Genomic DNA, 72,089 nt, shown 5'->3' with positions numbered 1-72,089 from the left:
CAATCAGTGAAGATGGCTACGACGTGCAGTGTAGTCGCGTTTACAAGAAAGCCCGGTCGGGCTTCCTCGAGCCAATGTAAGTAGTGCCATTTTGTCGCCGAAAAAAATTACTGCAGCGTATCGTCCATGAGTATAGTTTGCACGTACGTACAACTACAAAATATGCGACTAAATTAATATTCCACGTCAGGGTGAAGCGCAAGTTGAAAGACCGCTACCTTGGTATAATAAAAATAATAAAAAGGACTGGGTGACAAAGAGGCAAAGAACAAAAGAGAGACAATGAGTCATGTTTCTTGAGACGAGAACAATGGCAAGAATGATCGCGCGGCGGATCTCTGCTCTGGGAATGTGTAATTAATCAAAGGCTCAACACCAAGAATGCCCTTAGTAATAGTGACATGCTTGATCGCCCTGCACCTGCTACAATATTAGCTACGTACCCCCGCCTCCAACTTCCCCCTGACTGCCCACCCTGTACAGTTGTGAACGCGCAGGGCTGTTAAGACAAGCACATATTATCCACGGACAATTACCGTTTATTCCAACTTGTCACGCACCACTAACATTTGTCCTCTTAATGGCAAAGACCACGACAACAATGACTGCACCACGGCGGTAACGACGACCTACAAAAATTGCAAAAAAGAAATCTGGCGCTGCGATTGTTCAGCTGCCTCGTGAAGGATCGGTAGTGTGTATATAGATTTGTGTCATCTTTGCGGCTGTCGCTTCAGACGTCCTTTGGGCATTGTTTGCTAAGCTTTATCTGTGTAAACTTCCAATAAATTGGAATTTTCTAAGCGCAAAGAGATCGGCGCACAGACAAAACCATAGCCAACTGGCGCTCTTATGGAATGCAATATTTCGTTTGCAAAGTCGCAAGCTCCCTTGAAGCCAGAAGGAGAAAGTTTAGGCAAATCCAGGTACAATACACATTGATGCTATGCTGGCTGAACCGCCGCACTTCTAGCTCCCAGAGCCGCCTCTAAGAATTTTTGGAGGAATTTTTATGATGAGCATTTCAAAGGTGCTACGACGGCTCACGAGCCGCCGACCTGGTAGGTTCAAGATATTTTATTTTCTTGCTAAGTCTACAATGAAGCGTGATGAGAATAAGCATTATAAAAATACCTGAAATGGACGCCACAAATTTGGCTCAGGTCCCCCTTAAATCTTGCCACACAAAAAATCGCGCCCATTTCTTGGGGTTAAAGTTTTGTCTAGTTACAATGGATGCGCATTTCCGAGGACTTTTAAAAAGTCGCTGCTTCCCGAAATTCACCCTTAAACATTGTGTTATGGAGAGTTCTTCTCCATCAGATATTAGCCTGAATTTTAGGAATGCCAGTAATTCGATGTCTCAACTGGTGACTCTTGAGAGTGCTTATTCTTAGCCGGCTTTAAACCCAGAGGCAAGGCTTAGGATGCGCAGGGGCAATAAGTACTTTAGCTGCTTCTAGCTGGGATGGCTGGTTCATACTTATTACAGTGTCATGGGACGCGAAAAAAATTGATGACCAGGACGCTTTTCCCTGTCCTAGTTTTACCTCGTCTCGCATCCCATTACACCGTAATAAGTACTCAGCTTCTTTTGAGAGCTCTGTAAGCTTCCCAATCGTCTTAGGGATATGTCGCCATGTCTGCACGAAAAGAGATTGCGCAACAAACGAGCAGAGAATTAGACTCACTGGGCCTAATTGTTACATTAGCGTCGAACACTAAGCTCAAGTGGTGTCTCCATGCGTTTTAGAAGCCGCATTTTTTTTCGGCTGCTAAATTAGGCGCTTAATGTAATCTAAGCCGATTACACGCCGCCCGTTAGTTCTGCATGTGTACTTTTTTTTCTAGGGATGTTGTAGCCTTCCTTTGCAACTCGCTAAGAAGAGTCTAAATCTTTTGCACCAGCAGCACTTACAAAGGCATGATTTTTTATTGTATATTATATACTTTTAAGAGGAAAATCCACTCTACATTTCATTTGCTTTCTTTTTTCTTAGTCTTGCGGAATGCAGCTGCGATCCTTCTTTTTTTATCAGAATTTATTATTATTATTGCAATTTTGTTTGGGATGTTTCCAAGTAAATCGAAGCAAGTTTTAGGAAGACTGGCTGAATCTACGTGGGATGTCAAGACATGTTTGCGTCCATGTTGCTGAAGTCAAAGTACGTTGTCTATCCCATATATTCAATTGGTTAGCCTGGCTGCGGTAAATCAAGACATTCTAAGGATTAATTTGGTTATTCATAAATGAAACTGGTTTCTCCAGAGGAAGCTTTTCAAAGCGGATTTCTTTCAACGCAATTTCGTCCAGAGTGACAAAGAGTGGCTACGATAGCTATAGCGTAATAGCAGATACACAATGAAAACTGCTTCACGCAGCGCATGTCGTAGGTGGCATTGGCGAGTGCAAAGCAGGCAGTATGCTATCCCCTGTGCACACATGTAGCGCTACTATACCAACAAGTAATGAAGCCAGAGAAAACGGAAGGTTAATTAATTGTTATTTAATTTGAATGTATGAATGATAATTTAAATGAAAATACACTTAGAAGAAAATGAATTCGACACGCTTGATTGACACGTACGCATAATAAGGTAAAGTGAAGTGAAAGTGAAAATGAAAGTGGCGTTTCAGTTACCTTATTATTTCTGCATGTCAGTTAAACACTGATTAATTTCACCTATGCCTTCTCTGGCTTCATTGTGTCTTTCTTGCTGTGGTTGTGGTTGATAAAAAAAATTAATCCCCTCAGGTAGGGGTTATCCTTCTCGCCCGCTTAGCGCTGCGGTAGGACACGGCAATTACCTTAGTCCACGGTACCCTCTATCCCTAGGACGAAGGAGGACAGGAAACAAAGAAAAAGAACCCGAGCACGTCCACGGGCTTAAGCCCATGCGGCGGTGAGCAGTGCGTTCACAAGGGTATTTGCGCCTTCTGACATAAGCCACTGACTGGTTCGAGGCGACTTGCGTTTTATTCGAAGATTGGCTATACCTTTGGGCCACAGTAAGAGTAAATAACATATATAACTGGTTGGGACCTCGCATCAGGCAATAACTTCGGTAGTTTTCCTGTAGAAGTGATTTAGCCTAGTCCTGCGTGCTCAAGTCATCAGGGCCGGTCATTGTGGAGGCCAGTTACCTCTCAAAAGTTGTCTCGGACGCGTCTTGTGTCTAAGCAGGTCCATAGCAGATGGCGAACATGTGCGCCTTGCTACAGAGTCATACGGCGCAGCCCGCTGCGCCGCCCCTACTGAAGAACTTTCAACTTAGGCAGCTGGTCGCCAGACGTGAGGGATACTCCACTGCCAATCCTCCTGAAGAAATTTTCCTAGACATTTGTGAGCTTACGAAGCAGTAATCGCGGGCGCGGGAGAATAAGAACACGTTCGTCGTTCCAATAGAAATTTTAATAGGCTAGGAGGAGACAAATGTAGTCGGGTACAGTTAGTGCATGCATGGCGTTTTCTTTTTTTTTTTTTGCCATGACATTAAAAGATAAAAGCTACGTCCTTGAATTCAATGTACATTTTTTTTCTTAATTGAAAAGATTGCCTTGCGGCATAAAACGCCTGAAGCATGTATATTATATGTACTACATGTTTAATTTATTGTGTTCGATGAAATCCAACAGGGATCTGTGGTGCGGACCATAGATCCAGATATTGTAGTCAGGTGGGCGGCTTAGCTGCAGCCCCACCTTTGAAAGCTAATGGCGCCTTCATCAGCGTGGTCCGAGACAACTCCGCAAGAGATGTGGTATATCGGGAGGGCACCAGGGCGAGGAGGCGAAAGGGACAAGTCACGTCAAAGGCTGGCCGACGTAGATGAGTACAGAAAAATAAATGCATATTAAGCTTATGTGTTAGATGCAAAGAGTAATGGAACTTTGCTTTTAGCTGAACTAACAAATAGGCTGGCCATGGCTGCTAGTGTTTTCTGTTTATACAGTTGGCTCTGACTGCTCCTCTTGGCGAAATTGCCCTACAGGCTACGCATTTCAGCGTTCGCCATGGTGCAAAGCAAGGACGTCCACTGTCACATTGTTCGGTGTATCGCACACTGCAGCGACCTCATTTTTCTGCACAAGGGACAGTGACATTAGGAGAGGCTTGCCAGTCGGGCCCTCGCAATATTGCGTCGCCAAGTTGTGTCTACCTGCATGATGAAGTAAGAGGCTCAAATAAAACATAAAAATAATTAACGTCCTTTCTAGCCAAGGTCCTGTGTGTGCCACAAAAGTCAAAGCCGGCTGATTCTTTACCTTTATTCTTTCCTTTTTGTTTTTGCTGCGATAACTGTGATGGGCTCATTCCCCTAGTCGTTTTAATGTGCGCCGATTTCGGACTCAGGAATCTCGAAGTGCTTTGGGGGTTTAGGAAAAATGAGGAAAATAGAAGTGCAGCTTCCCGAGAGAATTCGATCCCCGGCCCTATAGAGCAGCAGTGGCAGCTTTTACCTCTCAGCCACTCCAACAGCGAAACACGAGAGAAAAATACTGCGCATGGAGAGCACGGTCCCGCGGCTAGCGGCTGCGAAGTTGGGTGACGCCACGCTCTGCAGCTTGCGTATGCAAACCGGCACTGAGGTGGAAGAACTTCAATTACAAGTTATCGGTATGATGCAAAGGGCAAGATATAAAAGACTAGGCAGAAAAAAATTATGCTGATAGAACGCAGGCGTTGGAATTCATCTAAACCGAAGCTTCAGTCAAATTCTGTCTATTAAATCCTGTACGAGTAACTGCGATGCATACACGTGTGTTTAATTTCAACCGTTACTGCGTGCAACCGCATGCAATGTTTGTATTTGTCCACTAAAAAATCAGCCGCTTTATTGTCATGCAACTTTTATATTTATCCTCTAAACCATTCACAAGCTATATCCGAATGAAAACACCAAATCAGGAGGTGTGAAGTTGAGAAGTGACCAACCTGAGGATTATGAACGATGAATCATGACCAACATGGTGTGTAAGTCACATTTGCAGTATCTCCATGAAACGGTTGTATATTCTTATGTTTATTTTATTATGAAGTTGTGCCACTCGGCAACCCGAGCGAATTAAAAAAAAAAGCGAGAAGAATGCACAGTGTAAGGCGTCTCCGCATCGATGCCAAGAGGACGAAGGCTTTGTGTCACGCTTGTTGAGGGAAGAATGCTGATGGCATGTGCATGCACTGATGAGTGCGACACATATATTCTTACGTGAAAGGATTTTGTACCTCTTGCACCCGGCATTTGGTGCTCGTACAACCTTCGTCTATATATCCATAAGTATTTCCGCCGAGTTACTGAATGACCCAGAAGAAGAAGTAGACGGCAATAACGGCAGCAGCAGCCGCCGCAACTCCAAGCCTAAAGAAACCCACACCAAGCCAAAGGCCTCGTTTTAATAACCATGTCTCTGCCCTTCACCACCGGGTAACGCAGCCTCCACAATAAACGAAGTTTTCCTCTTCTCGATCGGAGATTGCTTTGAGCGAATCTGCGAGTGCACAGGGTGCCCCAGCTAACGTTAACCAAGCTGTTCAAAGAAAAAGAAAAGTAGATTTAACAACCACGGTGCAAGACACGATTTTATAACCTACGCTGTTCGGTCGTGAGAGGACTGACGACCGTACAACGTAGGTCTCATGATCGTGTTTTGAACCGCGTTTATTAAATTTGTTCTTTTTTTAAACAGCTCGGTTAACGTCAGCTGCGACACATGGTATACGCCAAATACCGCACGAACCTATTCAAGAATTAGTACTCATAAAATTCCTCCTCCTCCACCTCCTCCTCCTCTTCTTCTTCTTCTTCTTCTTCTACTTCAACTTGCTCTTTTTGAGACGAAAAATCTTTTGAGGCAACAATAACAACAACAAAAATCTCCTCAACTCGAATCTTTTTCAACTTCAAGACATCAACCCTCTTCTTCAACCGAAGAGAATAATGCTATTGCATAGCAATGCTTCGATGACAGACAATCTGCAGCTCTGCACCCAGCCCCGATTTAAATAAAGTAATGAAGACAATTGTAGGAAGCGGTAGGCATAATGGAAAAGAGAAGAAAGAAGAAGCCGTGTCTCTCCTTTCCTTTGTCCATCGAGGAGCGCCATCCTCCACAAAAGAAAACGACCTGGAGTTGAAAGTAAAGGAAGTTCGACTTTTCTGAAAGCTGATTGCTCGTGCACTTCCTTCGATGTTTACTCCAACCGATACTTTCCTTTGTCTGTGTCTCTGTCATTTGTTTACTTGATATTTTCTTTCCTATTTCTTTGTTTCCTATCTTCTCCTCTTCTCGTCTTTTGATTCCCTCCTCCCGAAAGAGTAGGCTGGCGTTGTGCCCTTCTCGGCGGCAGTTGTCAGGTTGCTCCCTCCCTGTTTCCCTTCTGTACGTGTATGTTTCCATAACTAATAATAATAATAATAATAATAATAATAATAATAATAATAATGCAGAAAACCGTGCAAGACTTACTCTGCATATTTGCCAGCTATCGCATCACTCCTTCGCACTGTGGATGAAACTGCAACTGTTTTCCTCTTTTATTTTTTGCCTTTAGGCTTACCCACAATTGTTCTGAAGTCTATTCTTTCTTTTAGTGCACGTCCGGTATATGGAATGGGCAGCTGCCATAGCTCATGCTCCCATTATTTCAGGGACATGGACGTGCTATTACGTACGTGTACCATTTTAGAAGGCTCCGTGGGGCAAATCAACCCCTTCAATGTTGCTATAGCCGCCCTTGGGTGATAAAAAGGCCACCGCCTGATGAAAACACCGTCTTGTAGGATATACCAATGTCGTTAGAGTTTTAAACACCGGCATCTGTTCAATGTTTACAAAGGAACCTGACCATGAGCTCTCTGAAATCCCTGTTTTTGGTCTTCAGGCCATCATATGCCGTCGAAATATAACTCCCTGCCATTAACTTCTTGAGCTGGTGCTTACAACACTAATGCAAAAGTACTAAAAAGGACCAACTAGTTATCACGCTTCATTCAGTCCCACTTTGTAGAAAGTAGGCAGACTCATTCCTGTTCCTAAAAATTACCCTGAATACTGAAAATCTACCAGCCGATACTGTTAACTTGCATCCCCTCAAAATATACACATAATTTATTCCCACATTGCAGAATTCTTAACTTCTGCAGATTTTCTTTCACGAGCTTTTATATCCAAAGTACTCTGGAATTCTCTTGCAAACCCCTATCAGCATTTCTTTTCAATAAGTTAGTTCCAATATAGAATACTTACGCTACAGTTTGTCTTGTTTATTACTCGCTCCAAAAAAAAAAATATACAGACCTTGATAATCTTCGACACAAAAGCCTCTCCTTAAAACTTGCTCATCTCAACTCAAACTCTCTTGTCCTGGAATGGCTAAAAACGTTTTGTAACAAGTAGCATACAGTCGGCGGCCCTCTTCACTTCTCAATATAAATCAATAGACTATCTTCGTACACTCGAGCTTTCATCTGCTATTTCACCGTCTAAGGGCATCTGCTAAGCATACCCGACTTCGCTAATGCTTGACTTCAATTTCGCATTCCCAACATGTGCCCTAAAGTGAATAATTACAGAGTAAACTAGTGAATATTTTTATTACGTATCAGTTAATAAGCTGCCGGAAAATGCAGTTTGCCGTGCAAGTAATATCCGCCTCTTCACGTAATATATCATAACAGGCCGAATTGTACTACATGTTCCATACGATTGAAGAAAAGAAAAAAGAAATACGTGTTAGCAAAATATCGCAGTGTTTCTAGATGTGTTCTTTTTCTCTTTCCTTCTTCTTTCCGCTCTGTAACTTGACGCGATAGATACGAAACTTCTCAAAACTTCCCGGTCCTTCCCAAGGTCCCTGTCCTTGGCAATAGTCCCCCTTGAAGCGGCAAACAGTGCTCGAAAGACGAAACAGGCTCCTGAAGCACTCACAAGATCCTGTGCAACAGTTGCCGCCCAAGTCCTGCAGGTGTAGCTGTTGCATGCTATTACTGCTGCGATTTCTCACCCTCTCCTCCAACCCCTCTACCAGTGACCTGAGACCCGCCCTGCAGCACGCAAGGGAAAGCGACGTGGTAAATCCGGCTTTGCGGGACTTTCTGCGGGGTCCACTGATCTCGCTTTGCCAAGGCAGGCATAAATAACCCAAGACCCGAGACGGGCTGGGCTGCCCTCTCGAATCCGGAAATTTTGTCCCCCTAAGGAAGCGCCTCGGATGAGTCGATCAATGTCGAGGCAATCTGGAGTCTCGAGATCAACGTATCATTTATTCAACCTCATAGAGAGCGTGTCGGCTAAGTCATGTAATCGCTGCCATTCGAACAGCTTCTTCGCTGCCTTTTTTTTAAAAGACGTTTTGGCACAACGTTTTCAAATATGCGTAATTTGCCAACGATGTTGAATCCCGTAATATTGGTCAATGTTTAATTTGAGCGTCAGTGAGCGGAGAAGTTGCCTTGTCGGCGCGTTCAATAGGTTCGGTGTTAAAATAGAGAGACGGGAGGATGAAATAGAAACGCTAAGACGGAAAGCGGAGTACTGATAATGAATGTATTTTGTTACTAGTTCTATTCGGATTTCACAGCTTTGTAGCCTCAGTTGCGCATCCTCATTTGTATAGACCTCACAACTCGTATTACCAACACGCTAGGTAATAATTAACATAGCTTAATTATTACTAGTTCTGAGATACGTACGCTGCCTATGCGAGTATACTATGCAAGTATACAATGGGGACAGTGAGATATATTACGAGAAAAATAGTCCGAAGCGACGAAGCTGTGTGCAAAATCACTAAGAACAACGGCTGGCGATGTCGTTAATAATTGGTGCTATTAACAGTTGTAGGGTCTGCACGGTAAAGGGAAAAGACTCACCTTATCTGAACTTGCCACACACATACTGGCATATTTGTGATGTATGTACATGTTACACCATAGCGCCTATAGTGGTGCATTGAAAAGTCTATCAGTGCGGGGCGCTGAACAGCTGGTCACCCGATGACCTTCATTAATTTACCATGTTGCGTGAAAAAAAAAGTTATAAAAAAGAAAAATAAATAAAAGCAAGAATGCGAGGCCTCAGAACGAACCCTCCTCAGTCGCGTGGACTTTGTGCAAAAAGCGGGCACTCCGGCCACTCGTCTTGCTTCAGGCAGAAAAATGAGAGCCAGAAATGTTACGCGAAGCTTTCAACGGAATGCAGTCGACACGACTGAGCGCGTCTGCGTGCACTGAGAGCGTTCAGAGATCGGTATGTTGCACTGTCGGCAGCGGCCATGACTGTCTGAATCTGAGCAATAAATGATGCCGCGGAGTAGAATCCTCTCAGGACAATTATATAGATCGGCAATTTCCCTTTTAACGGCAGTTGATGCACACCACGCGCCAAATATCTCAAGCCATGTCGCATGCGACAAAAAACAGAAAAAAAAAATACGTCATCATCATTACTACCACGTCGGCGATAAGCTTACGTAAAGTTCGAAGAACAGAAGCCGCTGCAATCAGTATAGAATACGCTGCTATCAATTCTGTGAAGGGACGTTTCAGCTAACTGCGCCAGGTGTTTTAAAAGCAACGCTTTCTTTGTCCACTTTTCCGAAATTTGCCGTGGTTGCCTGGGTGATAGATGCCGAGGGCTGTTGTGTGAGTGAATATGTCAGCGGATATATATATATATATATATATATATATATATATATATATATAGTGCGCATCGCCCTTAATTGCGTAGCATTATTGGCTTTATATATCGCGAAATGAAAATTCGAATGTATATAACAAGTGTATAACATGAATGAACAGATGTATAAAAATAAATGTATGCCTAGCTTTCCCGCTACGTGCTGAGGCGCGTTTCGAAGGACCAGAATAAAGTTTTGCCATACCATACCTCTTTGTCGTGTGCTGCACAGCTTCGCTGGTCTTCCACCTTCACAGAGTAGAATGGCTCATGATTTCTTTTTCTTTCTGTCTTACTTCAACCGAAAGTTTGTGGGTAGAGATAGTTATCTGTTTCGTATTAAAGAAAAAAAGTTCTGTTTTCTGGTTTAAACTTGTCTAATATTTTAATATTGGCTTCTGTTTGATATTATAGAAAATGTATGTGCAAGAACAATCTATTTTGAGCTGCAGAATAATAAGTTCTATATTAAGTTTATATGTTTCTATTATTTCACTTTTTTTCCTGTTCCACGGTACCGAAATTTGATGTGTAAACACAATTTTCTATCGTGATGAGTAATGGGCGAACCAGGAATGTCGCCGAAGCCGAAGTTTTGGCGAGGGCATTTCTCTTCGTGAGTGAACTTGCAACCCTGACAAAGAGAACTTCTCTTGTCGAAACGTTGGCTGCAGCCGACATCTCTTGTTTGACCACCGTTTATCCCTTATAGAGAGTCTATTTATCTTTGTCGTACAGTTTGAACATCACAAATAGTGGACGCCGAGCAAAAAGCTCCTTTCTGCAGCTTGGGACACGTCCTGCACGCGTAGGCCACATGTCATCCACACAGATGCCTTGTGCGCACAAAATGGAGAAGAGCAACACCAACGATTGTTTAAGACAACGCTTTAAAATTCACTGAAACCGACCCACTTTCACCTATCAAAAACACAAGCATAGTAAATGCAATATAAAGCAATGATGTAACAGACACTTCTACTGGAACATACTAGTATCAATAGGCCAATAGCAGAAGAATATGCATAAATAAATAAGGAAATTACAATTACAAAATCGATCAGCCAGAGCAGTTCAGAGAAATAATTACTAAAGACTTTCAAACATACAAAGGTGGTTAATCAGCGTGCCCTATGGGGTTTGTTCAATAGAAAATGTTATATGCGTGAAGAACATTAAGCTCCTTAGTTAAACCATATAGTAGAGACTGCTGGCGATATGTAGCGTGACAAAAAGGTTGGCACCATTGGACAGAGAGAGAGAGAGAATGAAAAGGAAAGGCAGGGAGGTTAACCAGATATGAGTCTCCGGTTTGCTACCCTGCACTGGGGATGGGGTATAGGGGTTAGAAAGATGGACAAATTTCGGCTATCACAAGCAGGTAGGGAACAGTTTAGTTTGAACAAGTGCCTGTCATTATTACTTCTAGCCTCTACGCTGCTGTGAAATTCCATCCTGTTTGAATTTTCTATCGTGTGTCACAGAAACATTGCAATGTAAAAAATATCCGGTGAATATACAGTTTGTCTCAAAACGAAAATTAAACCTAGTGATAAAAGTTGAAACTGTTTAACTGTAGCGTTCACGTAGCGAATACGAGTTTCGAACAGTTGAACTGAAAAAAAAGGACTAAGGAAGTCGTGCTCTCGTGTGAGTCTCTGTTTTTTTGGCGTTGCTCAGTATTTTTTATTTTGCACTGTTCGTAAATAGGGTCAGCACTTTCTCTCTTATTGGCTGTAAGAAAGAGTTCCTAATTTAGGGCACTGTAGAAAAAAACGAATTTTTGTTTAATTTTACATGAAAAAGCCTTCTACAGCTAAATATGGCAACAGGAATGCTAAAAGAACTGCTTATGCGCACTAGGTTGAGAAAACAAGCAACAGCAGTTTTCCTCCAGTTGTTATATAGCTTAAAAGTCAATTTCCAAGGTTATCAACAAGCTTCCGCTTGCCATGGTACGCACGTGTAGGTAAAGAAGGAAGAACAGAAAAAAGTACATTCTCTTTCAAAATAAGGTTAGCGAAATAAATAAATACGCACACATATGAGTTGAATAGGCACTGATAGCCAATTTACTGAACTCTCCCGACCGTGTCAACAAAATGTTTTTGAACTAGTGACCGCGTCCATTCATGCACAATTTTGCGACACATAGCAGCATCAAGCTCGGTGCGCAGTGAGAGATATGAAGTGTTCCTGCTTTTGACAGCGTACAATGCATTTGTGGCACGTAAAACAGCCATGTGGAAGGATGGGAATGAAGCGGCTGCTGTGAGTAATAAAGGGACGAACCCACTTTACTGCAGTAATCATATCTGTGTGCTCGAGAGGCGTAGGGAAGTGGAAGTTGGCGGATGCGGTGCAAGAGTGAACAGGGCTAGACAGAAGAACGCACACGTAGGCCCCGTCAACGCGCTAGCCGCATGGCGCCGCAGAACTTTGATTCCGGGAAGCTTCACTTACCGCGAGAATGATATTGGCCTCGAGATCGAACAGAGTCGGCTCCTAGCGGCGAGGTGACGAAGCTCCTAAGTGTGGATGCCGGTGGCCCGTCGCCGCTCCAGCCGCAGTGTGCAGCGATCGTAGTTCGCGAAATCACAATGGATGTTGACGAGGACGGTTTGTTTGATGGTTAGTAACCTCTCAACCTGTTATTCTTTCATTTTTGTAACGGAAATTCGTAAAGTAGGTCGCTGTACGTTTTTAGCGTACTGATGCAAAAAGCATTTGCTTAACGCGACCACACCATGTGCGCTCGTCTCCTTTCAACATGTTGTGAGGTTAACATGCGTTATTTTTCCGTTTTACAGCACCCTTGCCTCTAAGCACAATTCTCAACCATGTTGGGGACGGTGTCAGGTTTCTCGTCGAAGGCGACCAAGTCATTGCGGTGGGCCACATCATTGACTGTAGTGCCGTCGCTTCCACCTGCTGCTCTGGCGGTCCTCTGTGCACGTTATGGCATTCGTGCTGCAGTCGTCCGCGCTTACTAAAGATACACACCGAGTCGACCTGAATTCGACCGACGAAACAAAAATAGCAGAATTGAACTGCACATGCCCTGCAGGGTAACGTGTTGCTTCAAGTTGTCCGGATACGCGGCGCGTATCGCGATTTGTTTACATTACATCATACTAAGCTGACTCGCGGATTTGCGATGTGTTTACGTTATGCGATAAATTTAGAGAACTTATGTTGCTTTATCAATTTTTCTTTTTAGCCAGACCTACGAAATCGCGAGTTAGTTTCAGAGTGTTACTACCACTGTAAAATGCTTTCGAGTCGCTTTATAACCAGTTGCAACCGTTACACGAAGCTCAAATAAAGCATGCAACGTATAATTTATATTGTATCATAATCATTAGATCCCTTTATTTACTTTCGCATGCAGGCACTTGAATTTGCAGTGGTGCTTGAATGCAGTGCATCGGGCTTCCATTTTTTCCGCCCCCCTATAAAAGAGAGAAAAAAAATATATCAATATGAGCAGTAGCAATAACTTCGCTCGCGCATGTTCGTTCATCGCTTAATGGGCCATCCGCTGTTGGCTCGCGAAACGACACTGTTTAATCTGTACGAGATCATGCGTACACACTTTCCGTGTTTCGGTGCTCGTATTTACACTTCGGAACACTGATGCTATGTTCACACTACGGTCGTAACGCGCGTAACAGCTCTTTTGGCGTATCGAACGTAACGGCTGTAAAAAACGTTACGGCAGTTAAGCCGGCACCTTTGTTCACATTTACTGCTGCTTAAATTACGGCTTTTACAACAGGCCAATCAAATTTGGAGCTGCAGAATCGACGTCACCAGCGGTCCAATATGGCTCCTGCCAACATGCGAGCGCTGGCCGAGATCGAAGAAATTCACGCTCAAAACAAACTTATAGTCATGTATTCAATCGCCCAAAGACGACGAAGGCGACGCAGAAGGGTTTGGATGCGGCAAGTATTTCTCGACAGGGCCGTGGACGGCGATTTTCACAACCTTTTCGCCAAGCTCCGAGTTGGTGACGCTGCGATGTTTCATAACATCATGCGCATGTCGCCCCAGCTGCTCCGCTTCCTTGAAAACCTAATGAGACCACTCATCGAATTTCGGAGCACGCATCTGCGGCCATCGATTTCCTCGGCGGATAAACCAGATGAACTGAAAACAGTCTCGCAAGGCGCACTGCAAAAATTTTCACGAACACAGCCAATCGTGCGCACGGAATGGCGGAATGGCACTTCCCGCGCCCGGAGCTGTCTGCAGACGGGAGGACGGAAGTGTCGTCACCGGTTGTTGAAAGCCGAAAGCTTATCGGTCATTGGCTGTGTCGCAACGGTCGTAACATAACAGTCGTAAATGTTGCCGACCCTTTAACACTCTCACCCACGATTTTTGCGAGAATTGCGCACGTTGGTACCTTTACGTTCGCAGTCTGAACTAGACGCATACGCTTGTTGCGCTTCCGCTTACGTATGTTACGAAAAATCGGCGCCTTACGAACGTAGTCTGAACATAGCATGAGAACAGTTCCCGTGGCTGAGGAAAGACAACGGAAAACGTGACAACTAGTCACGCTCGGTGACGGTCGTTTAAACGGACTCGCAGCTGAGCGCGAACCTTGCATTCACTGCGCAGGCGTCGCATGAAGGATATAAAATAAATTGCATGCGTGGAGACATGGTTAATTTACTTGCGGAAGTATATGAAAGCACAGGCAACTAACTACTGGCATCCCAGGCCACGCCGACACGAACTTTCGCGGACTGCAACGATCTTCACACGCACAGCAACTACACAGCAACTACGCATGCAGCAAACATTAATGACCAGATTGCCGATTAGGATTCGCAAACGTGATATAAGATTTGACTACTCACCATCCTTTTTCGTCAGCGAACGCTTGAACGCACCATCGTCGAATTGCTTACTGCACACCATCGCATACTTGGAAGGCGCCTTGCCGTTCCGAAGCCTGACGAGCCATTCTCGGCGACGTGCCGCGTCAACGGGATAGCAGTGAAAGCTTATCCCTGGCTCTGTGCAATATGTGCTGCATTGCGGAACCGAACAAAATCTCACCATGGTAAATGAAGTGTTTTCTGCGGGCACGGAGCACAGAATCGCGAAATGAAAACAGTAGCTCCCTACACTTCCACACAGCGCACGGGCGACGCATCCACACTAAGGGCACATTCACACCGGCGACTTGAGGAGGTCGCGCGACCAAGTTGGTCGCTTTGCGACCAGTCGCAAATGGTCGCAAACGGTCACCTTTCTCGAAAAGCGACCATTTTGGGCGAGTCGCTCTCTGCGCGATTTTTCAGTCGCGCGACCGTGGTCGCAAAACTGATAAACCAATCAGCGGCGCACCGGAAGTGATCTTTCGTGTGTCTACATCCGGCCTCCTCCGGCGTCGCATTCAAATTCCGCGTAGATTCCAAGAGTTCTCGCTGAGAACGATAATCTCCGGGATTGCGACTTGCGGGTCGCGCTCAGCCGGGCTTGCCGGTGTGAACATCAGTCGCCGTCGGTCGCTTTTTGATTGCGAGTCGCAAATGGTCGCGCGACCTCCTCAAGTCGCCGGTGTGAATGTGCCCTAACGGGGCGACGGTGCTGCCACCTATAGGTCGATCTCACGGCCAATACCTCAGGCGGCAGTCGGTGTATTTAAACGCGTAACGACGTTCTCCTCTGTGGGCCTTTTCGTCGGCGCGCTGTGGCTCGTCATATCTGCCGCTGTGTGCGGCAGCCCGAAACTTGTTCAATAAAGTAAAATCATTCCTATAAAGCCACGAGCAGCATACGTCTCCGTTCTCGTAAACTCCAGATGGGCTAGCCATAGGTCTTGATGTACGTAAAGTGTGCTGCCGGTCATCGCCTGTCTATTCTTGCTGTGCAGTGAGAATACACAGATTATTTTCATAAAAGCCGGCAAATGTAGCGGGGAACCGGCCTCGCAGTCCAATTGGCAGAGTTCATTATGAGCTCCTCTCAGAGCTACTGAGCACAATAGTCGAATGAAATGACTTAGGCAACGGTACCGCGATGTATCCCTTGGTCGGACCACTATATACGGCGCCCGCACTTCCGCTCAGCCCGGCGTGGTAGCGCCGTTGCACGCCGAAGGCAAGAAATGTCAACAAGAGAGGAGAATCTGCCGCGACAATATGGCGGAGTAACGACAACTTGCGGCGCCACTGAGCTTCAAAAAGAGTGAGTCAGGCCCTCTCCTTAGTTTTTCCTTCCTCCATGGTTGACTCGAAGGACAGCCATCTTGAATATGGCGCGGGGCATCAAAGCAGCACCCCGCCATATTCAGCAGCACAGTCATGTATGTTGTATGCAAAAAAAGTCGTGTGAAAGGAAAAAAACACTGTAAACTATTATTTTAGAGTTTTTTATGCATTTACAATAATTTCGAAGGGTTGTATTTTAGTTTTATAAGTTAGAGATAAAAAAGAATAGAAACTTACAGTTTTTTTTTTCTTTTCACAGATTTCTGTCATAGAGCATTTACAGAAAATTTTCTTTAAATTTACAGCTATTTCTTATAGCGTAGGTGATACACGTAAGTGCCGACGTGAGCTCCGACGTCCACACTGTTCTCGTCATGCCGTCGTTATTTCGTCGCCTTTATGCCATTGTGTTCATTCTTTTGTTTGTATGTGGCCGTCATCCTTCCATTGTGTTCACTCTGTCGTCGTCATTGCACTGTCATATCGCCCTCATTACGCCGCCGTCGCAGAGTCATCTTCGTCATAGCGCCATCGTCATTTCGCCGTCATCCTGTTATTGCCTTCACATCATGCCGTCATGGTCGTTCCATCACAGTCATCCTGTCGCAAGGAGTTCAGTATCGTCATTCCATTGTCGACATACCTTCCTCATATAGTGCCATCGTCATTATTCCATCGTCACCATTGCGTCGTCGCTTCAGCTTCGTCATTCCATTGTTGTCATGAGGTTGTCGCCATAATGTCGTCGCCACACCATAGTCGTCATTCCGGCGCCGTTATACTGTTGTCTTCGTGCCGTCCTTGTCATACAATCGTCATCACAGCATCGTCACCGCGTGTTCGTCATGGCATCGTCATGCTGTCGTAGTGGTCCAAGTGTCATCACGCCAATATCGTTATTCTATCATCGTCATTGCATCATCGTCGTGTAGTCGTCGTCATACAGTGAGTGTGATGCCGTCGTGGTCGTTCCGTCGTCGTCATTCCTTCGCTAACGTTCTTCGATCATATACTCTATATTTGCAAATGTCCGATAAACAGGAACATAATTATTCGCAAACACCAGTGAAAGCTTCGCTTAAACTCATTTCCACAACGCGCGGGATTCGCATATTTCTTTAAATTTTTTTTCACAGAATTTATTGCATTGAACAAAATGACACTTAGAACGAAGCGAGAGTGGTAGAAGCACCAGTGACTTATGAAACGCCCCTTCTGATTCACGTCAATGGTGATGAAACGATCTTAAACCAGCGAAGAGGTAACGAAAGCAAGCGTAAGAAACTGTGCCGTTGCTAGGGAAGGGTGAGTGCAGTGAAGCGTAGGCCTGAGATTCCCTACCTCCAGCATATCCTGATAGTATACCAGGCTTGCGATTTCATTGCTAGCCCCGAGCATTTCGATGTAGATGGAATCATCACTACATCATCACTTGTGCCCATGACATGGCAGCTGCACGCGGTATATCATGTATGGCTGCTGAAAGTGGCCCCAATTTCCAAGATTTTTTTCCCGCTCAGTTATGGTATCTGTGGATCGATCATCTTTAGCAACGCCATGCGACTGCGCCTCCCCCCCCCCCGCCCCCGTTTCTGCGAAATTTTGCCAAACCAAGGTATGGTCGCCTACGAGCTTTTCCTGCCCAAGTGGGCTGCACGGCAGCGGCGAATATAAATACGTTCTAGGCCCACATGCGGATGATTGCAGTGGCTTCAGGTGCTGCTCTTATTACCTCTCCGACTGTGACAGCGGATTGCCGGCAAAGCTGAAGATTAATCCTAAATATAGCACAGAGAACTGAAAGCGACATTAAGCATTTCGCATGCTTTGCATTTCATTAGCAAAGGCGAACACTTTGATTCCATAGCATCAGGGACGCATTAGGCGCCTTAATGGACTTCGAACGAATTACGCATGTTTCTGCAAACTTCCGCTTGTTCATGTCAAGTCAAGCTTATCCGAACGTTGTTTCATGCCCCTGCAGCAGTCACACGCACCTCGGTTAATCTTATTTTGCAATCAGCAACTAACACAACCTGCCGAGAAGTGGATAGAGTGCACCGCATACGCATTCATTCAGCCCACACACCAGCTTGGCTGCACAAGAAACGCAACATCAGCGGAAATCGTGGATCTCGCAACCAGTCCGTGGTAAATCTCCTATACTTGCCAGTGGCCGTCACAGACTTTTCTAGGTAAGTTTGTACTGTTTCGCTTTGTTTCTGAGAATCATCTGCAAAAATAATTTTACTAATAAGAGTACCTGATTACTTGAAAGCTTTCCCAATTTCAAGACATTCTTAAAAGCAAATGTCACGAACAGCACTTACGATAAACTTCTGCAGACCATGGCAGTGTTAACCTCAATAGCCATTTTTCTATTTACGACTCGGTTCATTTTCATCTCATTACAAGTTGTGTGATAAATAACCTCACGTTAAAATTTCGCCGCAATGCATCACTCGTTTGTATGGGGTTCACGTCCACCTCGACCTTATGTAGTCGGAATGCGCAAGGCACATTGATGCTCTTATGCGTTATATGTAGCCCGAAACGCCAGTGACATTCGCATTGCCTGAACATCGAACACGCAGAGCTCAAGACAGCGATTAAGACGGCCTCACAGCTCTCGGAACCATCACATACGAACACTTTCATGCGCTTCCAAGCCACACGGAAGATCCAGTGCACTTACTGAAAAGTTTCTTCTTCAATTGCTTAAATTCGATGTTATGCAAAGAGAAACATGCCACTGTACATTTCTATTTCATTTCCAACTAGCGTAATGGCCTACCCGTGCCGGGGCTGCGCGTGAGGCAACCCGCTACGTCTATTTGGCGAGTCACCAACGCCCAATCTGTAGAAAGAGGCGTGTAAGATATGACCACACGCTGCACCTGAGCTACTGTAATGCGATATTATTATCATGATTATCAGGGTGTACTGCCTCCAGGATCGTCTTGCCGTGACAGACCGCAATAAAACCCTTGGAAGGATGCATATCGTACCCTAGTCTCATGATGGCCCCCCACGTCTCCCCCCCCCCCCCGAAGTAACCACTTTTGATTAGACAGCATCCTTCCTCGGACCGATAATGATTACATCGCCTCCAGTTTACTCTTTGAAAAACAATTTAGAAACACTTTAGGAAACATTTAATGTGCAAGAGTGCGTCCGCTTCTCCGTGTCCTTGTGAAATCTTTTGCAGCCTTGTTGTGGTGCCTACACCAAAACTCTTTTATGATGCCTGCGTACAAAAGAGGGCGAAAAGAGGGCAAAAGAGAGCGCCATGTAGCGGCAGAACCTCGAAGCCTGCACGTGGCCTCCGATGGGTGCGAACGCTGGGAAACGCGCCATGCAGCAGCCGCGCCCCTCTATCAGGCTTCTTTCTGAATACGTTGCGCCCTCTGGTGGAGCCGCAAAGGAGTCCGCGCGCGTCCTCAGAGACGCGACGCGAGCGAACGCAAAGAATTGTTCCCTCGCTTGCCGTACACTTTGTGGCACATACTCACCAGCTAATTTGGCGAGAGGTTCACTGAAGAGCGGAACATACCCAGCGCGTACATGGCGCCACTCGCTCAATTGTTGGCGTGAAAGATGTTCATTGATAAGCAGCACATACCCAATTAAATTGTGGCGCAGCTTTCTATAGCGTCGGTCTGCTGCCTTGAGGAACCCTTGTGACGTGTGCACGATTCCGCTCAGCACGGGATCATTTCTAAAGGTTTTCTAATGGTACGTTTGGCTGGTCGAAATGCAGCCGAGCTCCTTTCCCACGCTTCCCCCTGCACACCCTAGGCGATCTAGCGGCACCATCGTAAGGTCGACGCTCGCCACTGGTTAGATTCTGGCGGGCATCAGAGAAACTTTAAGGAACTTTTGATGCGTGCCCATTCTTAGGGTACTTCGCGCCGTTTCCGGGGGTTATCTATGCTTGTATTCATGTTGCTATTTATGTATCTATCTATGTTTGTAGGTGGTGGTGATAAACTGTATTGAAAGGGTGAAGGGTAAAGAGGGACGTGGCTGAGCGTTAGGGCTCAAGTAAGGCCCTGGGCCTGCTTGGCCTTTTCCGCCCAGTCCACCAGTTCCAATTGTCGGTCGACGTCCCCGGAACTGAGCCAGGCTGTCCAGGCAGTCTCGCTGCTGACGGGGGGATGAGAGAACGGGAGCGAGGTGCATTCCCACATTATGTGTGTGAGTGTTCCTGTTTCTGAACAGAGCCTACATTTGTCGCTTGCCATTTGTCTGCCTGCTTGGATGAATGGGTAGTGCGTGGTCGAATTGGCAGCGCATTGGGCTGCTGGGTTGAGGGAACAGGGTTCCAAACCAACAATCGTACTAACTTGGGTGACTGAGTATGTGGCAATGTGCGCATACGTACCATTCTTCAAAGAGCCTCTCTGACGCCGACTTGGAGCAGTGTGTATGTGCCACTCGGTCTGTGCTGGTCTTCACTGAAATTATTTGGTACCAACTTCGGTCACGTGCCAGTAGGCATGTGCCGTTCTTCCATGAACGTCTTTGACGCCAGCTTGGGTAACTAGGTATGTGCCACTGGGAGTGTGCCGATCTCCAGCGACAAAAAAAAAATCCTTTAAATGTTGAACGGAAGGGATCCCACTTCCCAGGTGCTCCTCGATGACAGAAACTCGACTGTTTAGCATGCTGGGTCACAAATGCATTGGGCATGCGTCACTTTTCAATGAACGACTTTCGCGCGTACGCTTTAGCGAGCTTCGTTATGAATGCACTGGGTATGTGTCGCTCTTCAATGAACCTCTCGCCCAGTTGGACTACTGAGTATGTGCCTCTAAGTGTGCGGGAATCGAGGGAAGGATACTCGGCGTTCGCAGCGCTACTACTACGTAGCACCGCGTGTCCGGAAAGACGCGCGAGAGTCCGACTGCCGCATGACGCGTTTCTCAGCGTTCGCATGCACCGACGTGCCATGCGTTTCGAAGGCCACGCGCAGGCTTCCCGGCGACGCCGCTAGATGGCACCAAGTGGTCTTATGAAAGCGAGGCAGAAGAGTACCTCTGCGGTACCCGCCTGATACGTAACTCGTTTCGACGGTGGCGATACGTTGCGTCAAGGTATTGGCTCAATGCTGAACGCAATACCATCGACAGTCATCGTGAGATTGGTTCTGCCGAAATTTTCCCTCTCAATTGTACCTGTAGAAGGTAAAATAACACAGTACACTGTTGGCGCCTACGCTAGTGCCGGCTGCAGTTTTATATTCCAGGCTGTGAGCCAAAGCGGGAGGAGCTAACCTGATTATTCTGACATCTTGAGCTCCGTAAACGTTCTACGCCGGCTTTACACAGCGGAATTAACAATGTTTCTTTTTTTCTGACTTGATTTCTTTCGTTGTCACCGTAATCAAAGCAGCACACATTTTACAAAAATATTGTTGCCCAATCTCATAGGAGCGAACACACGTTGGTTTAGTATACGCGGTACTTTTTTTTAATACAATACAGATGTCTTTGTAAAAAGGCTATTACCGTGAGACACTTGTCATCTTCGCATACAAGCTCTACAGCAAGGCGGAAATGCTTCGCCGGTGCGTAAGTTACTCTGAAAAGGCTAATTAACAAAACGTGTTAATTAAATTTTTATTTATAACTTGAGGGCAGTTGTTTATATGGAAAACTTGTAGGGCGTCACAATTTATGGCAGATCCATTTTTTAGAAATCAAAAAAAAATCTCACGTGGTTTGAGATGTTTATCGCCGAAATTGAAGGCCAAATCCAAGCAATATCGAGACGGGGTGCGGCCTGCCGGGCATCAAACAGGAATGCCCGATAAGGAAGTGTAGGTCCAAGTTTGAATGATAGTATGCCGCGGCGAAAAACGCAGCGAGACTTGCATGCCAGGCAAAGTGAACCATATCAGCAAGTGCTGCGACTGGCCGAGGCCCGTTCGGCTTCCAACTTCCTCGCGACTGTCGTCACGGGGCGTTTCGCTCTGATGCGATAGCGGGCCTCCTCTTCTGCGCTGCCGCGGCCCTCGGTTTCGATATTGCCTGGGTTTATCGTTTAAATTCGATGATAAATATCTCGAATTACATGCAACTTTAACGTTTTTCACAAATTGGGTGTGCATTAAAATGTGACTGCCTTCAAATTCGTCATTTAGACAACTGCCCCTGAGGCACCAATGAAAGTGTTAATTAATAAAGTTTCCTAATTAGTCTTCTCAGAGTAACTTAAGCAGCGGCAAAGTATTTGCGCCTCGCCGTAGACCTCGTATGCAAAGACAAGTGTCTCACGGTGATAGCTCTTTTTTATAAAATATCGGTATTGTCTAAAAAGAACACCCTGTGTAGAGTAGCAAACGTTCTCCATTAACACGCATTAACACGTGGCGTATATTTTTTATGGGATGAAACCATCTTCAAAGTTTGCAAGGTCAGCGACAATGCTCTACCAGGCACAGGCGTTTTCACAAGTTTCTGTCAGCAGTGTGGTGTCAACACAGATATGCTCTTTGTAGAAAACTCTGCTACGACCGCCGTTATTGTCCGACATGGTCACTGTGCTTGCCAATTAACAACTTGAATTTGAATCTTTCTAATAGAGTCATTGCCCTGTGGCCTGATGAACCTTGGCGAGTACCTAGTCCTGGAGCACGTTATACGGCAGAACACACCATTCATCGTCACTTAAGGTGAGGTCACTGATCGTCTTTGGCACGGTGTTGGTGTTTTCTTTTTTTATGCACCACGGTAAGAAGCGTTTTCAGATTATTCCGGGGTGAGCAAACGTTGGCCGCAGTTTTTGCAAGCCCCGAGACACACCCTGCATCAACAACACAACCAGTGCTGGGGGATGCGCGCTCAATAGCGCCATGCGGCGGGGGCTCCTTGGTGCCCTGCGAGAGGAGGAAGCAGGTGCGCGTGACAGCTCACGGGAAAGCAGCCAGGCGTTCAGCGCTCATCGGGGTGGACCGTATACGCCGGTGACGCTTCCTGCAGCCAGAGAGCAGCCGCTAATAATGCCGCTCTTCTATGTTCCGCGTAGCCTGTTAAGCAGGCGTGAGTGCCTTGGGCCACGTTTCTGAAAGTGGCCTGCTGCCCTGGCTTCCGCGAAAGAAATATTAAACTTTCGTGTCGTCCTCGACAACAGCGCTGTGTTAAATGACGGCACGGGTATTTACTCGCCATCGACCTGCACCGAGAGCTGCGTTCACTCTCCAACCCGTCCACTTTCAGCGATGTCCTTCGTGGCTCGACTGCTGCCGGAACCGTCGACGTTCGATAGTGCGGCATTGCCGATGCCATGCCTCGCTGCAGTTTCGGCACATGCGCACGAACATACAAAAAAGCTGTTCAACGAACTTACGAACAGTAGTCGCTCGTATGCCCAGTACTAGTTTGTATATATTTGTTGTGGTGGCGGTGGGGGGGGGGGGGGGGGGGGAAGCAGCGAGGTGGGATGCACGTCCTGCAGTCATAAATTATACGTAGTCTTAGACACGATGGTATTCTCATTGAAAGAAAACCCCATCTGTTGCCTTTAACCCCCGTATGCAGAAATGCTACTTAAGTCGAAGCACATGCTTGACTTGATTTAGATGACGCCTGGCGTTAACGTGCCCAAAGACGCTCAATGCGTTTCCTTCGGCGCGTTCCCGATAGGCGTCCCTCGGATCAAGTCAAGCATGGGCTTCAACTTAAGTTGCATTTCTGCATACGGGGGTAAGTGTCGAGATAGGCGGCTAGAAGCTGTAATAATTCTTCAATGAATTCGATGAGGATGTCGCGGTAATATTGAAACTATTGTCGCAAGTGTAACGCTGTAAATCCGACCGTGGTTGCTTAGTGGCTATGGTGTGCATGGGCTGCTAAATACAAAGTCGCGGGATCGAATCCAGACCACGGCGGCGGCATTGCAATGGGGGCGAAAACACCCGTGCACTTAAGTTTAGGTGCACGTTGAGAAACCCCAGGTGGTCAAAATTATTCCGAAGTCTTACGGCATGCTTACGGCGTGCCTCATAATGAGATCGTGGTTTTTGAACGTGAAACCCCATACTTTTCTTTGTAACGCTCTGAAGCAAAAAAGAAAAGAAAAATGATGTTAAAATTGATTCAGATGTAAAAGTTCAATGGAGTAAAGAATAATGACAGCATGCTTTTGAATAACACTTAAACGAGGAGCGTTTACAACTTGTGGTGAGCAAGTATGTTTGTAAGTGACCTCAGTGTTAAACCGAGGATGATGTGAAAAACAAATTGCAGAGTAAAAAAATATGGCCCAGTTCTTGAATAAGACACCACAACATTATCTTACTTCAAAAAGCAGAGAGTGCGAGAGTTCCAAATGGCCGCGCTTTACATGATATGAGCACCAAACTCTTTTCTATACCTGGTGGCTATAAATTAATTGCCATTGAAGACATTTTTTTTTTCAGAGAAAATTCCCCTGTAGTTCGATGTGGCTAACGATTGCAAAGAGCCACCACGGTACGCCGAAACACACTCACACGCACACACGAAATCGTACTTGTTCAGCAAATAAAGGGGCGGGGACAGGGGAGCGAAGCTCTCAGGTTGCGACGCAGTGCGGGGTAAAAGTTCACCAACAGGAAGCAAGGACCGCATTTCTTCATGCCTGAAGTCTTCAGGCTGTGGAGCAGACGCACGCCCTGATGTTTCTGCGAAAGGCAAGGCGCAAGATATGAGATTCATCATGGCGCTTGTAGCATTTCCTCGAAAGACCATGACACCCGCCCTTTATTCTACCGGGTGCTCAAAATTAAACTTTATGGTTTTTTTTTTATTAGGCACTGCGAGGCGCGCGAAGACCAACTGTGCGAATAAGTTATGTGGCCAGGGGGACACAAAGTGAGATGATAATTATCGCTATCAGCAGCCCAATTAACTAAAATTGAATCATTAACTTTTTGTTGACTGAAGTAAGTATGTATTTGTGTTTGAAAGTTAGAGGCAGTCGTGTTTCCACACATTTTCACTTGGAAGGATTCTCCCAGCATGTCTGTGCTCTGAGATATCCCACTCCCCATTTTAATTGTCGTTCGCATGATTGCGCTTGCAAGAGGGCGAGGATCGGTGCAAAGCTCCTCCCTGATGGGACGCCGCTTTTGCGTGCGGCATTTAGTCTGACAACAAGGCGGAGGTATAGACAACGATAATAACTCTTCCCCTTCCCTTCTCGACTGGCGAAATTAAGATATGACATCGTGGTGTGCCATGCAGTTGTTCTTGGTGCCAATAAAACTGACAGTACTTGGAAATCATCAGTCAATTTATTTGCGTAGCCCAGGCAAGGACCATGGCCGCTCGTCTAGTCACCATTACGCACGCGCACTGCCCTCCGGCTTCTCCGCTCGCACAATTATCTCGGCATGGCCAGCTGCCGCCAGCGTTACAGGCTGCGCGGTCGCGTGTTACGACAGCTGTTCCGGGGTACTTCGATTCTTTTATTTCGCAAGCCGAGAGGGGAAGGGGGACAGCTATCATCTTTGTCAATGCCTCCGCCCCTTTGTGAGACTAAACGCCGCACGCAACAGCCGCGTCACATCAGGGAGGAGCTTTGCGCCGATCCTCACTTTGTTGCATGCGTAATCTCTCGAACAACAAGTAAAATTTGGAGTCGGATATCTCGGAGCACAGACACGCCAGAAGAATTATTCCAAGTGATACTGTGTAGAAACACGACTGCCTCTAAGGTTTCAGTACAAACGCACCCACTTACTGCAGTCAACAAAAAGTTAATTATTCAATTTCAGTTAATTGGGCCACCGATCGATAATTAGCATCTCGCTTTGTGTCCCCCTGGCCACATATTTGTACAGGTGGTCTTCGCGAGCCTCCCTGTGGCTAATTTTAAGGAAACCACAAAGCTTAATTTTGAACGCCCTGTATATCATAGGCACAAATAGCAACTGGCCGAGAGCAACAAAATTTATTTCTCAATTGTCAGCCATCTTTCGTAAGCTAGGCCGCTACCTTTGATAAACTGCTTTGGACGCCACGAACAAGTTATCTGAATGAACGTATTACACGCATGGCTTTCTACGTGGGTTCAGCGTTCATTTTGTGCATGTTGTCCCTGGTATTTTTCTGTGTGGCAACGTAAAGGCTGCAGTTTCTCGGCAGTGTTTTCGCGGAACTACTTCAGGAAGTAAATAAAACAAGTACAACCAAAACAGTTCTCATACATTTTCGCCCTATCTTGACCTTGAAATTCCTTATTGCATTGGGAAGGCTTTGATACGTTGTAACACTACGTCAGTTCACCAACAAATAGCCTATGTGGCCAAAGGTCAGATAATACCATTGTGCTAGGCTTTTGCTGCTGGGGTCAACGACACTTCAAGTGACAGGAATTCAGTGGCGGCCACAGCGTCCGTATATAGCCCCAGAATGAAGCGAGACAAGCTAGCAAGCCAGCTAGGTACTTACCGCGCTTACTATAGTGTCAGACAAAGAAGGTATCTTTAAGCTGCTGCCTGACGGCGCATTTCTTTAGAACGCCAGTATCGGCATGGGAAAGAACTTCGTCGAAGTGGAAGAAAAACCAGGTAAAGGGAAGCAGAGCGCGCTCGAGCTCCTGATTGACCTGAACGTGAAAGCCATCGCGGGAGAGGTCAAGAAAGCCAAGGGACATGCACCACACATCTTGTGCACGGCCAAGACGCAAGAACTGGGCGCGCACTTCCGTGCTATAGTATATCCCTGGCGAAGCATCATTTCAGGATAACTGCAAAAACACCTGCATTCTCCTTACATTACAGACCCGTATGTACTGCCTAATGTTAAAAAAATTGGTGGACTTTCTTATAGGCCATAGCCGTAAAAGTGTTTTTGCTTTAATGTAGACGTAAAAGATTCATATTCTTCTATACCTCAGGGCCGTTTGCTCGAAAGTGTGAAAGCCGCAGGCTGCCCCGTTCCGAAAGGAATAAAAGATGGCTGCCGCCTATCACTCAAGCGCGGGCTGCTCGCAGCTGACCGAGAGCAGGAGTTTTTTACTGAAAGCATTTGCGTATAATCATGTCTTTTGTGTGGCCTTGTTACGTTTTCGAGCACTTTCGGCAAGTTTACGACCTTGTTCTGCCAACGCATCCTTGCTCAGGATCCGTTCTAGCTGCATTCTTAACCTTCCGTTGCATGCCACCGCGATTTTCGACGAGCCACCACAAGCTAAGTAAGCGAAAGCGGACCATTCGCAGACGCCAACACATCCCTCTTCATCCGGTTATCGAATTTAAGTGCACTGTCTCGGCCCCATCGAATCCCTCTCCACTTGAGCGTGCTCCTTGCCTCTTGCCAGCCAATTCGATAAGACAAGCCGCTCAGTGTAGGCAATGTTATTCGTTCTTAAAGCAAACAAAAGTGACCTCCTATAAATGAAGAGAGCGTTTGATTGGCCTCTTCAGACAACCCTGCGGGCCACCGCCCGATGCTTCCGTCGGCGGTTAAGCAAATTTTATGTCAGGAGATTGGGATAAAAACATATTGGAATAGTTTTACGTTGTAGGGCCCCGGTCCTTCGTAATATTTTTTTTAAGGAAGGTTGTTAAAGCCATAGAAGAAGCTTTTAATGAGCTCCGAAAGAAAGCTTTGATCATATGTGATTGGGGGCATCATTTCGTGGAAGGGTTTATAGCTTCTAATAACATTATTATTATTCTCAAAACATTCAGGGAGCAGGGACTTGGCTTAAACTTCACCTGCAAGATGTCTTCGCAAGCTGTGTCAAAGTTTTCAGACTTAAAGCTGACTTTCTTTATTACACACGTTACATATGTTTGGTCGCGTGTGTTTGCTCCAACTTGGCTACCCGTTCCTCGTCCGTCTCCTCGAGCGATTGCATGCATCCCCGCATTTACCGAATTGAGTGGCACGTGCTTCTGCCGTCTTCGTCACAAACCACCTGCGAGCGGCTTGGGCACGCTGCCACTCGCGTTCATCCAATCCTTCCGCGGTAAGAACCTTCGGGCGAGGCGTGGCACCGTGCCATGTTGTTCGTCAGCCTCCCGGCGCAACCCACTCTGGGGTATCGGCCATGAATCGGGCGGTGCAAGGGTACAAGCATAGCACTAATGTTGAGGAACATAATTTCAGTCACGGTTGTGACCATGGAGCCTTTGACATTGTGCTGCTGCTTGCAGAGTCTTCTTCTTCCTCTTCAAGCTCCCGTGGTTGCGCGATTGACCACTTTGGCGAATATACATAGAGACTCTATTCTCGACACGCATGGCGGCTGCACGGCCCCTATTATCCGCCATGTTGGCTCTCTGATTGGCAGTCGAGAGCTCACATGCCTTAAAATTTTTGCAGAAACTTTTAAGGCATGTGAGGCAAAATTTTAAGGCAAAACATTAAGTTTTGCAAAATGCAATTTTGCGTTTTCATCAAGATGACAAAACGTGAGCTGGAGCTGCAAATTTTACCGACTATTACTTTTTTTTTTACCTTAGCAGCTATATTATGACGTTAGTGCTTCAAAAAGAAAGTGATCCGTAGCGTACAGAAGCCAGTGCAATGCGAATATGGGGTGGACATTCAAGATAGGCGCCATGTCAGCTTGCTGATTGGCTGAAGGAATATGCCGTGGGGAGCGTCACAGGAAGGGCCGTTTCATAAACGTCGATATGACGTTGCGTGACGTGGCCCTGGGCCACCATTGCAGAGATTTTCCGCCATAATTTATGGTGCGACGAGCCGCACGAATAATGGTAATGAGCAGCCATATGCAACGGCGGCCGAGAGGAATGCGTATCCCCACATGTTCCCCGTTGTTTATGGCCATGGAAATCTTCTGTTCATAACGCGTGCTCATAGTATGTGCATCACTCGCGGGTGGTGTTAGCGTTTGTGTTTTGGGTCATCGTTGTTTTAAAAAAACTCGTTTATTTGAAATAATATTGGTTTAATTCGGAAACTTTCTGCGGCGTTTCCCACTTTTCACTGCTGCGTTTGTATTCTAATCAAGATTAATTACTTTTCGCATCATCAAAAACAACGGCGACTTTTTAATTTATATAAAGAGATGTACGCAAGGCGGCGCCTCGATGTTTCCTCACGCAGTGCGGGTAAGCAGCGAAGTGAACAAAAGATGGCAGCGCCGGCGCTTGCGTCGCGCAAGCGGATACTTCTCGTGAGCGCAACGGTACCGGTGACATTCGGCCATTTCTCAGCCAATCGAGTCGGACTGAGTCACTTGCGTTTCGCGAGATAGCAATAACGTGGCCTAGAGCGTGCGCTCATCACCACTGATAGATCGCGTACGCTGTCTGAAGTTAGAAAACAAGCACGTTGGCGCCGATATACGATGACTCATTCCGTTTCCCGGAGGCACACATCCTATAGCTAATGAAGCAGACGATGGCTTGTACGGAGCAGACGATGGAAGCGAGAAGCGTTTCGACGGAATAATTGTACGCTTTGACCTAGCTGCTTTATTTTTACTGGGGAGGAAAACTGCTTTGCTTTATCAAGAAAGTTAGGTTCAGTGCCTTCATTTCAGTTTCGTAGGCAAAACGTCAAGTTTATGTCACGTTACGAAAGCAAAAGAGGGCCATCAGCGCCATTTTGTAATCGTCGCGGCTACGTAACGCTTCGAAGAAAATGACGGAATGTCCAGAATAGAGCCCTAGCACAGCGCGCCGAAGCCGTGCTGTAACTTTCGCTGTTCAAGTTTTCGGCGGTAAGCACCTTCTTCTGGTGACGCATGCCGGATGGCATTGTGCGATGTCTTACTTGCTAGCTTGATGTCTGTCTTGCTTGCTGGCTACCTGGCTGGCTGGCTGACTGACTGACTGGCTGGCTGGCTGGCTTTGCTTGCTTGCTTGCTTGCTTGCTGGCTTGCTTGCTTTGCTTGCTTGCTTGCTTTATGGCGCTTACCCGCTACTGGCGATTGGCCAAGATGCCGGCAGCTAAACGAAAGGGAGGTAAAGTTGAAAGACAAAGTAAATCATGGTAAGGTAAAAAGTTTCGAAAATTAGGAAACAGACTTACTTGACAGACGCTGTTCAAGCTTGCGATGCTGTTTGCGTATTGAATCTGCCTCATCGTCGAGCTCCTACAGCCTCTTGCTGCAATGGACAGTTGGGAGTGGTGTGACGATCGGTTTCGAACCCTGTTTCCTCAGCACAGCCGACCGGTGCTCTAACGATTTGACCACGGACTACACAGTGAGCCGGGTTGGCGGGAAAGCAGTTACATACATACATACATACATACATACATACATACATACATACATACATACACACATACACACATACACACATACATACATACCTACATACCTACATACATACATACATACATACATACATACATACATACATACATACATACATACATACATACATACATACATACATACATACATACATACATACATACATACATACATACATACATACATACATACATACATACATACATACATACATACATACATACATACATCCATGCATGCATGCATGCATGCATGCATAGAGCCCGGAAAGTCCCTGAAGTTCCCTAAAACGCTAATCGAATTATTAAGGTGGTGGGTTGTTATACCCTAATTTTTATCAACTGTCACATAGGTAGAAAAAGGTGGGCCCCCGGCATAAGGCGTCGATGTCGTTCCTTCATCCATGAAAAAAGTGGCTGGTGACTCCACAGCATTCGGCAAGCAACAAGGAGATAAAGACGCCTGCCCTGGAAGGGGCCCTACATAGTTAGCGTCTTAACTAATTGCGCCACTACTGTTGTCTGCAGCATCCCCCTCACGTGGAACAAACAGGGCACTGTTTGGACGTGTGCCTTGGGGAGCACCAGAATGCGCTGAAAGGCCAAGTGTGTTCTTCACCCTTGGCAATGCATTGCCGTCGCTGTGGGTGCATTTGAGAATTCGCGCAGACCGAAGTTTTCTTTCGCTACTCAGTTCAATATATGCGCAAAGTTATTACTATGAATCATGTAAACGTATACAGACATCACAAAGAAAAGCGGGCTAGCAATTGCCTCCTAAATTATAAACCATGCCCACCTGCTTGTAGAAGAGAGGAAAAAAAGAAAGAAAATATAGCAAGATAAGATAAAGTAAGTGTGAAACCACCAATCACATCCAAGAGCACATGGAAGTAAATCCCTTCACTTGATGTATTCCATGATTTCTAACTCCTCTTCCTCATCTCCTAAGTCCTACCCCACTACTCGCCAATGTCTAAAACCAGCGACGCGCCAGAGCAGGAAAAGTTTGCCACAGATGGGCCTCCCCTGCGGACAAGTGGTCGTGGTCACTTCAAGAGGTGATCAGACGGAGAGATTGGTAATGGGAGCCAGTTTGATCCTTGCGATAGCAACTGTGTCTTCACGCCCATGGTGCAGGATTGTGAAATGGTGGTCAGAACGTTTGATGACGGGGAAAGGACCGTCATAGCGGAGCTGAAGAGAACGACGAGGCGTGTCAGCATGGAGAAAGACGTGTGAGAATGCTTGCAGGTTTGAGGGCAGGAAAATGCCATGCTTGTTCGTGTGAGCAGAGGTTGACGATGGACGCAAGTTGTGCATGAAAATGCGTACACGCTGGACGAAAGAGAATGAATCCGAAACAGTCGACGTTGACACGGGGTTGACGAGAGCGGAGGCGCCGGTCAGCTATGGACGCAGCAATTACGCTGACCTCTGCACCAGTGCCTACCAACAAACGCAGTCCTATGGTTCGGTCGGCTATATGGAAAAGGCTCCTTGACGTATGGCCATGATCGCACGCCGCTGTTATTGACGACCGGCCTGAGCGCTTCCCGTGTGCCACTAGCAGGGTGGCACACACCGACGAGCCGCGACATGAAAACGTCGGTGGTAGCAGCGAGGCCCTGTGATGAAAAATGGCGCTCAAGTTGATGAAACGGCCGTTGAATAGAAGGCGGTGGGAGATACGTATGAGTTGGATAGGGTCGGTCATTGAACTCAGCGATTTGAGATGCGAGCTCTTTTACTGTTTCCCGAAGGTAACCCCCTTCAGAAAGTGGATAGCTACAGACAGGATTTATGATTGCCGGAGCGACGGCCATCATATCGTCGGTCAGTTCGGCGTGTTCCAACAAGGGCATATGCTTAGGTGTGATGAGAGCCATGCGTAAGTTGGCTGGATGACGTTGTAGAAACAAATCACGTAATATGGCCGTGTCCAAGCAGTCTAGTTAGTCACCAATGAGGTGCTGCAGGTGACGTACAAACTGACTTGGACGTCGGTCACCGAGCTCTTCGTTGCTCAGGAGCTGCTGAATACACCGATGCGCAGGCGGGCCGAGACGGCGAAGAGCCTCTTTGATTGTCGTATATGGCATTTCCTGATGTGGCTGGACGAGGATGTCGCGTATCTCGGCCGTGGCCTATAGCGGCAAAGCTTCAAGCAGGAGCTCATAATTTCGAAACTCTGACCTGACGCGATGACGGAGGAACTTGTTATCAGCTTGTATGAACCATAACGTGGGTTTGGCGAGCCATAGCTGCGGTAGCGTGCTGGTAGCTGTGGCTCCAATAACACCCGTAGAAGCTACCTTACATGTTACAGAGGTGGTAGGAGCAGTGCTGAGGTCGTCTGGAGTCTGCATTTGATCCATTGAAGGTAGCGTTCCTAGTCCGGGTCACCAATAACTGTGTAACCACCAAGTACGGCTAAGAGCACAAGGGTTTGTTTGTTTGTTTGTTTTTGTTGTTGTTGTTGCCTCAAAACATGGCTCGTACCCACCAGAGGGATTGGCCGCACTGGGTTGATGGAAAAATACATCTAATAAAATATCTTAAGGGGGTAAAGGCACACATTAAAAACGAAGCATGTACGTCCCTTCACTTGATCTATTCCATCGTTTCTAACTCCTCGTCCTTATCTCTTACGCCCTATCCCACTACTCCCTAATGTCTTAAACCAGCGACGCGTCAGAAGAAGTTTGCCACGAAAGAAAAAATATAGAGGAATAAAGAACACATCACCCGATCACACGCAGAGTACCACCGTTACAGACGAGAGTATTGTCCCATGGTTGACAAAACATCCAGTACAGCTTTGTGGGCCTCATATCAAGATGCACGACCCTTTGGGAACAAAATATTATTATGAGCGGTTCGTGCAATATTAAGTGGTTGAAACTCGCTCAGCAGCACAGAGCCACAACTTCGCAAAGTGGGACATCCTAACAACAAATGTGCAAGCATTTCACTTGAGTGTCCTCAAGCGAGGCACAAAAGGCTCGGCTTGTGTCCATGTCGGTGAAAGCGACGCTTATGCAGACTTCTATGCTATGCTGCCTTTTGCGTGCTATAGGCGGTCTATAGCATGCGAAAGCCACGACCAAATTGCATGAGTGAGCCCTAAATAGCCCTGAAAAATAAGCGTTTTTATTTTTAGATTAGGCGAAACGCTGATAGTCGCGTAACCGCAGTGGTTTCGTTGTGGTTCGTTCTCCTTTCCAATTTCTCTGGTGCAGTTTTTTTCGAGCTTTATTTCCATTTGTTTTAACTGATCTATATAACCACGATCATTTGACATATTATTTTGTTGTGTTGCAAATGCTTGCGCGGTAAGAAGTTTCTCAATAAATTTCCAGTTGAAAATCAACGCTTGTGCTGTGCTCACGTCTTCGTCCCTTCGTCTTCGTTTTCAGTGCGCTGTTATTATTAGCGATGAACCAATACCAACTTGCCCAGTCTTCTATCAGTTTTCTTTCAATGGAACTTCAGTCTACCGATCACTTGCACACACAGACACAGCATCATGCAGTCAAAGTCGCTCAGAACACCGGGACTTGTAAAGATTACCGAGCGTCGGTATATATTAGCAATCTGTGGTCGTCACACTTGCAAAATTTATGAGGGGTTGCTCAAGGCAAGTAAAAGTTTTTTATGCCTTCAGTTGTGCGGACACGATTTGTCCGCAGGCACCAATCTCGACGTACGGATTCACTAAGCTCTTCGTAAGTGCTCTGCCATAGGCCGAGCGTAAGTGGTCGATGACGGAAAGGATGGACAGACACAGTAAACCCAGTTTGGAGCTTTCAACTGCTGTCGCCATAAAAATACACTCAAAAATAGTTCATCAATAACTAGGAAGCTATAGTTAATAAAATTAAGTGTTCGTGTTTCACATTAAACTTTTTTTCTAAAACCATGCTGGCCGCAGAGAGAGAAAACAAAGAAAAACTCAGAATATGTTGCTGGATTAATGTAGAAAGTGAATGGTTCTGCTTGCGGATGTGTTAATCACATAAATTCTGTAGCGCACTACTACGTACCACAATGGTACGGTGACAAAATACGACGGGGACACGCCCAGCACGCTGACGGTGCGCGACCAGCGGAATCGGCGGAATCAGGCTTCCGGCTGATTGATCGGGCTCGGCTAGAAATATGTGGACACCAGGCCCCAACGTCTGTCTGGTTTTTACAGCGAAGGTCTTTATGCGGACCCTGTGCCTTTGTTGTGGGACCGCTAAAACTATCATCATCAGCAATGGCTCGAGCATCGCCGTCTTTTTCTACAGCTGGCTCCGTTGCCGCTCGTCATTCCAGCGTGTAGGATTCCACTTCTGTCGTCGTAATGGGGAGGCCGCGTTTACGGGGTTATGAGTCATTGCTTAAGGGGCTATGAGCCATTCATACCCCTCTTACGTGACGGACAGATTTAATATTGAAGCAATTTAATTTCGAAGAATCGCAAGTGAAAATGCCTGGCGGATGCTGCTAACCACGCCACCGAGCAAACTGGAGACATCAAACGCAAGCGACAGTGGCCTACTGCAGGTATGGCGTCACTGACGTCGTTCTCTCCGTCGCAGCCGAACGCGTATGTGACCTCATTAAGACACACAAAGACGTCAGTCGTCAAACGAATCCAATAAATCGTCAAAACGATTGCAGCGCCCGCATCTCCAGTGGTGGGCCTCCCGCCCAATATACGGAGCTTTGAATTAGTGGTTCCACACATTCCATCCCAGCTACGACTATGGGAAGACCACGAGTAGTGCGTACTCCTGAGGAAGAAGCTGCCTACTGCGAGCGCAAGCGAGAATTGGCTCGTGAACGGGCTCGCCATCCTAGGGCCTGCCTTACGTGCGAAATAAAACATGGGAGAACAGCACATAGAAAAAGAAGCACTGCTAAAGCATGCTCACCACGCGAAGCACGCATAAGCGAAACTGAAGTGAAAGAATTGTCAGACAGACAAACAGGGAACTTTAATTACGTCCTGAGGTACTCTACCGCGCCAGGCGGTAGAGCAGGGGGCCGCTCCCACGTCGGGACGGGTAGGCCGTTACACTGCTTGCGAAGTTTGACTTGCACGGTGTAACGCTCGGTTTAAATAACACAGCTCCGCTGTGTTATTTCAGGGAATCCATCTTCAGGGACTGGAAGGGGCGGTGAGGTTCTTCACCCACAATTCCAAGCTTTTGAAATATAGTGATCGCAACTGATAGGCATATCATGCTGCATTATTTTTTATTATTTGCCGCGCGCCACTTGACCGTTTGACTGGAAGGTTGCTTCATTGAACAACTCAGGTAACGTTCAAAGCCATCTTAATTACGGGTTGATATCTGTAACCTGTGCAAACCATGTCACCTTATCAACAAATGTACTGATGAGGTGAAATAAACCAAACCTCAAATCTCGAATATACTCCCACATAATTGCATTCCTTGAGATGAGCTCGTTCTTTTTTTTTTCGCAGCAGCCGGCATGATTCTCACTTTTTTTCTTTCACACTAAACGCCATAAAATGAGTACTCAGCGTGTGACATCTTTTCCCAAAGAGCAGAATGTGAGGTCCCTTTCCAGAATGTGTTAACAATGTCCCCATCATGTTGTCATAGGAGGCCATACCGACAAAAACTATTCATTGGAGACTCTCAAAGTAGCTCTGAAAAAAAAAGAAAAGAAAACCGAACAGCTATGCAACCGTGGTGTCAGCGTCGAGCTGATGCTGCGCGACACGTGTACGTAGTATCTGTTATCCACCGGCGCCCACGAAGCCAGGTTGCAGCAAGTCCCCGATAAAATGTTTCCGTATACGCAGCCATGGTTCTAGCGGCTCTGCTCAGAGACAAACGCTGTCGTGGATATGGATAAATAGCCTCGCAAACCGAGAGACATACGGGTGTTTCGGAAAGTGTTTGCGTACCAAACCCGGGGGCAGCAGGGATTGTGCTTTCGTCCCAGCATAAGAACGTGGCTCAGCTTATCATCGGGCCGTCTCGCAACGGTGCATCCGAGAAGCGCCGATGTGCCACCGCCGCCAAACCTGGGCAGCACCGATCTGTTTTCTCCTGTGGCATCATTTTCTCTCGCTTTTCTTTCTCGAATTTCTCCCTTGTCCAGCAGCGATCCATTTTGCGGCTGCTGTCACAGCGTGTCTCGCCACTGCGGCCCCGTTTGACGCCGATTTCGAGGCCGCGTCAGTTGTTCGCGCACCTGCAGCTCTCGCGCCGCGCGTCCCAGCCCTGACCCAGTGGCCGCCCTCCGTGGCCCCGGGGGAGGCGGCCAGCGGTCAGCGCTCCATCAGGCGACACCGCGGACGTGCTCGGCCGTCCGCGGCGCGCAGACGTGCTGCGCGTTTTGCGCCTGACTCGCGAGATGTATGCGCGTTGCGAAAGTTGCAAAGCTGGGCTCGCCGCTCCCTACCGGCTTTTTCCTTTTGCAGTGTCAGCACATTGGGTGCGGAAAGCCTCGCGCAGTGTGTGCGGGGAAAAAAAAAAGGAGCTGAAGCTCGTATCTGCAAGTCGCTGATTATGCATGCTTCGCTCCGACGTAGACGAATTGCGCGAACGCTTAGCTGGCCCCTAGATACGAAGCGACGATATGGCATGCAGAGGTGTCTAACCTTCTGCAGCATGTGCCGTATCTATTCGAGTTTACTACAACCGCAGCATCTAAAATAACGAGGTGAAAGGCGCTTGAAGTTTGGCGTATTTCAGTTTATTCTTCCCGATGCAATTATTCCCATCCTTCTGAATCGTGAGCCTGCAAACACAACCTATATTCACGAAAAAATATGTCTTCGTAGACGCGCCTGGAAGGTCCAGTAAAGGTGGTTCGCTCTGAGCGAGCAAATACGCATCCAAGACACTACAGTCTTTAATTTTCTTTATTCCAGGACAGTTAGACGTAAAGGGCTAAAGTTGCTTTTGCGTGACCTTTATTTTCTCACATTGAGAGAGTGTTCAATTGCTAATGCCTCAGCCACTCGCACACGTAATTTCTGGAGCCGGAAGTGAAACCCGCTTTCGGATATTTAATTATTCACTTTCTTGGTGACAAGATTTTGCCCAAGGTGGCTAAGGCTTACTATCAGTTACGAATTCAGACTCACTTATCGTAAACAAGTAGGGCCAGCCGGAACAAAGATTTTATTAAGTAGCTTACCATGTACTGCACATGAGTCGTAGCACATCTCCTGCATTTCACCATGCATTCATTTGCATTTCTTCATTCCGATTTACTTTGATTTGTCGTCGGTTGTTGTTGTTGAACTTCTTTAGACTACGTTTCTTTCCGTGTCAATAAGTTGTGCGCAGATGCTTGTTAACTTACGCCAGGAAATACCCAACTGCTTTAAAACCGTGTACATAATACCCACCTGAATATATTGTGAGGAGCAATTCTGTGCCCGGGAAAATATTTGTTTATTCAAAAATTTATCAGCTCCTGGCTTCTAGGACCTTGAACCCATGAAAAGTGTGGTACTTCAAAAAACGTACAGCAAAAAAAAAAAAAATTGCATGCCAAGATTCAGAACGAACCCTTGCATTATGCCTGAGATTTCTAGTTGTACTGCAAGCAATGACGAATATTGTGCGGAAGAACTCTTACTTTTTTTGAATAGTTACGCACCGTCGCGGACTTTCTTGTACTAAATGAAAAAAAAAAGCAAGCTACCTCGCGTCGCGGCGACATTCATTCCCTTCAGCTTTGCCGAATCATATCAGAATGACAATTATCAGAACACAGTATCTTCTAGTTTTCTCTGCTAGCGTTCATCCTGGTGTGAACTGAATTCTATGGGCGCAACTTAGTTTTCCTCTAAGGAAATAGACAACTACTATGACACTAGACGCCGCGTTTCTGGACCATGTCTTTGTCCACTGCACAGCACCGTGCACCTAACCTTATTCTCTTTCTATAGGTTCCAAACAAAAGTTACTGCCACTTTACGTTTTTCCTTGACGCACCATTTTTTTCGGTTTTGCCTTCTCCCACGAATTTATTATTTGAAGCGGACATGAAACCGAGGAATCGGTAAGGCTTAAGCCCGATTTAGCCTCTATGTTGAGAAGCCTGAGCTGATCGGCAACTTATCGCGCGGTTCAGCATGCACTCTGCATGCGGATGGTGCTGCCATTGTTTTCTATAAATGTTGAGCTGTACCATGTACTCGCGCTTAATACTGACTGCGGGAAAAATTGTTCGCGACTCACAATTCGGTGGTTACTGCAGAAGTCGAAAACAAGTTTTGCGTTGTATTTTTTGTCAGATGCGTCGAGACGCTCAGAGTTTAGTAGTTTCTATGACTCGCGTTGCGCCTAGATGCATGCCGCACAACACTCCCAACCTCAGATTTTCCCATATCGGTGTCCGCAAAAGTGATCCAAGGGCTGCGTTGTATTCATTTCTTTGAGTCTATTCACTTCTTATCCATGCGGCTGATAAGTGGCCGAACTCGGGAAATAGAGGGGGCGTGGCTTCGTGCAAGCCAATGATGAAGGGCAAAAAATAGAAAATGAAGAAAGAGAGAGAAATGAGATGCGAAAAAAAAATCGCAATAGTGTTCGCTATTAATGTGCAGCGTGGCAATCCAAAACAAACCCTTATTACCTGAGCCTGAGCACGTTCTATTGTACGCCCGTGCGCGAAAGTATACGCACTACAGGGTCGGCGAAAAAAACAAAATATTTTGTATTTAACACGCATAAACGGAAACAGACAAGCGCACTAGAAAATTGGCAATGCCAAGTTTGGACTGCAGCCTTTAATTCCGAATTGCATTCACATATAGAGGAGAAAATGAGTTCTATCGCTCAATGCCTGGTCCGTATACTCTTTCCCACGGTTGTACGTATGTTACTTCTGCAAGTATTGGTCAGTAAAGGTAAGCTGCATCACAGATACCCGAGAAAAAGCGTCCTTTAGAGCTTTAACATCGAGTGTACTGACGTACCCGACGTTATTTCTCGAATCAATTTGAATAGGGGTGAAATGGCCGTCAGGCGCTTTTTTCAGGCAGGCCACGTAGGGACATTGATGGAAACGCTCCTTAAATATAGAAGACCAGCCGGTTGGTATTACCCCTCAAACCTCACTTCATACCGCCCAATCGTTCTGGCTAGTTGCGTAGGGAAGGTCATGGAAACGATGATTCTCGCCATACTGGAGTAGTGCACGGAACGCTACAACGTCTCTTCAAATGCTCTAAGCGGCATTCGACGTCTTTGTTCCTCCATTGATAATCCCATCGATCGTTCATCCTCAGAAGGTACGTAAACGGTCATCTGTCGCTATGTTTGTTAAAATAAAAGGCGTTTATGACATTGTTGCTCATGACGCCATAATCGATAGTCTTGAATTGAATGGATTTGGCGGTCAAGTGTATCACTGCGTCCGCAGCTACTTAAGCATGAGGTATTTCTTTGTGCGCACCGATGGTGGACCAACCTCTCAACTCTACGCATGCCGTGATGTTCCCCAAAGTGGTGTCTTGAGCCCCGCACTATTTAACCTTGTTCTTATTTGTCTAGTGGGACGTGTACCAAGAACTGTGTCCACGGGTGAGCACGAGGCTTCAAAAAAGCGCGGATTTCAAGGCCTGCAGATTTTATCGAACAAACCTGAACTGGTCGTGTTTACGCGGAAGCCAGCGACGTCGTTGGGTGCAACGTCAGGACAGGCAGATTCTTAGCGGTCATCATTGATTGAGACCTCTAATGGAAAATGAAAAGAATCGTTACAAAATATGGCCCTCAGTGAGAGCCTGCAGTTGGCGCCCCCGGCTGTTGTTTAAATAATAAATGGGCGTAGACCACTGAAGTACACGGTTAGCTCACGACAACTTCGTCTTTCCCGTTACGAGAGCGAACGCAAAAAAAAAAATTGTGGGGTTCTACGTGCCAAAACCACGACTTGATTATGAGGCACGCCGTAGTGGGGGACTCCGGAAATTTCGACCACTTGCGGTTCTTTAACCTGCACCTAAATCTAAGTACACGAGTGTTCTCGCATTCCGCCCCCATCGAAATGCCGCCGCCGTGGTAGGGATTCGATCCCGCGGCCCAACACTATAGCCACTAAACCATCCCGGCGGGTGGAGCGAACGCAACTACACAGTAGATATATGGTTGCTTACAGGAGTTATGCCAGGCTACTTAGTTTTGTTTTGCTGTCATTATTTTTTATACGAGTGGCGTACGTAGTGCATCTTTCTCAAAGAAAGTGTAGCCAAAGAAGCAGCAGGGACGTAATGCTCAAGGGTGTCACTTGCTAAGGGTGTCACTTGATCCCTCTGAAATCAATATTTCACGTACTGAGCGCTGCATAAGGCACCTGTCTGCTCGTTATGGAGTCAACGCATGAAACATGTCCTTACGTTTCTGTCTTAACCATTTAGCACCTATCCTATGTCTGGTGGTTTCACAAGTAAAAATCAAGTAATCTGCTCGTCCTTATAGACACTTGCGCACACAGTCGCAGACCTGCCCGCTTCAGCTGTATGTCTGGCCTGTGGCTTCGAAGAAGAAACACGCAAAGACAAGGCACATTTTCAAACACTACTGCCCCGTTGTGCTTAGTCATGGCCGGGCTACCAAGGCGATGTTCACAGACCTGTCACAGGTGACCTCGAAAGAAGGAGCGGAAGGATTGGAGAAAATCGCACTGTTTCAGGAAGAATAAGCACATTCAACAAAAATTCAAGCGTATAAAAGGCTCTGAGCAAGCCACCAGAAACAAGCTCTCACTCCTATATTCAGATTGTCGATGCTGCACATGCTTGAAAGTAAGCGCTTCGCTACAATACGAAAGCTTTTATGCACTTGTCCTGCCGGGTGCGCAACTGCAATCGCAACTACTTCCTACCTGTGACGTCCACGCGGATCCATCGTAGCAACATAGAAATAACTCGAGAGCTTTCGAATACATGAAACTTATTTTATTATTTGTGCTTGAAAGATGTTTTGTAATGCAAAGAAATGTCATTTACATCTGATAGGAGGCCCCCAGGGATTTTTTTTTTCTTCTGAAGAGTGCCACAGCCACTACAGCATCTAAACAATTCAGTCGAGAGCACTACGAAGCCTCGTTATCACAGAAAAGAAGGCTCAAACTTCATCAGGGCAACTTCAATGACTCTGCACAATTTCTAAATAACCTTCTTCGACAGCTGGTTGACTCCATAGTCAATGTACGTTCTCCTTTCGCATGCCGAGCGAAACTCAACCTACTAGATAATAGAGCGCTCTCAGAAGAAAAGATCCTTGGACCACGGCCTATGCATTCTTCCATGCAAAAGGCCACAAAAGCCCTTCTGCGCTTCTTGAAGGACACTGGATTGAATGAACGCTTGCGACATTGAAGATTTCTATGCGACTGACTGTAAAGGACTATTATTTTTCTTTTCGCTTCTTATCTGCTGTTCCCTTTCCCCCTCCTCAAGTGCAGGGTAGCCAACCGTATACGTCCTTGGTTAACCTACCTACCTTTCCCTCTTCGTTCCTCGCTCTCTCTCTCTCCATCTCGCATGTCGTGTTGTTTCATCGTTCGATTCTGCATATGCTGTGTAAAAAAATTATGGGATTTAATGTGCCAAAACCACTTTCTGATTATGGGGCACGCCGTAGTGGAGGACTCCGGAAATTTCGACCAACTGGGGTTTGTTAACGTGCCCCTAAATATAAGTACACGGGTGTTTTCGCATTTCGCCCCCATCAAAATGCAGCCGCTGCGGCCGGGATTCGATTTCGTGACCTCGTGCTCAGCAGCCCAACACCATAGCCACTGAGCAACCACGGCGGGTATATGTTGTGTATGCGTATATTTCTGCGATTGTGTGCTAAATGAAATAGTGGGAAGGTTGTCGCTCGTGTTGTCGTGTTTGTCTACTGTTTCGCCCTTTTACAACGAAGCTGTTTACCTGACGGACCTGTCTCTAAGCGGGGACGGGGGGGTATCTGGCCTGCGCGAGCGCCGAATGGGGAAGAACGAACGATGATAATACGGCCGAGAAGAAAGAAAGGACACGTGATTTCACCGCGCGTTTAACCTGTGGAGTGGGGTGGTGCACCCGCGCTGGCCGCCGTTGCTGCCGGCTGCGTCTGCTGTCGTCGGCCCTGAAAACAACGGCGCGGCAGTTGTGGCGGGAAAAAAATGGGGAAGTGCATCGCGTTGCAAGAACTGGATTATGCATTGTAGAGTTAGACCACTGCGACGGTGGCAACTCCAACAAAAAAAATGGGAAAACTGACCGCCGTATTCATAAATGTAACTTAATTTCAAGCTCAGGCTTGACATGATTTAAATGACGCCTGGCATTAACGTGCCCAAAGACGTTCACTGCGTTTCCTTCGGCACGTACACGATAGGCGTCATTTAGATCAAGTCACGCATGGGCTTCAACTTACGTTGCATTTCTGAATACGGGGGTTAGAAGACCACGCATTGTGCGCGTGACCGAAGAATAAGCCGAGTAAGAGGAGAGAAGTCGACAGCAGAGACGCGAATATAACGAACGACAACCTGCCCGTGCGAAAGCGTAGAATGCGGCCAGTGACCTTGCCTTCGAAGAACGTCAGCGAGAGCAGATGCGACCGTCTAATCGTCGGCGTCGAGTGCAAGCTACCGATGAAAATCGTGCACTGGAGGCCGCTCGTAAGCGTCCAGTTAGGTCGCTCGAGTCTGCGTCCAAGCGACGGAAACGTGAGTTGCCACCTCCTTCGAGTTTCATCGGGGTGAAATGCCAATTCAAAAGAATGTTTCTGGACGTGGAGTTTGGCTGTAGTTGCTCGGAACAGCTTCGCTGGCTAACCGCCACTATATCAATGGTTCAAACCGAATTTTTTAAAACTACAAATGCCCTTGTGTACGTCAATTATCGTCACGCGTAGGGTGGGGCGACAGTACGACGACACACTGACGATGCCAACAATGAAGGACAAAAGTTTCCATGATGTACACATTTATGGATCAAGACCAAACACACGTCTCTTCACTTAACGCGTATGTACAACGTGTTTTGGATAAGTTTTTTTAGCCCAAATAAGCTCTTTAGCTGTGTATAAGTAGCAGAAAAATCTCGGTGTTTATTGCTTACTGCCTATAATGTTATGTACAGTGCCACATAACAGAGTTGGAGGTATTCCGTAAGATGTTTCGCGCGTCCTGTAGTCTAGCTGGCAAACGTGAGGTCACCCAACGTCATATGTCAGTCAAAAGTGTCAGACAAAAAAGAGAGAAAGAAAGGCACGCTGGATAGCTGGAAGTTCGCCCGGTTATTTACCCGACAGGCGTCAGCCGCACTACATTGATCGCATTGAAGTTGAAGTTTATTCATATTCAAAACATAGGTACATAAAGGTTATACACAGACGAGGGTCCCAAAGTAATAATACTGAAAACGGGATCCTCGGTTAGTAACTACAACAGAAGTGTAAAATTGTTGGCAGCATAACAGTGGATAGCATAATAATATATTAGTTGCAAGAAAAGCAACTGATAACGAAAGAAAAAAAAAGAAAAGAAAAACCCAATAAACTATGCTCTAATCGATGTAGTGTAACCGAAATAACAACGGAAGTGACAAAAATTATACAATGGTTAAAGGCAAAGAGGGAAAAAAGAAACAAAGAGGAAAAAATGTGGCGCTATGTGAACACTGCAAAAAAAAAAAAAAACGGGTGATACTTATTAGTTAGGTGACTATGAAAATACAAATATTCATTAGGAAAAATTACCAGAGGTTAGCAGAAAATCTTTTAGCGAAGTTTTGAAACGCTGAAATGTAGGTAGTATTTTAAGCGAAGCAGGAAAGCGATTCCAAAGTGTAATGGTAGCGAATGTGGGAATGTTACGCGCTTTGCACAGGTAACAAACCGTAAGTTATTCACCTTCAAAAAATACATCGTAAGTAGTAAGCAATATGAGGAACTTTTTTTTTTTGTGCAGACACCGACCACGAAAACATGGTGCGAGATTACACCGGTTGCATCGATCCACTTCACGCGAGCGCCTTCTCTAACCGATCGGCGCTTTGAGCGGAAGCACGCTCTCGGACAGGCGGCCTCCCATTTCTTTTCAGCACTCGCACAATCTGCAGTTTCCCACGGAAAAACATTGCCACGTGCTCGATCACTTCAAGTGAGCAGCCGCTCGCATTGTCAAGCTTCGGGGTGATCTGCTGTACCTTCCGCAAGCTATCGGTGTTTTGCCACAGCCAGAATGGAGCACTTGGCGGTGCTTTCCAGTGCAGCGCCGCAGTGCTTCGCCGCTCGATCCGCCAAATATGCAACGATGGAAAATGTCGATAATGTCGAGGCAAGCGCAGATCGCGGTAACGCGATCTGCCCTTGCCTCGTGGGTATAGGAAGTGCCTGCCATTTGAAGCTGGCGCTGCTGTACTATATGTATATTGGAACATGTTTGCGACACTGTGGAAGCTACAGCTTTCCCGACCAATCAGCGTGTCGACCTTCTTCCTCGGCGTTGCCCATGTGATACAAACACGCGCCCACACGCTGCTGTCCGGGGTTTAATCGAGCAAAATGAATTTTTCTTTTCTTTCTGATGTTTCTTGTCTTTCCCTTTATTTTTTTATTTTTGCGAGGGAATGTAATACTAATAACCAGCCCACGCCATTTCCCCCCTTACCAGTATCACTTCTTATACTTCTACCATGACCGTCTTTCAGAAGCCTTCAAGGTTATGTTCGGAGAAAAAGACTCCCCTGAGTCGCCGGTCCAAGCCGGCCCACCAGCTATCGCATGTCACCGGCTCCTCAGTAGAAGCACTTAGGCGACTTCTAGTCCAAAAATACACGGCCTCAGCCACGAGCCCAAGTTCTGTAAAGCTCACGAGCTAGAGACAGTAATATCAGGTGATGCCACAATTCCTTTCATAAACATTGTAAACTTCGGTCACAGTGCTACACAAACATAAAGACATACAAACACAAGCACACAAGCGCACAAAAGAAACGACTCGCTTTTTAAGAAAGCGGGGAACATCGGGGTAGTAACCAGATATACTCGCCTTTATTCCCATACAATGTCGCGCGCTTCCAGTGAACGTGGACCATGTGCCAGCGTTTCTTTAAAAAGTCTCCATTTCACTCGGGGACGTTATGGTGCAGGTGTGCTCTCATTTCTTACGAAGAATTTCGGCTAGGTAGCGTGTAAAAGCGGAGGACATCGCCGTGTAGTGATACTTGTGATGCGGAAAAAAGAAAGAAATACAGAAAATAAAGTGCTTGCCTTGAATGAACCTGAATTTCTTTGTGATAGAGGAAAATCTACTGTCTATTCAACGCTCGCTACTACGTCTCGCTTTTTGCAACACAATGCCATGGGTCTGGGCGTGCGATTGAAGACAATGGTGTCATGTGCGATAATTTCAGGAATGAAAACTAATGACTTTGTGACGTACGCCCCCTGCCGTTCTGCCGTTAGAGTAATCGAGATGTACCTGTGAAGAGAAGACACAACAAATAAAGTCAATTTAAGTACAGTGCTCTGAGAGAGCAGTGGCTGAAAGAACGATATTCAACAGTCTCTGGCACACTACAGTCCGGCTGCGTGCGCCTGATATATTAAAGGGCGGACTGACGTTGTGAGCCTTTGCGTGAAAATTCTACAGTGACGTTAACTGTTGAACGTTGGAGTTGAATATGGTCAGCAGGTGTCCGTCACTGTGGTGGCTAAGTGAATTACTCCATGATAACTGCACCATGGCACCTGACGGCAACTGTTAGTTATTCTGGTGGAGGGAACACTTTATTCCACCACTTATGAATAGGGGACATGGACGACCACACCCTTGATCGATTTTTAGGCCTGAAAACAAGGATCAACCTATGTGGAAGCTGGAGTGATGTACGCAGCTTCCACGTGGCCGTGACTTTTTGGCCTTTCCGCTGCCGCAGAACTTGGTAGTTTCGCAAGGCCAGCGGCAGAGGCTTCGGATATTTCCTCAGTGAAATCTCCAAGCTGCAATCAAAGCTTAAACATATAAAACGAAAGCCTGCTTATTCAGTCGTTGGGTGCTATATACGTAAAATACTTCTGCGCTGGCCCCGCTAGTTGTGTGCGGTGTTTTGTGAGTCAATAATGTTGTCTCTGCAAAAAGAGAAAGCTTACATGCAGAAAATTCACTACTATGTTGCCATGAAAAGTTGGTCACACTTTTGACGACTCCCAGTGCCTTGTATATAGAGAATAGGTGACTCTGTAACGGCTCCTATGAGTGCAGCAGAAGAATGGAAAGTTTGACCAGTTGGTACGGCCATGGCAGGGAGACGGTATGACGCAGCGATTCCTTTTTTACTTTCGATTATGAACTTTATTTATCAACCATCCCTCACTACCAGTCGATCATGCTGTAAACGTAAGTGGAGCGCCGATTAGGCCACGGACCAATCACAAAGAGTAAAACAGTTCGAATTGTTACAATTATGCCAGCCCTGATTCATGTGACTGTGAGAGTAACATGCGAGGATGAAGGGAGGCACAAACGACACTAGCGTGGTTGCACTCGCGAAGCCCGCACCGTCTTTTGTTGTTTGCGTGTTTCTCCCGCAACCCACACTATGCACCATCAGTATATTTAGAGCTAGCGGAGACTGCCTACACTATTCTAAGTTATCTATTGAATGAAATCTCTTAAGCAACTCTTATTAAGCCACCACCGCCGTGGTGGCTTAGCGGAATTTCGATGGGGGCGAAATGAAAAAAACGCATGTGTGCCATGCATTGGGGTTGCGTAAAAGATCCCATGGTGGTGAAAATTAATTCGGAGTCCCCTACTGCGTTGTGCGTCATAATCAAATCGTGGTTTAGGCACGTAAAACCCATGAATGAAAACGAAAGTTGAATCCTTTTTTGTCGATGTGCGTGAAGACTAAATTCATTATTGTATCCCATGCTTCTGAAACAGGTTAACAAAGCCGTTTAGAAACTTAACCTGAACATGTTGACATCCCTCCTGCGGCCTACAGTGTTCACTTGTCGGTCTCTCGACTTCGCATTCATTTCATTTACACAAGACAAATATCTCTGCAACCAGGGCTAAGATCGAGGTTGTCGCTGGGGTTCTAGAGTATATCATTATATATGTCCGAGGCATAATGTCACGTAGCTTAAGTGCAAATCCGCATTAGGCGGCACACATTTAGTCACGGCACTGCACGCGACTACGACTACGTATGAAACGACACATCAACCATGGATGCCCTGAGTAACGAGTGACAGAACGATTCGACGCCCCTTGCATGGAAGACGGTTTTATTTTTCGAGCCGATCTATCCTTGTTTCATCACCCATGCGACACCTGCGCCCCTATGCGTGCGGCTCAAAAATAAGGGCATCTAATTGTGCTATCTGTGACTCCCGTGGTGCGACCTCGTCATCGTCATCAACATCAGCCTATTTCATGTCCACTACAGGACGAAGGCCTCTCCCTGCTATCTCCAATTAACCCTGTCCTGAGCCAACCGATTGCAACTAGAACCCGCAAATTTCCTAATTTCGTCGCACCACCTAGTCTCCTCCCGTCCTCTACTGCGCTTTCCTTCTCTTGGCACCCATTCTGTCACCCTAATGGTCCAATGGTTGTCTAATCTGCGCATTACATGACCTGCCCAGCGCCATTTTTATATTAATGCCATTTCATTTCTATTAATGCCATTAATAATGGCTGTAGAATCTCTGTAGATATTTTCCAAGGTATTTACGTAAGCGGTCTGCACTCCTTGATTACGCAATGCCTCAATGACTGCTGGTATCTCTAGTGAATCAAATGCTTTCTCGTAATTTATGAACGCCATAGAGTGAGGCTTATTGTACTCTGCGGATTTCTCGATAACCAGCTTAATGACATGGATATGATCCATTGTAGAGTATCCCTTCCTGAAGCCAGCCTGTTCCCTTGGTTGACTAAGTCCAGTGTTGCCCTTATTCCATTGGAGATTATCTTGATAAATAGTTTATATAATACTGGGAGTAAGCTAATCGGCCTATAATTTTTTAATTCTTTAACGTCCCCATTTTTGTGGATTAGTATAATGTTTGCATTCTTCCACTTTTCGGGGACCCTTGCAGTCGATGGACACTTCGTATAGAGTGCCGCCAGTTTATCAAGCATTAGGTCTCCTCCATCTTTGATTAACTCGACTGTTATTCCATCTTCTGCCACTTTTCCCCGTTTCATGTCTTGCAAGGCCCTTCTGGCCTTACCTCTAGTTATAGGAGGAGTTTCTGTATCCTGTTCATTATTGTTTCGAATGGAGTTCTCTTGAGTCCTCTGGGTTCTGTATAGCTCAGTATAGAATTCTTCCGCTTCTTTTATTATACCTTCGAGATTGCTGATGATATTACCCTGCTTATCTTTCAGTGCATACATCTTGTTTGTCCTATGCCAAGTTTCCTTCTCACTGATTTCAGGCTGCATCCATTTTTCAGTCTTCTTCAGTCTTTCTCACGTTATAGTTTCGAATATCACTTATTTTCGCCTTGTTGATCAGTTTTGACAGTTCCGCGAATTCTATCTTATCTGTTGAGTTGGACACTTTCATTCTTTGTCGTTCCTTTATTAGGTCCTTTGTTACTTGGTAGAGCTTGCCTACTGGTGGTCTAGGTGCCTTGCCTCCCACTTCAATTGCTGCCTCTGAAGGCAGCCTAGTTACGGTTTCATTCATTACCTCTATGTCACCATCATCATGGCTCTGTTCTAAGGCTGCATATTTGTTTGCTAGTACCTGCCTAAATTTGTCTGCTTTTCCTTTTTACTGCCTCTGAGTTTTCCTGTTTCTTCTTGACCAAGTTTACTCTTTCTCTGTCCAAATTGAGGTGAATCCTAGCCCTGACTAACGAATGATCACTGCGCTTTACCCTACCTATTACTTCTACATCCTGCACTATGCTGGGATCAGCAGAAAGTATAAAATCAATTTCATGTCTTGTTTCACCATTAGGGCGTTCCCAGGTCAACCTTCTGTTGCTACGTTTCCTGAAAACGGTGTTCGTTATTTTCAGCTTATTCCTTTATCTCTCCTCTAGGAGTAGAGGAGAGTATCTATACTCTCCTCTAGAGAATAGTATCTCTCCTCTTTAGTCAAGTGTTCGATGAAAACTCGTCTGGCGAGGAAACATAATGGTGAGAGCGGAAATTTTAAACGGCGCTTGAGACAACACATGAATGACGTCGCCAAGGGCCACACAGCCGTGAACGCCCTGGCGGAGTATCACGAACTAACCGGACACATCATTGATTGGGACTCGGCAGCCATCATCGCAAAAGAAAAACACATATCTGCCCGTTTGCTTTTAGAATCATTTCACATACAATCAACTAGACACACGATAAAAAGTACGCGGGGTAATCTTCCCGAGATATACACCCGAACACTACGCCACCTCACCCATAAATAGCCGCGCGCCCATGCTTACATCTTCATTGTGATCAAGAGACCCGTACGAGGCCCGAAACGTCGGTTCTTTATTTTTATTTTTATTTCATTCTTGGCGAGTGCACGTTTTTTGGCACCATATCTCTCCTTTAGCGCCTAGAATCGACGCAGTAGTTGCCAATTTCCTGTTCACCCGCCTGCTTTTCCCCCACTTTTGCATTGAAGTCGCCCATTACTACTGTATACCGAGTTTGCACTTTTCTCATCAATAATTCAACTTCTTGGAAAACTGATATACTTGTTCATCATCGTGAATGGACGTTGGAGCGTAGGCTTGTACTACCTTTAATATATACCTCTTATTAGGTTTGATTACGACTACTGCTACTCCCTCATTATTGCTGTAGAATTCGTCAATGTTGCCCGCAATGCCCTTATAGATTTGGAATCCTACTCGTATGGCTTCTTATCAGGGAGACCTCCATAGCAGATGACATGGCCGTTATTTAGCAATGTGTAAGCCTCACCAGTTCTTCTAATCTCACTAAGGCCGATAGTATCCCAAACAACGTCTGATAGTTCCTCAAAGAGTCATGTTAAGCTAGCCTCACTCGACAGAGTTCGGCTGTTAAACGTTGGCAGGGTCAGTTTCCGTTGGTGGCCTGTCCGGACCCAGAGGTTCTTAGCACCCTCTGCTGCTTTACAGGTCTGAACGCCGGCTTGGTCAGGTGCTCCGGAGCTGCTGGGGACTGAGGGCCGTGGGTTAATTGTAGATATCATGAGGGAAGTTGTGGCCGAATACTGCACCAGGGAGGCCAATTCTTGTTCTGGCGAGACAGTGTCTTTGTTCAAGCTTAGTGGGCCTTCCTAATTTGGTTGTACCTGGATTAGTATAGACCCACTCACTTTGGGCACATTTCGCCGGTGTCAGGCGTCACTGCGATCCTGCAGATGTAGTGCACTGAGAATGCCCAATTCAGATACACCATCGTCAACAACAGAAGGGGGGGGGGGGAGGGGGCGGATTTGAACTTCCGACTGCCGCAACCGAGCATTCGACATAGCTCAGTAAGATAGTCCCGCAGGCGGCTATGCTACCTTGTCGCCGAAAAGTACGGCCTAGAAGGCCCTACATGCCGAAGAGATCCGCTGATTTGTCCGCCCTTTGCGGGCCGCCCTTAGTGGTTCGTGATAGGTTGCAAGATATAGTGTCAGTTCGCCGTAGTCCTAACATCTTGTTTCCCTAATCTCACGTACGCACGCGGTATGGAACGCGCCTAGGTACACGATATATTTTCGCTGAATTTGAACAGCACTTAACACTTGTGTGTAAAAATGAAAAAAAAGGAAAAGTCTAAAAATAGTTGCACCCTTTGGGGTGTATATTTGCCACACAACGATAATCGTCATCTGTCTTGCCCGCATTTCTTTTATTTAACGCTGCGAGTGCGGTACTTTTAAGTCACGAACAACATGCGCGTTATCAGCATGACAGAACCTTACCGACAAGACAGTAACGAGTACAGAGTTTTCAAGAAAGGAAACGCAAGCAAGGCAGATGACGATTATCGTTGTGAGAGAAGATAAGCACCAAAGGATGCAAACTTTTTTTACAGTGTACGCTAGCGAACATGTCATTATTATATTTTTTTACCTCTATTATAGATATCTGAAGCAAACTTTGCATAGCACTTTCTAAGCAGCCAGAATATCGTACAGAATGTCGTTTGGTTTCCCGGAGGATAAAACATCAGGGTTCCGAAGCTCATTTTAGGGAGATAATAATTATTCTGTGAGATGAATGCCTGAGCTTCTGTCATCATTTCAATACTTTCAAATAATTTGATACTTGTTTCTTTTTTATCATAATTTCTTTCCTGAAGCTTCCCCCTATTAGAATGTTCACTTCCCCTCCAGCTTTATTTTCACATTCACCCCCATCTCATCGACGATCGTCACCACTGGTACTGCTACCTATGCTTGTAAAAATGGTGTACGCGTGAGAAGTGACGCATCTCCACCCGTGTAACTGTTCTTGTCCAGACAAGAACAGCCACCTTGGCCGCGACTGTGATGATATTCCACTCTCAAAACGGGGAGTTTTCCTGAATGCTGGCACCAGGACCGAAGCTTGTCGTTCTTCAAAAGCCTTGTAATGCCTCATCGTCCATGTGCGGGCGTACAACATATTTGATGCCAAAACATAAAACCATCCAATTCTTGGCTTGACCACCAAGTGCTTTGACTATCTTTGCCAGTTCGGGGCTAGCAGGTGTCATGAAATCACACGGTATTCCAAAGACAGAAGTTGGTGCGGCAGCACATATCTATATACTTAATTCCACAAAATTGCACGAACCTGTGTGTAAAATGCACAGACGCAGGTCAATGCAGTCTGCACACAGGTCAATGACGTCTGTTTATAGAGCTCGCAAATATGGCCATCAGTGCGAACTTAATCGATGAATACAGGGTGCTCAGACTGGTCCTATTCCACCCGCCCATTTTATTGCGATAGCAAATATATACATGTATATGTGCACTCCAAGCGCATTTCTGCCGTCGGCGGCGGTTCCGTGTAAAGTCCAAGGGCGATAACACCGTCGTCGCGCGCCTTACGCTGTATGTGCCAGTGGAAGCTTGCGAGGGGAGCCGACGATCGCGGCTCAGTCTCGCCCGCGTGAAAGGGAGGAAAGTGGGGAGGAAGCGTGCCGTCTTCCGTGGCACGCAAGGCACCAAACGTTGCGAGGCACCGGGGGGGAGGGGGAGGAGGCGTTCTACTCCGGCTGCAACTGTGCATGTGGCGGTCGCGCGGCCGTGTCTTGAGAGCGATCTGCCTTGAGGGCAGAGTCTACGTGCGCCGGCGGCTCGTAACTTTGTGCGTGATACGTGTTCTCGTCATTCACTTTGCGTTGAAGCTCCCCCCCACCACCTCCGACAGGCAGCACGAAGATCACTTCCCTCTCTGCTGCTGCCCCGTTTCCTCACGCCACAGGGGGGGGGGGGGGGGGGGGAGGGGCGTGAGGAAACGGTCATCGAGGGTGATGTGTTCATGCTTGTTGTGCGGGTTGACACCATGCTTGTTAATTTAGTCAACACGCGAATGTTTACAAGTTGATACGGTCCATAATATTACTATTCTTACTTCGTATGGATGTCTGTTAATTTGCTATCACAATTTACGTTTCGCCTTTAAGCCGGACCTGCAACTAATTTTTTTTTTTTTGTAATTGCGGTTGTGATCAATAGCCGGTTCTTATTGCAGTGCCAGGCGCGACAATCTAGAGAGCGCGAATAGAGGGGCGGAAGTTAGCAGAGAATTTCAAACAACTATGGTTACCGCGTTTTCTTTGTGTGTAGTGAGAGTGCTGCTCTACTCAGTAATATGAGCAGTGCAACTGTATAGGTCAGCGCCCTGACTCGGTGCCCTCGGGCTTGACCGTACTGCGAGTAAATTGTTCTGACAAGTCCTTGGGCGGCGTGCGCCACTGCATTCGCATCTGCGTTTATTAGCCCGCCGTCTCCCCTTCTTCCTCGTCATAGTCTCGTTTCGCTTCTGCATTAGCGGCATTTATTCATCGCCTCGCAATTGCGTGGCTCTCGTTTTTCTCCCTCTGTGACGCATCGCACGCGAGCGTGCCTGCGTCTGGCTCGGCCGCATCGCAATGGGATCCTCGCGTGCGCCGTTGACCGAGGTCGTTAATTTGAATAACGCCGGCCCTCCACCCGGCCTCGAGTGCAAGGCCACCGCACCGTGGCCCATTACGGCGATAAAAGAGCATCTCCTCTGCCAGCGTGGAGTGGATAGGCATAGGCGGGGCAGAGGGGCCGCTTCGCTGTGACGGCGCGGTGAATGCTCGCGCGGACAATTGCGGGGTGCACCGTCCGGGCAGGCAGCGACCGAACGCTCGACGCTTTGATGCACCGATAAGTGGCGATTAAACGCGTGTTGAAACACCGACCGCGCGGCGTTCACGACGTTGGCCCCGCGTGCGCATGCGAATTTGTCCGTGCGTGCGTGCGCGAATGCGTGCGTGCTGTCGTCGTCTCTAGCTGTATTTTTTTCTTGGTGCGCTTGCAATATTCTTTTCCTTCGGTTTTCTGCGGGACGCTGACACAGACACTTGTCAGAGTGCTGCTCACGTTTCAGTGTGGGTTTTAGATGCCTCCTCAACAAACGTCGAAGGGTGCTGCACGCGATAGCACTGACAGAGATGCCCCAGGCGTGCTTTGAAACACGTTCGACTAAAGCATCGGCAAGCAGAAATGCATGACAATGAACATTACCTCTTTTGAGGACTATTTCACCCCAAACAATGACAGTCGAGCCCGAGACACGCTGCTCCGGCAGTTTGCACACGAGGCTGGTATCCGTCGTCGTACCCGATCCGTTTCCACGAACCCTACCCGTCTTAGACCGAAGAGCTATCCCGTTTGTAATAAAGACGTTTCATTCATTCACGGCCGTCTAAGCCCGTCTACCAGTTTCAAAAACAATCCATCGCCCACCGTGCTGACTCGGCGACTATGGCACTCGGCTACTGCGCACGAGGTCACGGATTGGATTCCCGGTAGCGGAAGCCTCATTGCGATGAGCTCAATATGATAGAACGTGCATGTAATGCGCTTTGTGTGAACAGCCTGGGAAGGGTCGATGTCAATCCGTGGCTCCTCTCCACAACGGCGACGCTCGTAGCCAGCAGAGTGCTGCTTTGAGACGTTAAGCCGCCTAAGCAAGGTCGCCCCTAATCATTCAACGGTAGCGCATCGATGTCACCTGCCAACGTTCCATCAGGCTCTTACTTCGATGGAGGCGAAATGCGAAAGCACCCGTGTACTTAGATTTAGGTGCACGCTAAAGAACCCCAGGTGGTCCAAATTTCCGGAGTCCTCCACTACGGCGCGCCTCATAATCAGAGGGTGATTTTGGCACGTAAAAACCCTATAATTAAAAAAAAATTAAGGCTCCTACCGCAAGTTCGTTGCTACGTGAACAGGCATTATCCGTGCATTTTCGGCTAAAATTCAGAAAGCGCAAGCTTCTGCATTGGTCAGAGCAGAACATACTGTTTCGATTTCTGAGATATACCGCTAATACTCGTACATAAAACAAAATCTGCAGATTCAACGCGCATCTTGGAATCTGTGTGAAGCGGAGTTTTCGTGAAGCGGATAATCCAATGCTTTGTGCCTATTTCATTGCCGGCACCTCTGGCGTAAAAGAAACTGGCACGCACGCTCATATGCTCTCGCGCGCCCGTGCTATATACGTAATTCGACACCCGCGGCGACCGTCTCAAAGAGCTAGTTGGCGGTGGCAACAATAGGCGTGCAACTGTCGTACAGTATTTTTTTTTCTTTATCGACTCTCATGTTACAGCGCTTACAAACTGAAATCGGAGCACAATGCTGCTGTGCTAGGGGATTGAGGTTCGATCCTGCCATCGGGGACCCCCCGTAATCGAATTTTTCTATTCCTTCTTCCATTGCCCGGCACTGCTCCAGTGCCGAGTAGCAAACCATGTGCAACCTGGTTTAACCTCTATGTCTTCCCGTTACTTTCTCTCTATCTTTAAGTATGAGCTACTCGGCAAAACAGAAGCAGCACCCAGCAGCCACGGTCCGGAAAGTATGGGTTGATCCGCAGAGAACGTTTCGATTTAGAAAACCTGCAGCAGCAGAAAACATGTTCCTGCGGCGTTGTGACGCCGTCTTTAGTAGTGGACGCTTGTGCTTAGCGGGCGCAGCTTTCGCAACTTGCCATTACTTAAGGGAGACACAAATGAACGCCATACTCGATAAAAGTCAAAGAAACGAACTTATTTTTATTATTCATTCTTTCCAACCTTCCAACGATTCAAGCCATCGTTTCTAATGCGGATTACGCGTAAGGGCTTTGAGTCGTAAGAATGTTCGGGCCGAAGGAAGGTGAGGCCAAACAGCAGCCACGCGGGCAATAGTAAGATGGCTTTGATAAGGGGACACGATACTTTCTGGGAGTCCTTCCTAAAAAGAATTGGGATCGGGTCACATAGCCTGTAACGAGTAAGGAGCTCACAGCAGAACCCACGACGGGAGCGTTTAGGCGCTATTCGATTTATATCTGCGAGCTAAATAATACGTCCCAGATAGGGGTGATTATATTTTCCGGTATTTCTTTTGCCCAAAAGGAGAGCTTCTGTAATTGATAAAATAATAACACAGTACATTATCGAAAACATTAAGTTACAAAAGCAAGTATGTTGATTATTTTGTACTGCTCGTCTCTCCGTGCTGTTTTAATTCCGAGTTCAGACAACAACAAAAAAAAGCATTTTACATAGCAGCGCAGACAATATCATCGAGTGATATGTTTACCTCTTTTCAGAGGTCCATAATTATCTGCCCAATGCCAAGTAGAAAGCCCTGTCTCATGTGTACTTCACGTCCTCGTCAGGTGAATCGGCGTGTTTTCTTTCTTTGCGGAGCGTATGGACATGGCACAGCGAGCTGTACCGGTCGTCGTCGTGTACGCCGCCGAGCACGGCAAAGGAACAACTCGGGAACATTATGTAAGCGGAATAGTGCAAACGCTAATGTAAAAAAGGGAGTACTGTGAAAGAAAATGCAATAATAGCCTGACAAGCCTGTATAGCAAAACGAAACAAAAATTGCGTCCAACGATCCGAACACCCGCAGTAACATGGCGACGCAAACGGAGCGCGTCGCGAACGCAGGCCGTTGCACGCCCGGGGTTTATACGCCGTCTTATCAAGTGCGTGCAGTACAGCGAAAACTGTACGTGTGCTTCAGTCGACCACCTGAGGGAGCGAGGACAAGGGCTCGTCCATTGACCGCCTGCAGTCACCCTCCGCGCGACGCCGATTGTATGGAAGCTTGTCGCAAGGATTACCAGCGCACAATGGGCGAGCCCCTCGCTGACTGACTGACTGAAAAACTTTATTGGTCGAAGTACTTACAAGGAGCGGGTGGAGCAGTCCTTAAGGGGCCGTTCCTTATAAAGACTAGGTGGGCTCCTCATTACAGGAGGCCATTGGCTGCAGCCGCGGCTCGGGCACGGCCGACCAGGGCCTTCTGGCTCAGCAGAAGGCCCTGGTTGGCCGAGCAGGCCCGCCTCCCAGTCCTCCCGAGCCGGTTGGGTATAGGGGGAAGGTGCGGGGTTGATTGGCGTGACCACACCATGTGGAAAATGTCCGAAGATTTTTCCTCACAATGCGGGCACTTCCCTGTGCACGCAGGGTCGAAATGTTTTTGGACTGCCGGGCACAACAGTGTTTTAGTATAGAGGCGAAGGAGTAAACGCTCCTCCGCCTTCGTGAGGCCCTTACAGGGCTTAGGAAAGGTTACATGGCCGTATTGGTAAACCCTCGCTGAATGCGTGGTCGATTCTCGTCACTGGAATATTTCAGTCGATAGCGTCGTTCGCTCCAAAATCGTTTTTTTTTTTCATTCTGCGCAAAAAAAAGCTTCAAAATTTCCCCCGAAGGTTTTTATAGACTCTCATACTTCGGACTGCATTTTCAATTCGAAACAGGCTTTCGGCGGCGAAAAAATAATGTCGCTTATGAGCAGTGTGCTGCGAGGCCCATAGACTTTATGTCCTCGGGACATCACCGGTTAGTTGCCTCTGCGTTTAAGTATTCGCGAAAATAAACGCTCTCCCATAAAAACCACTCTCGTTTCAATTCGCAGCCGCCGAGGGTGCTTCCGCGCCTGGGACTGTTTTGGAAGCGCCACACACATACACGATGACGTATTAAGCAGTCCAAAGCTGCAAGGGGTTCTCATCGTTTGAAGCGCGAGAAGCAAAACGTACCTGTTTATCATTATCGGGTGACCACTTTTCACCGCCTAACAAATGTTATCGCACAGCGACGGACGCACCTGCACGTATCAGAAGTTTCTCGAATGTTATCGATGGTTCTATCCGCTGTCTCCTGTCATCAAACTTTGCGTCATCTGATTTCATGTACGCGCCACGCGAATGGTGTAGAACTTTCTGGAAGACACGCGGGCACCTGCGATTACTCTGTAACCTTCGATGACTGATGTAAAAGCCGACGCGCTTCATCCGCCGATCAGATTTTAGACGATTGCAGACTGTGTTCGTCGCTATCGTTGTTCTTTGAGTGTAGCCTGCTTTTGAGGACACAGGTTCGCCCAATGAAACGCTAGTTTCGCCATTAGCAGTTTCGCTGCCTTCTTCACCGTCACTACCACGTGACAACATGAAGAACCGTTGAGGCAAGTGGAAAAGCAGTGCTGGGCAGCGAGGTTTTTCAGGTGTCTGTAGATCAGCGGTGCGGGTACTGGGCGAAGAAGACAAAGTGGTGTGACGTAACTACGAAACTGTAAGTGCAGCACAAAATTCCGAAGTTACGTTGGAAATGAGCGTATGTAATTCCAAAAGTCAGCACCTGGAGAACTACAATGAAAGATAAGCTGGCATAAGAGTTCTACAAGACGGTTAAAGAAATAGAAATCATTCTCGATTACTGCCAGGGGATTGCTTTGCTTCTTGATGCTGGCACTGAATGCTTGAGAAAGTAGTCCTATAAATAAAACTAGCAGTGTACACGACATTTGCCGTTCCCGTATGTAAGCTAGGGAATCGATGGAGGTAAACTTTAATAAAGACCCTGGTCGACGAGATAAACACAAGGATGCAAGGATCATTGGAATTTATTGTCCGCCACCCTGAGATCAATGTGTAAAAGTAAAGATAAGGAAGAGGAAGCTAGATGCAATTGATCAGTGAAGGAATGAATGAAACGTACGTTAATATTTACCCTTTATCTGTCAAACTGTAAATACAAAGGAGCAGACTTCATGTACTCTATGTTCTAATTCGCGTACTTGCTCATTGAGAGCACGTAAGTGAATCTATTACAACTATAGCCTGTGAAATAACGTATGTCTTAAGATTCTACATTTAGCGAAAAAAACTTTGATTGCAAACAAAGAGATTGACAGCAAGGCTTTCTTTTTTTTTTGTGTGCCGTTTCTCCCCCTTATGCAGTAAACAGGGCATCCCAGCTAACCTTAGCCAGAGTTAAAAAATATACGAATGCCACGTAGCTGGACAGAACCGAGGTAATGTTGTTTGCCGCCGCTTGGAGATGCTCAAATATTTTTTTTCATACCGCCTAATTAGATAATTGTCCCTTTCTCAAATATTATAATTAGATTAAAAGTGTCAATAAGAAAATTCTAGAGCGACGTGAAAAACTCCCGATACAGCTTTCTGTTGCTCAATACATGCCACGTAAGAGTGTTTTGCCAGCGTGAAAGAAGCCCGCAAATGCACGCAATATTGCCGCGCGACTGGCCGCTCGAGGCTGCAAACCGGGTACGGCGCTCTGCCTCTCTATCGGAAAATGCAGCTTCGGCAAATAGTTGCCTCCAGCACCCGCAAAAGCGCTGTCCCGGAAGGAAACAACAGCTTTAGATTTGATTCAGTGAGTGAATTTATTCATTGCAATCAGAACAGCTTGATGGCCTAGTTATTTGTAGAAGAGAAATGGCGGAACAACAAGAATCCCGTTCGGCGGTCAGCACCGGCGGTGCGATCGAGCATCACAGGCAATAACCATGCCGTAGACGCGAGCAGCGCTTAGAGGTACGAGACGGTCCCGGTAACTGTATTGAGGCAACCGGGTTGCACCCCTAGCGTCAATTGTGAATCATTGTGCTGGCATCAGTGCTGCGGGTCCAATATGTCGCTTGTGTTGGTGGGAAGGACATGTTATCTTTAAAGGCGCTGCCGTTTACGGCGAGTTGGTAATTCATACTGTGCGGATATGCGCTAAAAGACATGGACTATGGGTAAGGCATCTGTGATGACACATACGAAAGGCGTTTCGTATGTTTTCGTGTCTGCTATACTGACACTCCGTTTTCCATTTAGCGTGTTTAGAAGTATGGCTTACTGCTCGACACCTCTCTCACCGGGCTGTCTGGGTGCATCGACGCTCGCCATGAATATAGGCGAGGATGGGCCTCTTGGCCTGTCTTGGCGAACCACGCAAGCTCCGTAATGACGGCGTTTGCTGATGAGTGCGCCGAGGCGGAGTCCTACGGTTCTTCTGCACCTGTCAGGCAGAGCCTTGAACTATCGGCTCAATGTCTCTTCCCACAGTGGTGTAAACCGTGTTGAAAACCCATGCTGCGTGGTGCTTGGTTGTGCATCAGGCACAAACCAGCGCCGGACGACGTGCGCCTCTACATGATGGCCGTCGTGGCGGGTTTCCACGCCTGGATGCTGAGAATAGATGCATGCCGGCAGGAGCCTTCTGTACGAGTGTGTATGGAAATGTCTGTGTGTCTGCTTGAAGACAATCGCAATGACGCATGACTTCCATTTGCTTGAGTTTCTTGTTAGAGAGATGGAAGCGTGCGTCTTCTTAGCAGGTTTTCGTGGTCAGTGTTGTCTAAGTGAGGAGAATAAGGGAATAAGAAGCACGGGGCAAACATATGCGCTTATATGAAGAAAGCTTTTGTACAAGTGCACGAAATACAACAGCATAGAAACCGACACGAACGTGCCTACCTTTTTTTTCCCTTTTGCGTCTTATTCTCCCGGTAGGCCTAAGGCTTTACTATGTTGTCTAAATCCTGTAGTGCTGTTTCTTGATAGAGTTGGTACTGTGCGCGTGTGCGCTAAAAGACGCTCTGTCATCAATCCAGACGCCTTTATCCAGACTGCCCGAGCTGTGCACAGAGAAGTAATTTAGAGCACATTTTCTGGGGATGCCCCTCGTTACAGAGGAGCCAGCATAGCTGTACCGCAGAAGCGTGGGGCTCTACGCTGCGGAGCTCCGGGCTTTCACATCAAATATGGGCTGTCCAGAGAGCCCACGATGCGGCGATGAGGCTGGGCCTTCCCGTCCCAACGTGGGAGCTGCCCGCAGCTTCATCACCGCCCTGAAAAAGCGCCATCGGAGACCTCTCAGGACCATCAATAAATTTCGCTGTCCGTCCGTCCGTCCGTCCGTCCGTCTGTCTGTCTGTCTGTCTGTCTGTCTGTCTGTCTGTCTGTCTGTCTGTCTGTCTGTCTGTCTGTCTGTCTGTCTGTCTGTCTGTCTGTCTGTCTGTCTGTCTGTCTGTCTGTCTGTCTGTCTGTCTGTCTGTCTGTCTGTCTGTCTGTCTGTCTGTCTGTCTGTCTGTCTGTCCGTCTGTCCGTCTGTCCGTCCGTCCGTCTGTCCGTCCGTCCGTCCGTCCGTCCGTCCGTCCGTCCGTCCGTCCGTCCGTCCGGTAGGCCGGCCGTCTACGTCTTGGTGCTCTCATGGTTGTTTCGTGAACTTGGTAGGTACCAAAATTTGTGTAATATGACAAGAGTGTATGACGAGCATAAATGATAGGTCATGACAGAATATCATCATATGTGTTTCATGTAGGTCATGAAACACCACCTACGTCTTAGTGCTCTCATGGTCGTTTTGTTAACTTGATAGGCACCCCACACACTGCTTCGCGTACTATCGCTTCCCACAGGGCGTGGGATCTGCCGACTTTTTTTTTCTTTATGCTGGTTTCTTTTCGCTCGGTTTTCCTTGTTTCATTTTGCACTTCGGCTTCCATTTTCGCGCCTCGTCATCACGTGGTGCACCGCGACCTTTGCTATCACTTCGAAGACTCCTGACGATTGACAAGAACTTTATTAAAGTATCCTAAGGAACTTGATTGAGGAGGCCGAAAGGTCCCCAATCAAGTTGGTGGCTCCGCCCACGACGGGCTCGGGAGGTGGTCACTTTCTGCGACGTCGTGGGCCCTTTGGACGCCCTGTAGTTGTTGCGTGAATTCCGAACTCTTCAGCAAGGCGTTCCACTTGGACTTGTAGTTCGGACCCCGCGTTGTACGGGCACAGCCAGAGCATGTGGTCGAAGGTACAGCATGCGTGACCGCATTTGGAGCATGATTGCGGGAAGCTAGGGTTGGATAGTATCCAACTAAACGCTCTGGGGGTGAGGTACGATCTCGTCTGTAACAGGCTGAAAGAAACGGCCTGAGCCCAGTTCAGCTTTGGGCTGGGGGGAGGGAATTTCGTCCTGCATAGTCTGTAATGCGACGTAATTTCGTGCTATGTGGTAAGAGGCTCTTTGAAGGAGTAATCCTGTGGGAGAGCCGGACCGTTAGCTCGGGCGCGGTTCGTGAATTCACGCGCCAGGTGGTTGGCCCGTTCGTTAGGGTTGCAGCCTGCTTGGTTAGTTATATCGTTCACGTGGGCCGGAAACCACGCTATGCTATGACCTCCAGTTTCTTCGCCCGTAGTACTACGAAAAGATCTGTTGACCATGCCGGCTGCGTGTTTAGAAACTTGAGCGGACGAGAAAGCCCTGACCGCGCGAGTCGGAGAAAATGGCCGTCGGGCCTCTTGCGGCTTGAAGAGCCAAGGCTATCGCGGTTTCCTCCGCCTCGTTCGCGTGTTTAGTGTAGATATACGTGGCGCTGATATGCGCTCCGCGCGCGTAAACGACCGAGATTGCAAACCTGTCTTCGCTACCGTATTTGGCAGCGTCGATGAAGAATGTATCTGCCCCGTAAGGATCGGTTCGTTGAAGGATGGTCCTAGCCCATGCTCTTCTGAGACCTTCGTTATATATCCGGTGGATGTTCCTCGGTGCGGGCTATACCTTCATACCCTCCCGGGCTAATTTAGACAGGGAGTATCTGTCGAGCAGTGCTTCTATAGGGAGTATACCAGTTTCATCAAAAATCTGAATGCCCGCGGCTTAGTTGACGAAAGCCTGGAGAGCTGTGCAATAAACTGTGCTTCGATTATTCGTCTGTGGTGCTGTAATTTCCTAGTTGGAGTAGTTTTACCGTGCTAGCGGACTCTTAATTTCGAAATTACCCGCGACAACGCAAACAATGACATATATAGCTATATGTGACAAATCGGGCAATTGATTGGACTACGTTGTAGAAAAAGAAACATACATGTGCGTGAAATAAATTAATAATTTCCCCTCCCCTCCCTCCTGCAAAATTACGTGTACGACTGCAAAATGACTCGGCCCGCGCTCCCTTTAAGTGTTTACAACTGGAAGGCGTATATAGCGCTGCAGTGCGAAGGCGATACTTCTATTTATAGTACGTACAAGCACATCTAAAGTGCACTTTATAATTTTTTTTCTCAAATCATTCCTGTATCTGCGTAAAATGTGACGTCATTCATAGTGTCCTCCTGTTCAAACTTTGCTAGTGACCAAAAAAATATTCTGGCAAAAAATTCTACAACTGCAAGCGTGATGCGTGACTGAGCGAGCACTGTGCGCTTCTTTGTCTAAAAACGCTTTCTGGCGTCTTTTTTTTTTTTTTACGCTCGCAGCAGCTAGAGGTGCTGGTTGTCCATGTCATAGGTGCTGTCCGTGTCATAGTACCATCCATGTCATAAGTGACATGTACCATCAAGCCCACAAACATGTCTCATTATATCTAATGACCTTATTAAGGATAAAGCACTGTAGTCTGTAGGATAAACCCCTACACATTATTATATGCAAGGGACACAGGCACGCCAGCACACGAGTTTCAGTAATGGCGATACCATGCTCGGGCGTGCGTGCGGTGTGTGATTACGAGGTAATAGCATGTAATTATCTTGCAACAGCAGTTTGCAACGCAACCCGGGGCCGCCAGACAAGCGTTCGATATCTGACGCCGTTTCCTTTTCCAGCTGTACATTTGCGGTGCACCGCGTTTACTCGAGAAACCCACAGAATCTGATGAAGACAACCTTTGTGGCGACTGATAACTGACCAAAACGTGCCGCGAGGTTGTAAGAGTAAAGAACGTTTTGTACTAACAGAAATAGCAAACACAACGTTAGCACTGTAAATAGCATTCATAAGCTTACTCGACCGAGAAAGTCATCTAAAAACTGTACTTTGAAACTTTGGTAACGACGTTGAAGCAACCCATCTGATCACAAAAAGTTGTACGTAATTTAGTTGTCCGTGCGTGCACTATTCTATTGGTTTTAAAAAGTGTTCTATACTGTACGTTCGCACTCTCTTTGGAGTCTATTATTACGTTAAAAAAAGAACTTCATGATTAATAGTGATGCTGCCTTCGTGGTAAGACGGCAACGAAAGAATTGCCGTGCCCTTCATTACATAGCGGCCGTCATAAATGCTTGCTTGCCAGTTTTCGAGTCCCCAGGGTTCTGTGGTTTTGTTCAGCAGACTTCCTTGCTTCAAGGCAACGCCTTGCGTGTTACCAGGGATGGCGACGTGGACAATAAAGTTCATCTCCCTTTCTCTCAATCCTCTTGAGATATAAAATACCGTCAATTTGTTCTGCCGTGAAGAGCTGTCAGTGCTGCACGAAGAGCACTACTGACAATACTTGACTTTGCAATTACCGCAGGATAAACGATAGTTGGGACTAGAGGTTGCAAAAATGTGTATATATTATCGTATGAATATTTCAATGATTCTGAAAGCACAAGCCACATGGCAATCATCTTCATAAATGAAAGATTCATGCGAAAATGTGAGTTCGGTTCCCATCTGCGGCAAGTTGTCTTTTTTTTTTGTCCATGTTCCCTTCCCTTTTACACCATCATTTCTACATATTTCATCAGTCTATACGTACACATCATGTTATAAAATGGCAATGTATATTGCAGCGGTAACCAAGAACGCGACAAGTAAAAGATGAGGAAGAGAAAGGAAAGCAGAAGGATAGACTAGCAGTGGGTCAGGGGAATAGTTGGTTTTTGGAACGGCTGAGATTGGGGTGGGTCGTTTAACGCTTCGAACCAGTTCAAGACGCCGAACTCTCTTTTCAACGCATATCTGTATATATCATCACATGTACTGTCGTTTTCATCGTTTGGTAACAAAGTGTACGTATACCCTCTGATGCAATATTCTTACGGATGCTTCCATTGCCTTCGCAAATACAGTCTCAACAGCGCGCCACTCATTACGCGTGGTACTGCATGCCTACGCTTATGTTGAAAATAAGTAAATTACCAAGGACTGCGCACCTGTCCGCACTTTGGCGCATTGGAGCAAATGATTGACCCATTAAATAAACAGGCCGAAGCTGCTGCCAAATGCTGCGGGAATTACTGCAGGAATCCAGGGCTCTGATAAATCCACTCATTCCTCTCGCCACCTGCTTTTCCTGCTTGTTGTTTAAATCAACCAGCAAAAAGTGATAGCCAGATGACAGCGTTATTTCTGCATCGCCAACATTTTCTGCATTGTTTCCGAAAGAATGTTTCCGAATGACGAGTAGCGCAGGGCCTGGCATTTCTTTCTTTCTTTGTCGTCATCGTGTACGCCTGTTCTCCTCAACAATCTAATGGCCACACCAGTTTGTACGTAATGAATTACACGTAAGTAATTATTTGTAATCAATTCCAATTCTTGGTAGTTTTGTAATTGATAAATTCCCTTTTTTTACGTGGTAGCGCTCACTGGAATTCGATCACTATTTTTTGGTAACCAATCCCATTTAAGCAATTCAGTTATTAACTAGGCAAGCTGTAACAGGCAACGCAGCTTTGAACACTTTAGTTTGGCGTGAGCCATAAAACAATGCCAGCGGTCCTGCCAGCCAACGGCCTATTAGGGTGTGTGTCTTCATACAGGCATACCAGGCGCTCAGTATACTCATATATGTTTCAACGTAATGGCAGGTGGCACGGCCACCCATTATTGACATTGAATTTTACATCTACCGATTCCATGTGGGCCGAGTGCCACCGCATCAGAACTCTCACGTTAACGGGATTTCGACTTCGGTTTTGCATTTTCACTGTCCGGTGTTCCTACCTTACAACGCCGCCCTTCATCCCAGCGCACACATGAAGCGACTTTTCAGCATCGCCGCTTATGTCCCACACCAAAAACCGAGAGAAGATGTCAGACGGATATCCTGGAACAGCAATTACTTGCGAAGATAAAGAACGTGGCTGCAGAGAGCGCATTGAAAATGTCCGGACCAGCTCGTTCTATTTACTGCATCTGTACAATGTTAATAAACGTTGAGAGGAAATTACCGTGAAAGTAATCGATTGCATTTTAGTAATTGCTCGATTACTTTCGTGGAGCGGTAATTGATCACGGCAATGAATTAGATTTTTAAACAAGTAATTGCGATTGTAATCGGCTGCCTTCTTTTTCTGTAACGTGTGCAAGTCAGGGCCACACTGTAAAGGCTATACATAACAGTCTCTCTACTAACCAAAATGGCAAGACATGTTCTAGCGGAACTGTTAACCCCAGGTAATTATTCGCGCAAATCGATTTTTTTGCAACGCGCCAAGAGCCCCCATCGGTAGGCGCCCGTGAAAGCGTGCATTCTCCGACAGATGGTAGCACGTGTTCGCTTGACTTCGTAGAATTAGCATGCTTCACTTCCTTCGCAATTGGTAGGCTACGCGCCTACAGTTCTCATCGAAAAAGCATGAAAGAGAATGCGCAGTGCCAAAACTGTGTCAAGTGCCGGTTGTAGAAAAGCGGAGACTTGCGATATACTAGAGCTGCCCGAGTTTCGACTAAAATCTACTGACGGTGTCTCGGTTCTCGAAAGTGATCGTTTCGCTGTCACGTGCCATATTCTTTCGTCGCCCGCGTGACAAGAGGGGAGAACGTTCTTCGAGGCATAATCTCGGCTTCCCGTTTATCTATCATTTAAAGAAAGGCAAACCGCTCTGCCACATGCCTAACTGTGACAGAGTGTTACAAAGAAAGCCAGTGTTATTTCGCCAGCCAGGAATAATTTGATTCTTTAGCTACAGCTCGCTCGTTACACTTTCTTCGTTTGCTTGCGTCGCCTTCTTGCTCGATGGCCCGGCAATGCAAGCTATGGCGAAAAGAAAAAAAAGTCCATGAGCTCGCCTTCAGCCAGCTTAGCAGTACGTAAATGGGCTATAAATCCCGCCTCGCTGGTTGAACGTGCCATGGTGCGCTATCTGCGCGACGCCCTTCGTGAAAGCTCCACGGTCTCGAAGTTCACTCGACGGCAAGCAAATCGCGCATGCGAATGGCTTCCGCGGACGGCGGTTAACACCACAACAGATCGGCGGGAGAGCGCTTCCAGGCCAGCGGGAGAAGCGAGAACGGCAACGAGCGTGCAGACGCCGTTACGAAACATTCGCAGCGCTTCCGATATTCGCGCACCCAGTCACGTATCAGACTGAGCAAAGAAACAGAGATCGAGCCATAAAAGTTCCCCACCTCCACCTCGCCGGCTTGCTTTTTACTTGTGTCGTCCGCAACACACCATTTCAATTCCCTTGCGGCGCCAGACGTCGAGGACAGTGCTATGGGAAAGGCAACCTATTTGCTCGCAACGCACTGAGTTTTATGAGAGTTTAAACCATTTCAGTGGAGGCTATTAGATGGTCATCGATTATGCATATCATCACTTCGCATCCATGCATAAATGACTTACACATATATGCAAAGTTCAGTCACGAAAGCGTCATCATTCCATGCAACCTCCAGATATACAGCTGTTCGCTATCTATCGCGTGTATGCCTGGTGAAATCTGCGCAGATCTTTCATCAAGCTTTTTTATTTTTTTGGTAGCACGCGTTCAAGAGGATCAAATTTATGCTTTTGCAAGGCTAGATAGCCATAGTACAGCGCACACCGCACACATATGCCCGAAATTTCCCGCTTTATAAAGGCAATAAAAACTGCGCCGCGCTTCACAACCTCTCATTGCTTTAAAACTGGCCGTATTCGACTCCCAATGCGCTGTCATGAATCTACCAACTTTTCTGTTTTGTTACGGGCGTGTCGCAGGGTTCGTTTGGCCAAGCATCTTATCTTGTTTTTCATCTCAACTCACAAACGTTAAGATATTCGTCTTGGAGCAATCCTAAGCTTACATTGTCGTATATCCTTCCTTTCTCAACGAACCAGTTGTACTCTTATAGGGCGCACGACGCTAGCGCACCAAGAAGTGCTCTGATCTTGTCTTTGTATGAAGTGCTGGAAGACAGCGCTGCGGATAAATTAACTGTTCGTGAGCTCGAGCCAACAGTGCATATCAAACGCTGGCTGTGTGTCTGTCAACTCACACCAGGCCTCCCGTCGCGGGCGCGTCCCTCAAGTAGATCTATCCCCTTTAGCCCGATTGAATATCCTCTCCCCCAAGTCGACTGTTTTCCCTTCTTAAGTACTCCTCCTTTCGGTGATATCAAACATGCAGCCTGTCTGCAGACAAAAAACGTTCCTAGCTTTATTTACATAAGTATTACTCTAGTTCATATGCGTTCGAACGGGATGATTGCAGAAAATTTCTATACTCGCGGACAACTTTCTGTGGCAATGAAGAGAAATTCTACGGGGGTGGAGCTTCTGCATACGTGTTACCGCGCCAAGTAGTCCGCCAGCGTTTGACATTGCTTTTAGTTGCTCGGAACAGACGCTGAATCGACGCATCCAGCTGCGACGGTTTCGAGTTTTCCCAGACGCGGAAGGGAAAGGTCGTAAAATAAGTACATTTACATTCAGTGGTGTGTTTTATCTTATTTAACTGCTGTTAATAAGGTGTTTATGTTTACTCTTCCGCAGCTTAAATTAACGAGGATGAAAATGCGGGATTCTTTTCAGAAGCGCCCTCACTTGTGCGCGCTTTGCCTCCGTAGCTTCCCCTTCATAGCCACGGAAAGTTGTCCGTGAGTACATATGTAAACACGAAAGTGAAAAAAAAATGTAGGGCTCTAATTCCTTTGCACCACAGGCTGCCTATGGACATTCTAAATATTATCTACCAAAATATATTTGAACTTCTCTAAACTGTTTAATTAAACTCGTAACGCAAAGCGCGATTTCACATTTGCGTGTTCTCGCGCACCGAGAACGGCTGTAGAGTACAGCGCTGACCTTCTACTGCTCCGGTTAGTAAGCAACGCAGGGCGGCGAAGAAAAAAGAAAGAATGAAGGCACAGGTCTCCAAGCAATTGGAAGTATGCTTCACGCAACCTTGAGAGACAAATAGGCAGCAAACAAGCAAACATCCAGCAGCCAGCATTGTCGTTGCCAATCGTCGACTGTGCCGGGCGTCCCTCGGGGTTTCCCGCGGAGTGTGCGAGATCCGCGCCATTCGCTGCGCGGCCGAATGAGTTTGCATGCCGTCTTTGAGCACGGTGGCCGGCCGCTCTCCTCCTCGGGGGCCTCCGCTCTCCGATGCCTTAATGACAGCACGGACGCATCTGGCTCGACACGATCCAATTTCCTTCACGCGTGACCCCGCGTCGTGAACTGCATAGAACCCTAGCACACGACAAATACGGGAGCCCCCTGCTCGGACGACCTGACCTCTGCAGCACGACCGGCACGTGAATTCAAGATGACTTCCATTGCAGAGCCGTTGTGTAACTGTAATTTCTACCCCCGATGAATGACTTTGATGTGGAACTAGAACGACTTTGAGCAATCCGACGACGTGCTGAACGAAGATACCGACGTACGAAGACAATGGACGATCTACGGACCGCCAGGGGCACGCAAAAGAAGATACAGCGCCGGTTAGACAAGCTCGATTCGCAACGTTGGGCTGCCTTCTGTGAGTCGCTAGATCCACGCAAGCCTTTATCTCAACTATGGAGAACGGTGCGCGGTCTCCGGACACTTCCCGTACAGCGATTCCCATTCAAAGCGCTTGCCCTCTCTCAAAAGAGACCGGAGATTGACGTGGCAGAGGATTTCTGCGCCAGACTATTTGGCCAACTCACAGCTACCAACATTCTATCACCTTCGAGCAGCTGTCCGCCACCACGTGATCACCGGTTGGATCTACCATTCTCAGTCCACGAACTTAAGGCAGCATTAGCTTTGTGTAGCCGCACATCAGCGCCAGGACCTGACGGAATTTCCTACCGAGCTCTGTGTCACCTGGGGGAGCGAGCGAGAGGAGTTCTCCTCGAGGTGTACAATGAATCTTGGAGAAATGGCACGCTACCAACAACCTGGAAGACAAGTCGCCTTGTTCCACTGCTGAAGCCTGGCAAATCGCCGTTGGAGCTCTCATCCTATCGCCCGATCGTTTTGGCGAGCTGTGTGGGCAAAGTAATGGAGAGGATGGTCCTAGGACGTCTGGAGTGGTACCTGGAGTACCACAACACCTACCCAGATGCCATGGCGGGCTTCCGACGCGGTCGATCATCGATCGATAACGTCATCGACCTGGTTACCTACATTCAACATGAGAAATGCCGTAAGCGTCTCTGCGCTTCTTTATTTCTCGACGTTAAAGGGGCGTATGACAACGTTACGCATGAAGCCGTCCTCTCTGCTCTCGCAGAGGTAGGAGTGGGTGGTCGGATGTTTCAATGGATACGGAGCTATCTATCCATGCGATCCTTCTTTGTAAGCACCGAGGGAGGCCATACTTCTCTACATTACAGCTACCGCGGCGTCCCCCAGGGCGCTGTACTTAGCCCTGTGTTATTTAACGTAACACTAATTGCTCTCCTTGAGCACGTGCCAACCACAGTCAGGCTTTCAATGTACGCCGATGACATTTGCATATGGACGTCTGCAGTAACACGCCTACAGTTGAGAGCGAGAATTCAGAGAGCCGCCACACAAACTGTTATCTACCTCCGTAATCGAGGCCTGGAAATTTCTTCAGAGAAATGCGCACTAGTGCCATTTACGCGCAAACCCATGGCCAATTACAGTGTAATGATAAATGGCCAAATAATACGACGTGTCCGATCGCACAAGTTCCTAGGTGTCATAATCGACCGGGACTTGTCATGGAGCCCACACGTATCATACGTGAAAAAAAGGTTGACAGGCATCTGTCACCTGCTCAAGTTTTTCGCTGGCAAGACCTGGGGAATGTCGCCCAGTGCCATGTTGCAACTGTACAGGGTGCTTTTTCTAGGATTTCTGCGATACAGCTTGCCAGCAATAAGCAGCACAGGTAAAACAAATGTACGCACAATACAAAGTCTTCAGGGTCAAGTGCTCCGGATCTGTCTAGGCCTGCCTCAGAGTGCTTCGACAGTGGCTACAATAGCAATCGCTGGAGACCACCTTGTCAGGACCCACACTGAAATTGAAGTACTCAGGACACATATAAGGCATCTGGCCAGGACTCCCCATCACCACCTGGCTTCCCTAACAACGGACAGACCACACACATCTTTCAGCCAGACGATAACCGCATATAATGAGTCATTGCCAGCTTGTTTCACCCCGGCTGCGAGACCTTCGATTCCCCCATGGTGCCTCACTCAGCCCAAAATCAACCTCACAATACCTGGTATCTAGAAAAAAGCTGATCTATCATCGCCAGCCCTTAGACAGCTCACGCTACTACATTTGTACGAGAACTACCGTGATTCTACGCATATTTACACTGATGGATCTGTTCTTCCAAGCAGCTCCGCGGCGGCAATCGTCATACCTGCGAAAGCTACAACAATCAAATTTAAGACGACTCACGCCACAACATCGACGGCAGCAGAGCTCGCAGCGCTCTTTACTGCCCTTCAACACATTGGTGATGAACCACCACACAAATGGACAATATTCTGCGATTCGAAGGCGGCACTGCAGTCTCTACTGTCACCTTTACGACGCGGACCGCACGAACAGCTAATATTCCATATTACAGAAATGTTACAACATACAAGTGATGCAGGCCACGAAATAACCTTTCAGTGGCTTCCAAGTCATTGCGGGATTATCGGCAATGAACGGGCGGATCACGCTGCCCGCTCAGCCCATACTGAGGAGCGCCACGTCCCAATTCCTCTTTCTAGAACTGACGCAGCACGGAAGCTCCGCCTACTTGCTCGGCAGTGCACCGCGTCGCAATGGAATGAGCCACATTTAAGAAACACGCGACTGTACTCACTTGATCCCACACTAAGTCTTCAAGCGCCATCACAGCTTCGCCGTAGAGACGCCACGCTTTTATATCGACTTTGGTTGGGCGTTGCCTTTACTAAAGCCTATGCATTCCGCATAGGGATGACCGACAGCCCAACCTGTGACCACTGCGGCCTTGAAGAATCAATTGGCCATATCTTGTGTGCCTGCCCGCAGTACAGTTCCCAGAGGGCATGCCTTCACCACGCTCTTGACCAACTGGATGACCAACCGCTATCCGAAAAATTAATTCTACAACATCGAAAGGACCTATCGTCACAGAAGAAGGCCGTGCAAGCGCTATTGCGCTTTTTACGATCTACCGGCCTGTGTGAACGACTTTAACTGGAACGCCATTTGTGTGCGCGCCTCCATGTGTGCGTGTCTTTTTTTTTCTTTTTTTAGCGTTTTCCTCTGACATCTTTCTAACCCTTATCCCCCATCCCCAGTGCAGTTTAGTAAACCGGAGACTCATATCTGGTTAACCTCCCTGCCTTTCCTTTTCATTCTCTCTCTCTCTCTGCCCCCGATGCTGAGTTCCGTTCATTTATCCCTCTAATGTCTGACGTATAACTTATGCTACGCTGTTTTTCGATACCTCAAAATCCTGATTAAGCACAAGAATGTATTATGCCCACATAGAATATAAGTTGCGTTTATTCATATCATAGAGCAAAATTTCAGTTGTG

At 47.0% G+C, this 72,089-nt stretch overlaps 1 long non-coding RNA gene across 1 annotated transcript; it reads left to right on the top strand.

Moving 5' to 3' along the window:
• The first annotated feature begins 17,575 nt into the window (after positions 1-17,575).
• LOC135902925 (uncharacterized) lies at positions 17,576-44,446 on the top strand. The gene is made up of 3 exons (XR_010564648.2): positions 17,576-18,107; positions 22,499-22,588; positions 44,094-44,446. It is a non-coding gene; the product is annotated as an uncharacterized lncRNA (long non-coding RNA).
• Positions 44,447-72,089: the final 27,643 nt, after the last annotated feature.

This window comes from Dermacentor albipictus, chromosome 1 (genome assembly GCF_038994185.2).
Source record: "Dermacentor albipictus isolate Rhodes 1998 colony chromosome 1, USDA_Dalb.pri_finalv2, whole genome shotgun sequence".
Classification (NCBI taxonomy): Eukaryota; Metazoa; Arthropoda; class Arachnida; order Ixodida; family Ixodidae; genus Dermacentor; species Dermacentor albipictus.
The sequence above is the reverse complement of the archived record's forward strand: the minus strand, read 5'-3'. Positions and strand labels throughout refer to the sequence as shown.